This window comes from Brassica napus, chromosome C3 (genome assembly GCF_020379485.1).
Source record: "Brassica napus cultivar Da-Ae chromosome C3, Da-Ae, whole genome shotgun sequence".
In the NCBI taxonomy this organism is placed as follows: Eukaryota; Viridiplantae; Streptophyta; class Magnoliopsida; order Brassicales; family Brassicaceae; genus Brassica; species Brassica napus.
Genome location: NC_063446.1, coordinates 19,806,909 through 19,861,609, shown reverse-complemented (window position 1 = coordinate 19,861,609; position 54,701 = coordinate 19,806,909). Strand labels below are relative to the sequence as shown.

Here is a 54,701-nt window from a genome sequence, read left to right as displayed (position 1 = left end):
CAAAATTAAGCGTTTCACAATTAGTGAACTATATTTTTTGTCATAATCCCCATTTTCCAAGAAAATAGGGCGATTTCTATTTAATCTATTTAAACCGTGATCATAAGCAAGTACATAAATATACTCCCGAAAAAAAAGTGGATATAGAAAACTCTGTTGACGAGCCCCATCGAACTCTAAATATCCTTGAACGTTTGAGAAGCGTTTGAAAGTTTGTATAAATGCTATACGGACCATTTCAATAGTGTTTTTGACCCACATATTCACAACTCGATCATACAAAAGCATGAACAAGTCAATGAACACGACCACTTTTCACCTAGTCCACCATTCATAAATGGTTTAGGAACAGTGAAGGCATGTTTGTTCATATACTTTGGGTGGGCATTTTACCCGAATCTGAAAAATCGAACCGGACCGATCCAAAATTATCCTATTCGAAACAAAACGAAAAAATTTATAAATACCTAGTTGGATCAAAAATTTCTATACCCAAAGAAAAAAACAAAACCGAAAAGAACCGATTCGAATAGATCCAGACCTCAAAAGAACCGACCCGAATAGGCAAGACCTGATAAAAACTGATTCACACCTAACCTAAAAACATGAATATCCAAAACTCAGATTTTATTTTTTCTGTTTATATATTTTAGTTTATAATTTAGTTGAAATGTCTTTTTATTAGTAATCTTCATTATTATTTTTGTAACATTTTCAACTAGTATGAAACTTTAAATATCATATTTAGAGTTTAAAAATATTTAATTTTAATTATTAATAATTTATTTTTTTGTTATTTTAAAAAAATTAAAATAAATAATAAAGATTTCGTCAAAATTTTGATGGAATTCTAGTATTTTGAGTCTTTTTCAGGTCTTAAATACCCAAACCCGATCCAAACTTGCTACAGATCCAAAAAGTACATAAATTTTACAAGTGTTTTAGTTATAGATTCAGACCGACCTGGACTGACCCAAACCGAGAATTTTTAAGTATCTAGTGGAGTCCAAATATCTAGGACCCTATTGATCTGGACACAAAAAGAACCGATCCAAATCCGCCCCGAAGATCCAAACGTGCATGCCTAAAACATACACCTAGCTCCATGTCTGTTTTTATCATCTCAGGCTTCCACATTTGTGTTTTTGCCTCAAACACCTTGACTCCTTGCAAGTTTATTACGTAAATCTTACCGTCCATGATGTCAGCGACCTTATCCTACCTCAAGAGCCTAGGAATGTCGGATAAGAGCTGCATTGTATGATATCTACAGTCGAGGCATAAATCAGTCACCTCATATATCTTGGAACCCACGGCAACATAGATTCGGAACTGTTTCATAGGAGAAAGCGATGGGATTAGGACCAAGCGATTGCTGTTGACTTGCCGGTGGAGAATATACGATCGGTCGTCTTCGGTTTCAAAGTTAAAAACGATAGCATAGAGACATTGTTCGGGCAACCTAACAAGGATCGTCTCGTGTATAACTCAGGGAAACGCGACAAGTGAATGGAAACGTGAGAGATAGTCGGATAATAGCTTACGGGTTACACGTGCCACGATACCCATGATGAGGTCATCTGGAAGTGACATAATCAGTGACGGTGCCCTAACTTTTGACGACATGATCTAGAGTTAGGCCTCAGACAAAGAAGAATCACCGAGTTGGCTAGAGAGAAGAAACCACAAATCCTAAATTATTAATTATATATATAGCTTGGTGTTGAATCTGAAGCAGGCCTTTATTAGGAAAAGAAAGAAAGTCTTCCGTTTCTTTATTTATTTTTATAGCCAGTGATAACACTGGGGAATGAGGAAAAAATACATATGCGTAACACAAAGAGTTCGATGGGGATTTTTGGCATCAAAATAAAAGTGTTGCAGAGAAGATAAAAGAATCACAACAAATAGAAATATTTCCCAAATCGGTAAAAACCAAACCCGGTCTGAATCACATCTTCGTCTCTTTTCATTCATTAGGCAGCAACTTGGCCGAACAACGACCTACGGATCTGTGGAAAGGGATGAGTGAATCAGAGAGCTTATGGATCACAAGAAAATATTGAATTTGCTATTCATACCACTGGAAGTTTCATACGGAATGCAACATCAAGACGCGCATCAAGTGTGTTCTCGCACACGATTTTCCCATCCCGAGAAGCTAACACAACACCTCCAGAGCTATATAACATGTTCAACATTACATATTATTAGCTATATCAAGCCAGATCTAGACACCATAATAGTCCTTTCTAAAAATGAATTTATACCAGTGGAGAGCATGAGGATCACTAGAAGTAGGAGGAGGGGGAAGGAAGATGGTGGTGTCCACGGCAACCTCTGGAGCATGAACATTAGCTTTACCAGCATACTCCTCCTTGGCGCCATCAAGAATAGATTCAACTAAACCCAAATCCTCTTCACGGCAACGCAACAACACAGAAGGTTCTTTCAACCTAAGCAAACACTGCAAAGTAACTCAAGAGTCAGACCACAAAAGAATGATTCAAGATAATAGCTACAAATGTGCATCAAACCTGAACAATGAGATCCTTGAGAAGCTGTTTGTAGGCATCCTCATCGCCACTCACATTCAGAAGATCCTTTGCTGCTTGGTCTTTCATGGCATTGACAATATCATCCTGCGCTTGAAGAACTTTGATCCTTGACGCATTTAGCTGCATCGAGTAATCACTGAAAACCAAAAGCAACGTATTCAACGAATTCGAATCTATAACACCAGAAGGCGATCCAGATTAAAACTAAATCAAGATCAATCAGAAACTAACATCTTCTTGCGAACATCGGCTTGCTTCTCCTTCTTCTCATAGTCTTGCCTGATCTTCTTCTTCTCCGCCTCAACTAGCTGCAGCTTCTCGATGTTGAATTCCTACAGATTTTTCAAATAACCAGATCCATGATAATCAGAGTCGAATTACGACTGCAATCGAGAGATCCTGAGAAATGGAACTAAACAGTGAGGGGCGTACTTCTTCGGCGGAGACGGAGATCTCGTTTGCCTTCTCCTCGGCCTCTTGGCGGATGAATCTCACCATCTGCTGGATCTGACTCGACACATCTACGTCGTTCATCTTTGCCGGAGAGCGTTGACGATCGGAAGTTTGAAGAGATTTTGAGAAATCTGTGGCGCAGGGAGATTGGAGAGATCGGATTTTCGCAACGTGGAGACTAGTAGTTTATTTGAAGTTTGTTTGTATACTGGAAGGAACAAAACGGGATGCAGTATTCTAGAGAATAAAGGAAACGACAAGGCGTCTAAAATAACGACTTTGTTTCTGAGCCATTTCAGGGGCCGAGAGGCCCAAAACCCACATCTGTAATTGGCTTTAACGTCGGCTCCAAGATGTGGGGTGGGTGGTGGGAAGAAAACTGACCCAACCGAATAAATGTTTCTGTCTGAACCATTTGGTTAAAAGTTTTTGCATTCCAAATGGTTCGGTTTGGTTCGATTTTAAACAAAAAAATTGAATTTTTATTTAATTAGACTAGTAAAGCTTGTTTCATTTGATTTACACTCGTTTTACCATATTTTATTGATTTTGAGAAATTGTTGACGGCTAAATTTTATTTTAGATTGAAAGATGGAGATTTGAACTTCTTCGGAGATTGATCTTGAACTCCTTATTTATTCATCTATGATATTTATTCAGTCTTTGATTATGTTTTCATTGATCATGCCTAAGTAAACAACTTCTTAGATTTAGGGTTTTCTAGGGTTTAGGATGAATTGCTAATTGATAGGATTGCTAGGATTATCTAATTGAATGCTTCATCTTCATTACTTTTAAATTTAGATTTGAATTGACAACCTAAATTCTAGATCATAGGATAATTGGTCGACACGAGAGTGGTATTGATTGCCTGAAATAATCTTGATGAGCTAAATGCTTATTCGCAACTAGAGTTAGTTTAGAGATTTAGTAGAACAAATAAAATCTGAACATTACATGCTTGTCTGAATTGTTTGGATCCGCTACGAAATTTGGTTTTCTAGTCTAGACATAGATAATCTTCGCAGTGAGAGCTGGTTGACTTTACAATTAAGTGATATGAGTTCTAGAATCGTTCCTAACAAAACCCCTTGATACGTATTGATTGTAGTTATGAATTGCAAGTTAGAATTCTCTAGATCTATCGCTTTTCTTCCATATCTTACAAACCGGTTTACTTTCTGATGTTTACTGCATTAGATTATTTATCGACTAACTTAATCTGATAGCCATAGATCTAGTGTGTGAAACATTGAGTCTCTATGGATTTGACCCTTAAGTGATACAATTAACTTCTTATTAGAGAGAGTAGCTTAAAGATTAATTTGAACCTATTTATGGCTTCAATCATCTTGGCCACTTAGTCCAAGGCCAGCCCTTTGTAGTATTTTCTACACACCTCGACAACAAGAGGCGAGCTCTGGAGTGGCAAGGATAAGAAAGGACCGAGTCAAAGTGACAAAGATGCAAATTTTGGTACACATGTGCACCCAAAGGAATCAAATACCGGTCAAGGATATGCAAAATTTGGCACACATGTGCACCCAAGATATCGCGATCGTCTAATACCTCAAATGTTGCTTTTAAAAGAGAGAAGGAGATGGAGAAATAGACTTAGGGTTGTGGCAACCCTTTTACAATTTTTAGAATATACATTGTATGCTCTTCGAACTCATCATTTATTTACTTCTTTTTTAGAAGTCCTTGTATTCAATCACTTTACTATTCAGTACAAATCTAGTTCAGAAAATCAGTTTTACTAGAGTATTACTCATCAAGTCTCATCCTCACTTTTCTTAATCTTCCTCCTACTAAATCTTAGTTGTGGGTTTTATCCCCCATATCCCATATGAATGCAAAACTACATAAATGGAAAAAATATAAAGATTAGTACTTATTAATCTGTTTGAATATACAAATATTAATGGAAAATATAATGTTAAGTGAAATAGTTCAAATACATTTTTCAAAAGTTCACATTCCTCTGGTAATAATTAGCTTAAAGTGACCGTGGATTACATTGTTGTTGTATAGTTTAAAGCAATCTTCATATCTTAACCAGCCAAAATATCGAAAAAGGTAAATTAGATTTTTATAAAAATTATCAGATGTAAGAAATTATCAGATATAATATACTTAAGATTTAGAGGATTTGAAATTTGTATAATAAATACTAACCATTACAAACAATGTTTCCATTTTGCATTGTCGTAATTGTAAAAAAAAAATCATTTAAACCAACCTTTTAAAAAGAGCATATTAAAACATGAAATCTCATTTTTAGAATAAACTATTGCCACAAGTACACTTTCAAAGTGTAGTATAAGTTTTAAGTATCCTGATTACAGTTTTATAGTGTAATGCACGTGCAAATCAAAAGTGGTGTGCACTAATAGACCGAACAATAAGGTCGTGAGACAGTGTTGGAAAGGACCCCAAAATTAAGCATCCCCCAATAACATTTAATCATTGTTCAAATTGTCTAAAATGGATTGTTAATGAGAGTTGTCTCACTACAAGACAACGAGTTACAGTCACCTGCTGGCTCACCATCCCACACGTCGTCCACCCCCACTTAAATTTTATATACCAAATGTTTATCATACTATAATCAATTTGTAAACATCCTCATAAGTCACAATTTCAATCAAAAGTGGATTATATCAATGAGGACAATGTGTATTTTAAACGAGTATCTGTAATTTATAGTTTTGTTATATTGATCAGTGTCATAATTTTGTTTGTTAATATATATATATGGTCTTCACGATTGCAACAGTCAACATCAAACTTAAATTTCCTTCTTCTTTTATCATTTTTAACGTCAAGTACCATTATTCCCATTATAGCTGTAAACTTTTCTCAACAAATATATATTTAAAATTCATTTAACGATCAAATGTTACATAGAGTACTGCAACTTTCATCTAAGGAGCCAAGAAAAAATAAGAGAAGTGTCAGCAGAATGTGAAATGTATCATACAAATCAGATATCTTGGATATTTCTTTTACTAATTTAATATTTGTTCTATATTTACATTAAACATCTCTCATATTTGATGGGTCATGTCGTCAAAAAATAATTAGTGGCAAAAGTAAAACTCGTGAGTGTACGAGCACCATATAGGTTTAATTCATTGGTGTGGCCCTTGTCGGGTCGCCACATAGATATGACTAAGATTTTTAACTGTAGACAATTAAATAAGAGTCCAATCCGAATCATTGATTGGGTAATCATCAACTTTTCTGAATGAACTCTTTTTGTCACAATCATTCCTCTAATCACGAATATACACTCTGTAGTACTAGTATTTATATATCTTCTTCTCAATAGACCCAATATTGTGTGGGTTACATGTTCCCCATAATAAAAAGAAGCACATAAAACATTTCATTTTTAACCATAATTGCAGGAATAAAGAAACCACAAATAATAAGTTCCCTGTGTAGACCCATAGTTTTAGTGTGTATGAGCAAGTACACCATTTATAGATAATAATTGGCCTAATTAGTTCATTATTGAAGCTTTCGCTTTATTCTACCAATAGTTTCCCAATTTATTAAAAATCCTAGTTATGTTTTAATGATATGTACATACAGGGCCGGCTTATTAGGGGGACAAGCGGTGCGACCGCCCCGGGCACAAGCCCGTGTCCCTCCGTATAATACTAATTAAGGGGTCCAATTTTTTTTTAAATCTATATTTTTATATATAAAAAATTATAAATATAATAAATAAAATTGAAAATGGCCCAAATCATTTGATATGTATATAGTTTTATTTTCATTATAAAATATTACTGATTAAATTTTAAAAATATTTTAAACATTATCTACATATAATTTTAGAAGGTAAAAAAAATATTTTTCGCCATATGACCCCTGACAGTGTTGAGCCGGCCCTGTGTACATATATATCTAGTAGCAAATGCATAAGTAAAGGAGCCATTGCGTTTGAATATTATTGGTAGATTTATGATATTTATAGTCTTTTTTTTTTGTAAAAGCAGTGATATTTATAGTCTCAAATGGTGCCTTTCAAAGAAATGTCTCAAATAGTTACTTGCCTACTTACATGTATAACTAATAATTCTAGCCCTATCTTTATTTGGATGTTTATATTAATCACAGTAAAATATTAAAAAAAGTTATATTTATAGTTTCTTCTATTTTTATTACAGAATCAACATGAGGTTAGACATATAAGAAATGAATTTTCAAAATTTTAGGTAGATATTGTTGATTTTTTTTCTTTCGAAATTATATTAGTTGATTAGTCTTTTCTTTTCTTTTTTCTTTTTTCTTTTTTTTGAAACACGATTAGACTGTTCTTTTTCCCTTATTTGTGATAGGAAAAGACCATAATGTATAATGTATATAGTAATGTCATCATCATGTCATCATCATGGTCATCGAGCATAAGCTACTCACACTTATTCATTAACTTTTAAAATTAAATAAAAATTCTAAGCACCTGAATCAATGTCTAACAATAATGCATGTCGTTTTCCAAGACATCAAATCTTTATATATAAAGCAGGGTTTACTCCCTCCTGGTGAAGCCACCTCATCGTCCACGTCATAAAGTCGAGCTTTGAGAAGCCGGCATGTGTCCTCCTATAGCAAAATTATGCGTTTCATTAACTATGCATTCATTTCTATTCTGAGAGAGTTTTAAATGGGTTTCGAATGTGGTCATGTGTTTTAATTATTTAAAGGCTTGAATTGGGCTCGAATTTAGACATTATGTAATCTGTAGACAAGGTCTCTCCTCTTAGAGACTCCGCCGTCTCAAAAAATTCTCAAATCGGTAAAAAAAATCTGAAAACGTAACATTGTTAGTCTGAATCTAATCGTCACCTTTGACGGGATCATTAACAAGTTTACCACTCCGCACACGGTATCATTGAATGCAAACCTCTTTACTTCCTTTCTCAGAATCTTTGACTATAAAAAGGCATGTCCTATCCCCTGGATTTCAATCAGTACTATCCTCTCAAGCATTAGCTTTTGATAACAGTGATTTTGATTTTGGTTTCTGGGAAATGATTTCACTTTTGGTTTTGTTTGTTAACTTGATTTAAGTTTGTTCATGTATAGATTATCAATTTTTTTTATTCCAAAGTTTTTGTGTATCGGTGATGATTTAGATGTTGATTTTTTGTTTATTCTGTTTGTTACGATCTTCATCAATGTAATTTTCGACCATAGATTTCCTACATGATTATATTTTTAATTCATATTTACTATGTGCTTGCGTTCTGTTTTGGATGATATTTGTTGGTCTCATGTTGTTTTTTTTGTTACTGGGCCGAACAATTGTTTACATTGTTACCATCCTCCTAGATTTCTCTTTGTATGTTTATGATTTTAATTTGTACTTGACTAATTTATAGATTTCCTTTTGATGTTGGCTATCGATCGTTTCAGTGATAGTTTATGTGACCAAGAAGCCCACAAAGTGAGCATGACGTAGCAAAGAGTTTGCAAGTGAGCATGACGTAGCAAAGAGTTTGCAAATGATCCAAACTAAACCAAACGGCCAAACAAATGCCTTCTTCGTTTTTATTTAATCATTGCCTACTGATTCTTAACTTTCATGTGTTCAGTAGTTTCCACGGATTAAACATTTTGGCTGTCAAAAGACTTTTCATTTGGCTACTGTGAAATTTGCTGAAGGTTAGAAGAGTAGATATTTTGTCTGTTATTTTTTTTTTCTATTAAAGTTTCTACCATAATTCTTTTGTGTGCTGGACTTTTTGTGATCCTTAGGAAATATTTCTGTGAAACTTTCGAAAAGGAACATCCTATGGAAAAAAAATACTGTTGCTTGCTGTGAATGGCTCCTTTCACTTGAAGGTTCTTTTATAACTTAGCCTCTTGATCTTGAAAGGCACACTAATATAATTGATAGAGGAAGCACCGTAAAGATGGACGCAAAAGCAGGTTAAGAAAATCTGTGGGTGACAATGCTCTAAGTCTAATACTTTCATTTCACAATAATGCAGAGGAAGACACTTTATGGTGCAAAGTTGGCTATGAAAAAAACATGAGAGACTACAACAGATTATCTGGTAAAACGAGTGTCAATCGAGTGTCAGTTTATAGATTGGTTATTATTTGAATCGTTGACCATATTGAATTGTTGTTACTCTAAGAAGGAAGGTCGAAAGGAAGATGAGGCCATCTTCCATTACAGATGTTGAACTATCGCTGTACTCCGCCTGCCATGTTCAGGCTGCCTGTTTCCTCTTCTACGTGACTCTTGATTTCCTAAGCTTTCGTTCACGTTTTTGCGTTACAATAATTACTCTTCTTATCCAAATGTTCCATGTGTTGCTCTCCAAGTTTAACTTAAAAGCCTCTTCACATATACCTTATTTAATATTGTATTACAGAGCAATTCATTGCAGTAAAATTAGTTAGAGATCCAAAGATTACTTGACAAACAAGTTACTAATCAAACCACTGGAACATAAGAAAAAAAAGACCAAATCCAACGACATAAGCTACCAAGACAAAATTGAAGTCCCCCACGATTGACGAACCCAAATAATTGACATCTTAGAAAACTCAATTTTCCTAGATCCAAATTAAAACGATTATGTTTTCATGATTTTTTTTTAAAGATATGGAATATACATGTATATCACTCTCTTCTCATTACGTCATACATATCTCTATACAAAAGAGAACTATCATATATAGTTGTAAGTTTTTTAAACAAGAAAATATTACAGTTTTTAAAGAGCTGATTTAAGAAAAAAAGCATAAAATATAGAAAGTATTAAATTTAAATGAGAGAATCCATTAAATTACTTAGAGACCAACTGGAAACAAACGTTATAAATAGTTCTAAGTGAATTGAAACATGTACACAATTCAACCAATTAAACACCGTAACTAAAATTTAATTAATTTTTGTTCATTCTTCTCTTCATCTTATATACAATTTTTAATAACAAAAAATGGATACAAAAATTTTTGAATCACATAATAGAAAAATATAGAATAATTTAAAATTATATTATATTTGTCTATAGCTTCTTATATTTTTATAATAGATTATAGAATTTATATATTAAAATAAACATACTAAATATATAATCAAAATTAAAATTTAAATAAAAAAATCCGGGAATAGCCCAGGCCGACCCTACTATATATATATGTATATATATATATATATATCTGAATTCTCATGACAAATTTAATCAACTGAAATTTAAGACAAATAGTAAAAAATAATTTCTAACTATAAAAAGTTGAAAACGTAAAATATTAATATTATACTATATTTTTTGAACAAAATATTATATTATATTTATTAATCACAAAAATATAATCTAGATGGAGCCTCTAAATGGCTATGTAGATTGAAGCTAGAAAGACGGATATTTTTACAATTAAGGATACTTTTCAAAAGTTAAGGTTCAGCCTTTAATAATGGAGACCATGAATATCCGAAGGAGTCCATCATGCAAAATATGGAACTCTGATTTGAGGTATGAAATGCAAGAAAGCCATGTATATCACAGAGGTGGTGTTCTCAACGGATTATTCTTAATTGATAAAGATGATATCAACACCGACATAAAGATCAGTTTTCACTATGCAATTGGAAGAATTTCAACGAAGTAAGAATTTTTTCCCCAACTTTGTAAATACAACATATTCCAAAGACAATTAATACAATGACTAACAACTTTGTGTGTGGTATTTGGACTCAATATTGTGATATGATCTACGTTGATTCAGTTCCACGGAAATTGGTTTTCGTGTTCAAAAAATTGTGGTAAGATTAGTATAGTTTCTGTTGAAAAAATATGATTTATCATTTTTTCTTAACGCAAAATCTTGACATTTGCATCAACTAAGTAATTGTATAGATTACGTTTTCGTTCATACATTTCCTAGGTTATGTAGGATACAATTTCAGGGTTTTCCAAAAAATATTTAAATTATATTAGGTTTTTTCGAGTGAAACGTTTACCAAATGTTTTGTTAAAAACATTATTTAAATTATAAAATTAATTTATTCAAAATATATTATAATTTTTAAGTATTTAAATTAATATATTTAATATATTTTTAATATATTTAAATTATAATATATTTAAATTAAAACATTATTTAAATTATAAAATTAATTTAAATTACAATATATTTTGTTATGAATATTGTATAATTTTCTAGTTTGCTAGAAAAATAATATATTATTCTAATTTAATATATTCAAAATATATATTTTGTTAAAAATTAATATATTTTGTTAAATATATATTATACATTATTCTAATTTTTAGTCTTTGTACATTATTCTAATTTTTAACAAAATATATTAATTTTCTATATTTTGTTAAAAAATAGAATAATGTATCTTGTTATTGGTCAGTTTATGTAAAAAATCATTTTCCCTCTTAAAAATATAAGACATATTATTTTACCAAAAATACAAAACATTATAAAATAAAACAAGCACATAAGTAACAAAAATAAACAAGCACATACAAACTCAAATGTTAAAAACAAATTATAAAGAAAACGCACATATACCTAAATATATGTATATTGAGTATCATCAGTATGTATTGCCAAAAAGAGATGTTGGCAGACAAATGGGTAACAAGCGAAAGTGAGAGTGCCTCGAGACGACGTAGAAAGTCACATGAAAACAAAGTGGGATGGCTCGAAACGAGAGAACGGCGCCGTTTGCGGGACTAACGGTAAGACCTCTCATGTGGGTTGCTACCGTCCAACTTTTGTCTTTATTTTCTTCGACAATTATCCGTACGGTCTCGTTTATTTCTTCTTTCTTCAAATTAAACAAACTTTCACTTCCCAAGCCATACTACTAATAAACCACATTAATTGACTAATCTCGTCACCAACTACATCTACCGGTTTTTTCAATAGGTTGTATTCTACAAAATAAAAAGTAACTAAGCATAGCCGGATGTCCAACAATTGTTTTAGACCACTTATGCAACCTTTGTTTCTCACATACTCTCTATTACCTCCAAGTACCTAGCTAAGTCATGCTTTTGGTGGTCATAAGGAGTCCTAACTACCTTGTTAGGAGGCTTCCAATAAGGATTCGTACTCGTTTAATGCCAAAATGTATCATTGATCTCTTTTTATAACATATATTGCTGATTTTCCCGTATTTATTTCCACATCAAATTCAGCTTCAAACTGTTTTCGACTTCCAAAACTTCATTGAGCAAAGCAGCTTTTCCATTAGTAAACACAATCATAAATTATTGGACCTTTTTCTTCTTTGTATGGACATTCTACGTCTTAATTAGTACACCAGAATGACATTGATTATTATATACTATTTATGCAATGTTATTTTTTGACATTTTTCTGTTATTATAACTTCCACTTAACATAAATTTTTGAAAATGAAAACATGAACAAAAAGTTTTAAGTAAAGATTTATGTTTTTCATTCAATAATCTTAATTTTGATAAGCTACATGTTTAAATGTGTACATTAACGGATGATGTGTTATATACTACTACCTCTATTCCTAAATGTACGATGTTTTAAAGAATTTGGATGTTCCAATATATAAGATGTTTTCATTTTTCTAGATAATCTTTTACTTTATTAAAAACTGTGCAACTAATCATTTTGATAATCTATTTTGTAATTAGTTGAATAACATTAATATATAGTTTTAATGATACTTTCTAGACAAAACAATGATTTTTTTAATATGTGTGTTATTAACTAAACATCTTATATTTAGGAACAGATGGAGTATTTAATTATCAAGTTACCGTTATTAGAAGAACTAATTCTATGATTGTGCAATGATGACGTTACATAGACTAAGGCTCATCATTACTCCCAACATTTCATGTTCTCAGAAACTATGTTTGATTTGTTTGAAAAAAAACTATTTTTTTATTGTTACTAATTTAATGGGATTCCTGAATTACTGCGTGGCTCGAAGTTAATTTTCACGCCTGGGGTTTGATGCAAATTTGACATCTCTGACGTAGTTTTTATTATACTATAAGTATGTTTTTGCTGTTTTATAGTCTTGTACAAAATTTCGCACATATACGTATATCCCCACAAATCCAAACCCATCAAACCCTCGATTCATTTTTCAGAATTGTAATTCTCTGCAAATTGTGATGATTTTGTAACTAATACGACACATAGATTAATACTTAATTTTTGTTATAAAGTTTTCGTAAATTTTTGGTCACCTTAACTTGTTACATATATAAATGTCGTAAATTGTAGAAAAATTGAATCACTGTAGTTCTGTGGACTATGGAGTGGTGAGTTTAGAAAAGGAAGGAAAGATGAGAGAAAAATAACGGTGACATATTGATATTCACATACATTGCTCAATCAGATAGTGGCCACTTTGACAATGGTCTCGGCTGCCAAAAGTCTATCCGTTTACACAGCAATGTATTTCTTTTTACACATCATGTTGCACATGTGTTACATGTATACGTACGACGACAGCTTCAACGAAGTAATGTGACCATTTAGGCATTTAGGCATTTAGGCATTTAGTCAAAAGTCTAAATGCTAACACGCAGGTCCATAAACTCGATCATTGCATTTCAACTACGAGAGTATAATCCTAACCTGAGAGTAAATATGGCACACCTAACGCCTAAGCAAAATAAGCAATACTCCTGTAGCTGATTCATTTATGGGATAAGCGCAGTGTCCACACATCACCCACCCTAACCATTTTATCGATCCTTAGGCTTGCAACAAAAAATAGATCTGTTACATCATCACAACAAAAAGTAGATCTGTTACATTAGGATTAGGAATTTTTTTTTACATAAGTATGTATTCTTAAAGGGAAAAAGAAATCGTGTTTTGAGCCTGCTATAAATATGGATCTAAGGGGTTGCAAATTTATTAATTTACATAATAATATATAAATCATAAATGGGTATTTGCCTTAATACATTTTGCTTGCTTTCTTCGCTTTCTTCAAATTTTGATTTGCGTTTGTTCACAACAAGATCTAAATCAAAATTATTTGGATTCCAACATAATTAAGGCATGAAAACAAAAGAGCAATACCATTCTGAATATACCCTAGATATTAGATCGGGAGTATAATATAGAAATATGACAACAAAATCTTTCCAATGACACATAGATCCTTTTGGATCAATGAGAACTTGTTGCTGAAAGTGGATGTTTGCGGATCCGATCTACAAAGACAGTCTCAGAAAAACAACCATAAGTTGAAATGAAGATCCGCTTTCGACTATAGCTAGATCTAGAATTCAATAACATATCCTGAAATTTTAGTTTGAATATTACAAATTGTGGTAATTATTACAAGACGATTTTATAGCCGTTAACTGTATATGCCTAATGAGGATTTAAATATAATGATTCTACTTTCACCACTTTGAGACACATTTTCATTGGATTGAGCGTCTTATGAAGATCCATGCATGATGGTTTTACATACACCATATATATTGAAAATCTCTTATATTTTTTCATCATCTACATAAGAGATGATATGATTCAAACTGGATACCTTCTGATATTAGAAACATTAGCAAACATTTAATTAAACCACCATACAAAAATGATTTCTATAAATTCAAGCCCAGTTAAGTCCGTAATCTTTTTTGTTCGCAGACTAAACCTTTTTCACCTTGTATAAAACGACAATTTGAATCTGTTGGAATATCATCTACCGGTTAGATTCAAAGGAACTCATTGATGTGTTTAAAATGTGAATGTTTAATCATTCTCAAAACAATGCTTTAATATCAACCAAATGTCATCTAGATAATCCCAAGTTAGTGTTCTGTCTGAAAACATTATGATTGACGGATCTAACAGAAGAAAACAGTTTCTTAAAAAATGTTCTTAAAATTGAAGATTTTACTATGTTGAGGTTGGTAAATTACTGTTAAACACACAGTTGAATCAAAGAAAAATATTTAGAAAAGAAGAAAAAATGTAACGAAAAAAAAAAATGACATGTATGCTAAATTCATCTAGCTAATATAAATACCAACTAAAACAGCACAACCGACATGTTTGAATCATAACGGGTATTTTATGGTTTCTTAATGAATTAACGAAAGTTTTTTTGTTGATAATTCGAGGTATCTGGTGGATCGAGACCCAACTAACTAATTTTTTGAGGGTCTATTCACCGATGCCGACAGACTTGGTTATTCGCAATGAGAATTAGATATCCATATCGCCTGGTCACATAAATGGATAAATCTTAATTTGGTAAATTTTGAATCCGTAATGCTTAGCACTTTTTTAAACACGATGTACCACCCGACCACACTTGTGTGGTTAATGAATTAACGAAATTTTTACCATAATTTTTGTAATCAATTGTTTTGTTTTTAGTAAATTACCCTAATACTAGTGGTGTTTAAGTTTTTCTCTCTAAATATTCCATCAAATATAGAATGAATCAAATATAAATTTATCCATTAAAATAATATGCTCCAATTAGAGTTATTTTTTATTTGATTAGGTAATTGATAAATCACGAAATTTTGCAATTAAAATCTTGATTTCACATTTTCACCATTTAATTTCACGTAATATTTTCTTCCTGCAATGCCGTGTTTCAACATTGTTACTAACCCCATTTGAAATTCAAATATCATCATTTTCTTTGTAGAAAAATGTAAGTACTATTCATTTTCTTGAAAAAGGCCAAACACCGTCCACGTTAAAAGAACCAAAAAATTAAAGGCACTTTGTTTTCTCTGGTTTAACACTCACGTGAATATATGCAGTGAAAAAGATAAATTTTTACTATAAGAAAATTAAAACAGGACAAATATAAGCTTTAATAAATTAATTTTAATTAATGTCATGTTAAGAAAGGGGAAATTAATTAATTTAATACTAATGCCATACATAAAAAGTGAGAAAAAGACACGGAGACACACAAGTCGCATGAAGTAACCGGGGCGTCTAGTTCTGGTGGTAAAGGACTCACAGTTGTGAGCACCGCCACCTGGGTTTGATTCCCGGCCACTGCGGATTTAACATTCGGACCGCAACGACACAGATTAGTCTCTTGGACCTGGGAAGCCGTTGGGGAAACTGTGTTTAATCAAAAAAAAAAGTCGCATGAAGTAACATTCCATGTTGTCGTCTCTACCACGTCAGATACCTGCTTTAGAAAAAGACCAGAGACTGCTAAAAGGTAAGAAAGTTAAAAAAAAATTGCAGACCGCAACGGTCTAATTTTTTACAGACAGCAATCAACTTGGTTGATGAATGACCAAAACGCCCTTGTGGTAAACGCGTGAGAAATTCTCGTTGGAAGGTTTTAAACCATTTCTTAATTACTGCATTAAACCGTGAAAATAGAAAACAATAGTAGCAAATAATTAATTATTACTGCTATTAAATTTTTATGGTCAAAGGTAGGTCATGGGCAAAAAATAACTGGAATCGAAACCAAACCAAACCAAAATTCTTAAAATTGATCGAAACACACAAATACTCAAATAGTTTATATATTTCTATATCTAAAATAATTAAACCGAACCGAGAATCGAAAGATACCTGAATATAAAAAATATTAATTATATATATAACATAACTAAATATATATTTATAATTTAAAAATATGTTAAAAGTATCTGAAAGTATTTGAAAAAAAAAAACTAAATTATTGCAAAGTATCCGAACTATCCGAAAGTATCCTAATATTTTATCCGAAATATCTAAAATAATTCGAAATATCCAAGATTTTTATCCAAATCATTCTAATTATTTGATATTTTACTCAAAATAATCAATATTTAACCTGGATTACTCAAACTACCCGACATAACCAAACTTGAACCAGAACCATATGAAAACTGAATTTTTTCCGGATAAATTATGATACTTAGTTTTACTATTCAAACTGAACCTAACATAAATCAAACCGAAAATGAGCCAAGCAGTAAATGGATCTTTTACCTTCTTATCCAAACAACCGATATCCAAAATACCCGAACCTAACCCGATGGATACCCAAAATGTACATGGCTAGTCAAAGTTAAGACTAAGCCGTCTCCCGGGTATCTTCGATGGCTCGTAACAATTTTAAACTAAAATTCTAAGAAAGTGAAATGGCAAAATCAAACCCGGATTTTAAAACGCCGCAACCGCCGTTTCAAGGTCCTATAAAACAGACTCTGTATCCTTCAGAGTCTCACTCTTTACTTACTTACATGTGCTCTGCATCTTTCTCTCTTTATCTTCATCTTCTTTGTCACTCTTCTCTCTCACTCTGCACAAAACTTTCTTTTCTCTGCAGTTTTTTTCCAAGGAATATTTATTGACCTTAATATTCATCCCCAAACAAGAAAAAAGCATCTCCCTCCTTTGCTTAATTACCAAACTCTGATTCCATAAGCATCTACCCATAAAGCTCTTTTCTTCAACTTTCCCTGGAAAATCTTTGCCTTTTTTTTCTCATCTCCTCTCTTGTTACAGAGCATCAATCTCTTGTTTTTCATTTTCTTTTCTTCTTTATTCTTTGTCTACTTCACTTTTTCTCTTTACTTTCCCAACTTTCTCATACATATATATACAAAGGCACAACATAAAGAACACTATAACTTCTTATTATACAGTAGCAGTTTTCAAGAAAGAGATGGAGGCAGAAAAGAATGTTGTCAAACTCTCCCAGCACAACATCATGACCGCTACTACAGTAACTCAACCAAGAATCTTGAGAATCTCTGTGAGTGATCCTTACGCTACAGATTCCTCCAGCGACGAAGAAGATGATTTTGCAGACATCTCTAGAAAACGTCGTCGTGTCAAGAAGTTTATCAACGAAGTGGTTCTTGAGTCTACCGTTTCTGATAAAGACAGGCCAAAGAAGAAGAAGAGACCGAACACGAAGACGACAGCATCAACCGCTGTTACTGCTCCGGCGAGAAAGTACCGGGGAGTGAGACAACGGCCGTGGGGAAAATGGGCGGCGGAGATAAGAGATCCGAGTAGACGTGTACGGCTCTGGTTAGGCACTTACGATACGGCAGAGGAAGCCGCCATTGTTTACGACAACGCCGCTATACAGCTACGTGGTCCAAACGCGCTCACTAACTTTCCTCCTCCTCCGGCGACGGAGAAAGGTGAAGAAGCTTCGAAGGAGATGGACGGAGTTTCGGATATAACCACAAGCGGCGGTGGAGAATGTCTCGGTTCGCCCGTTTCTGTTCTCCAAACTCCTTTCTCCGGCGAGTCTACGGCGGCGATCGCGGTAAAAGAAGAATTTTCCGGCGTATCGACGACAGCGGTTGAGGTGAAAGAGGAACCGTCACTAACCGTCTCAGACACTTTCACGGATTTCTCGTCGCCGTTGTTCTTACACGACGACGTTTTTGGTTTCCCGACGACGATGCCTGACTGTTTTGGAGATGAGTTTTTTGCGGATATGAGTTTCGGGTTTGGTTCCGGGTCTGGGTTTTCCAGCTGGCACGTGGAGGACCATTTTCAAGATATTGGGGATCTATTCGGGTCGGATCCTCTTCTAACTGTTTAGCACATTATCAAAAAAGTAACCGGCCGTTAATAGGCATACGGAGAAGTTTTGTTACCGGCGGTAAATGAAAAATATCTGTCCAAGTTTTTAATCAATTTAATAAATTTGTTATATACACTTATGACAAAAAGGGTTTGTTATAGCAGGAAATTTAAATTTAAATTTAACTTAATGGTGAATCTTTTACGTTAAATAACGTATCTTAACGGCGTGGATGCACGCACGCGCGAGCTCGTCTGTGCAGATCTCACGATTTATCTTTGCTTTCTTCTTTTGTTCTTTTGGTCGAATCACGTGTTACCTCACATGATTGGAATAAACGAAAAGCTTCTGTAATTTTGTTGGTTACGGTTAAATAATTATTCCATTTGGAGAAAACTGTATAGAGAAGAGGTTAAATTACACGTGAGGAGAATCGAATCTCCGCAAGTGTCAAAGAAATGACTTTACAACTCTTGTTAAAAACTTTAAAGAAAGCCATAAACTAAACACTAACATGTGTTGGAAAACGTCTACAATATACTAGCACACTTATAACTCTAAAGTAACTTTATTCATTTCCATTTTAGTTATGTACACGTGACATGTCTTATGTATAACTTTTGATAAAAAAAATCATGAAATAACTAAAAGCATGATGGAGATGTTTTATGATGAGAAACTCATTTTTTTAGCACACATATTCATTCATACCAAAAGAGTTTACACTTCAGCAGAGGAGGACTTAAGTTCAGCAGTGAGAGCAGATTTAGCCACTATACAAACGGAGAATAAAGGAGAAAGACAATACATAAAAAAGTAAGAGAGCTAAAATGATAAATATCAAACACAATACCAAACAAGGTTGGTCTAGACTCTCTACTTTCCAATAGCTTGATGAGGATGAGAAATATCAAACACAATACCAAACAAGGTTGGTCTAGACTCTCTACTTTCCAATAGCTTGATGAGGATGAGAAAATTCGACCGAATTGTTAGAGCATGTTTATTGCAATAACCCCTAAGTGGGCTCTTAACCAATATTTTAGTATTAAAAGTAAGTTAAGAGTTTATGCTAAGAACCACTTGATTTTTAGTCCTCCAAAGCTAGGTTCTTAAGTTAAAAATTCTTGCAAAAAAAAAAGAGAATCCATTACAGAGAATCAAACACGATAGACACAAACATGAATTTTAATACTTTTGGAAAACAGAGAATCCATTATATGATCCATTACATGAAAAACAGAGAATCCATTACAACAAACACATACAGAAACTTAAACTTATAAGCGGAATACAACAAACAACATAGAAAGGAACTTAGACATAGATGACATAAACTCAAACAGACAACAAGTCATCAAACTTAACAGTAACAGTCCGTATATAAACATTCATATTGAATAAAAACTATGAAAGCTATCCCAAAGTGAAGATGCTGGGACTAACCTGTCTTCTGCAAAGTACACATGTCTACGGCTTGGCTGGTCCTCAGTACATTGCAGTGACGCTGTTATCATGAGCTCTTCTGCATTGTACTTATTTATCTCTTCCCTGAAACAAAAACAAAGAGTAGGAGAATCTGTTATCTGTTAGTCAAGCTGGTTTTAATGTCACAGCCCTTAAACCAACAAATGTCTAAGAGGAAGCAATGCCTCGAACACTATCTACTTGAAATCATATACTGTTAAAACAGGCCTGAGGGTTAAACCTTTTTATTGTCTTCTTGCGAGAATTTGCAAGAATCATGTTCAAGGGCAAGCAAATTCAATTCCTCTAATGCATTGAAACTGTGTCAAGATCACAACAATTACAATGGATGCTACAAGCTTCAACAAACGAAACTGAAGATTACAGATTCATAAAGGCAATGGATTGAAAGTTCTCATTTTTCATCATTTTAAATTCCATTGACCATATCATCATCCTACATTTCTGGTTCCTTGAGCGATTCCAATTAAATCTCAACAATAAATCTTAGGAGAATAAACGAAATTTAAAGGAGATTCAATGGCTTATCGATGTGTAAGAAGAATAAAAAATCGTACTTCGAAAGGAAAGAAGGAAAAGGTTCGAACCTGGACGACGTCCTCAACACGATCGTTGCAGCGGTGAGCTTTGGGCTCACAGTGACCTTCCAGTAAACCCCACGGGCTCTCTCTCCTCGGCACTGGTCTCGTCTCGCTCATCCATTCACTTTTGTAAATGGGTTCCACCGAGAGACTTCATCGACGAGGCGAGCACCAACGAGATTCTTCGAGGAGGCTTGCATCGAGGAGAGGACGGATAGAATTAGAATCGATCGTCGAGGAGAGCAGAGACTTCGTCGATTCTTCTTCTCCCAAAATCAGAACTCCAATCCCCTTCCTACACGTTAAGCAAGAGTCGATTCTTTAAACCCTTAATTAGGAGTCGATTTTTAATTAATTTGCCTTTTATCTTTTCTTTTAATTATAAAAAATACTAAGCAACACACTTAAGGATCCGCAATGCACATGCTCTTAGGGATTTGATGTTTGAGAAAGCCGCTCAGTCATTAGAGCTGATGGGACAAAAGAGTGAGATGGCAATCAGAAATGTTTAAATTGGTCAAACAGTGGTCAAACAAGAGATGTGTAGACTTGTAGGGGATGACTAGGATAATAGGTCTCATGTAGTGTTCAAGTGTTTAATAAATACACTACTAGATAGATAGTGTACTCTATATATTATTATTATCCCACTTGCAAATTTATTGAACGTCTTCACTCTTCATGTTCATCTCTCGTGCCACTCATGCATTTCACCTTTTTCCATTTTTATGTCCTTACATTGTTTTTTTTTTTTTTGATAACCGAGTGTTCTGGCCCCACCGTGGTGATCCAGACTAGAGACCGAACCCTTTAACGGCGCGGACGCACACCCGAAGGTGGGTCATGGCCAGGCAACAGTCTTCGGTCTCGGGCGCCAGAGCAAGTCCGCATGTAAATTCCCTGGTGGCCAGTGCGAATCGAACCCGAAACCATACTTGCAGCCGCAAACCGTTTACCACCAGACTAACTCGTCCTGGTTAGTCCCTACATTGTTTTAGTTGCTTTGCAACGTTTGGATAAGAGTTGTGTTACTCCTCTATCGAAAAAGAAAGTGTTTACATATAAACTTGACTTGTACCAAGTAAACTAGGCATTCACAAATTACTTAAGCTAAACTGAGACTCTTAATGTGACTAATAACACTATTATTTTTCTTGTTTGTGAATTTCATCATATCATCATATATAGGTTTCATTGCAGTTTTCTATTTCTTGTGAGTATTAATTTCAAAAAGGAGAAAAAGGAACAAGTAGGAGTCGAGATTTCTCTTTCAGATCTGATTTGAAAGCTACAAAACCCACACAAAATAGTAAGGCCCATAAGAGAGCACGACATTCTCTCTTTTTGTGGGAATTGTGTTGTTGCCTGGCGGTAGTGATATGGACCGGGAGGGACCGTTAAGTCTTCTTTTTAGGTCTTAATTAGTTTGGTATGTTTTGATTTTATTACTACAGTAGAAACTCCATTAGTTAGAATTCGATAAATTGATAAATATAATAAATTAATAATTTTATCAGTATTGAGTTGAACGGGTGTAAAATACAACACAATTTGATATGATAGTAAAATACTAATTTTTTGAAAAATCTTATGTAAATATATGGTCCTAATATAAACATAAATTAATAATTAATATATAGAAAGTATATAAATATATAAACAATATATTATATAGTTGATTTTATTCACATTGAAGTCTATCTTTAAATTTCCTAATATAGTGATGTTATTTTTTTTTCATTTTTCATCTAAAAATTCATTTATATTTACGGTACATATTTTCTATACACTAAATACTCGATTAAGAATAACATATAATTTGTATATGTAAAGTTTAATCAATACTTATACTAGAAAATCAAGTATCTTTCTTATTTTTACATAAAACAAACTTTGAAATGGATACATTTAAAAAATCAAAATTTACGTAAATTAATAACTATGTAAATTAATTTATCAAAGTTTCAACAATATTAATTTATAAACTTCTTACTATAAAAAACAGACAAATTTCATCCCTAAACCCTACACCCTAAACCTTACACACTATTTGATGGAAACTTATATGCCCATTCAAATTATTATTATACATATATATATACATATTTATACTATTATTTATGAAGTGATTTTGCTGATTTGTCATACTTTCCATAATTTATTTTATTATTTAGGAAGTGATTTTACTGATCTATCATATTTTCCATAGTTTAAGATAATTTGCTTATTTATCATATATTTTATAATTTTAGGTAATTTATTTATTTGTTATGTTCTTATTAAATTTAGTTTTGTTTATTTATCATATTCTCCATGAGGTTGGAGCACGCTGAGCCGTAAAATCTCACTTTGGATTTATCTGAGACATGTTGGCTTTGTTTTTAACATTTCCTTGTGATTTGAAGTTGGAAGTATTCTGATATCTAATTTTTAGCATTTTGAAACACTTTGTTTTCTTGATGAAAAAAGGTTTGTCATGAACTCATGTAGCCTTGTCTGGCTGCACACCTGGTAATTAGGTATGTATTAGGTTTAGGGAAAAAACTATACTATTTAAAAGTTCAGACAAGTCATTGAAATTGTCTACATATGATTTAAAACAACCAACCAAAATATGGCAAATCATTTTTGTTATTCTAAAAATATTAATACTTTCAAAAATTATTTATTTCAGAGTAAAATAGAAATCCATTCAAATAGGATAAACTTACAAAAATGAAAACATTTTATATAACATAATGAATAAATTTTTTTTTTGAAAATTAACATAAAACAACTAACAAGCTAATAATTAATTTAAAAATGTAAGACTTTCAGACAATTATAAATATATAAATTTTGAAAACATAATTTTTAAATTCAACGTTATATACTATATAAAAGTTTAGTTTATATTTTCAGGGTACTAAAGAACATTTCGAGCAGCATTATCGCACTGGTGACCAAGAAAAGTAACATTTGAGTGTTGGATGAAAATAGATTAAAGAGAAAAAAACAGATATCCAACATTGTTTGCATGAACACAGGTGCACACCATGCAGACAGAGCCGTGCGAGCAATCATAGCATACATAAGCGATCAAAAGATATATGCCCTCATTCGTAAAAAAAAAATACTTTAAAAAGTTAGTCACTAAAATTCTTTAATTAAAGTGTTTTGTAAGAAAAAAAATGAGATGAACGTACTTTGTTAACATGATCTTTAAGTTTGAGGACATGTACGTGAAGTTGTTTCGTTACCCTAATTTCTGTAAAAAAAATTTAAAAAAAATCTTTAAGCTTTTAAAAGTAAATTTGATATTTAATTTGTGAACTAATATAGTGGATTAATAAATGTCTTTCTTTGTTGTGGTTCATATTTCTGCTTACTAATATTACAAAGTTTTAATGTTTAACCCATATAAGTATATATTATTACTTAAGACTAATTAGTTAAATACTAATATGTTATTAAGTGTTTTTTTTTTAAGAAATGATTCCCTATGCCCTTTGTCAAAAAAAAAGAAAAGAAATAAGGGTGAATTTGCGAGATAGCCAAAATCAAAAATGTAATTAGAAAACCGACTATGATTTTGACATAACTGAATCGGTGACATTTATCCCTCATATGATTCGGTTCTGCCCTTTATTACAATAAGTTGCCGGTGAAGCAGGAATATAGATGACGTCGATTGTAATCTATGTGGCCCAACAAAGAGGTGAGTTGGTGGTAACTTATAAAAGAGAGGAGAACTATGTGACTTATGTATTTACCGCATACGGATTTGCTATGCGTAGTAATTGGTGGATTAAAATATATCTCCTTCCAATATATCTTGTATTCCATTTACCAACCTCAATCACTACATATTTAAGATGAGTGCACGAAGAAGTTAATGTTTACCATATTGTGCGTATATTATTCTATGTCGGTTGCATATATGATATTTTATCTCTGGGACATAGTACATCATCCAAACATCCGCTAGAAACTATACATATAAAACCAACCACAACAGCTAAATAATATACCCAAACCCCTACTTAGTAAATCTAAACCCTAGTAAAAAAACTATAAACCCAAATATAATCTATAAATTATTTTCCAATATTAAATCCAAATATAAATCATAATCTCAAATAGAATGAAACAAAATAAATAACATATACATATTTATGAAATTATGAAATGTCTATGATCGCATAGAGAAAGTTAATGTTGATCCCAATTATATATCACCAAAATTAAAACACATGATATGAAAGTTCAGAAATGTTCTATTCCATATCACCAAAATAGTATATAACACCAACCTCATATCAGCTCCTCAATAATAAACCATATAACAACTTCATCATAAACCCCTAAATACTTAACATTAAACCATAATCACTACACTCTAAACTCAAATATAAACTCTACGCCCAAATATAAACCATAAACCCAAATATTAAAAATATGTAAAGTTATTAATTTTCTTTAAATCATAAACCTAACCCCCAATTTCACTCACCCTCTAAATTCTAAACCTTAAACCTTAATTACTAAACCCTAAACTCAAATATAAACCCTAAACTCAAAAAACAAATGTAGATGTGGTTAACAAAATTTGTGTGAAGTTTACACTTATGTTGATCTGGTAAACGAAGTGATAAATTTGAGTTTTAAATGCTAGTTTTGATCAATACGCATAAACTAAGATTCATATCAATGATACCGCAACAACAACAAAAATATAAATGGTAAAGATCATATATATATTTCATTTCACATGTATGGTCTTTCTATTTTACGATCTATTCTACTTATATACACATTGCATCATTACATATAAATAAAAATATATTCACCACATGGCTCAAATCCAGTTTGGAACAATCTACTTGGCAGCCTAAATCTTCCATTAGGATCCATATAACAAAATAAATGTTAAATAAAATGTATAGTATAACAATAATGTGGAATGGAAACCATGTAAGACATATCGATAGCATATGAATTCAATGCATCTGCAAGACTTGCCCAAACTGTGACGCATTCAACATCGCCAGGTCCTCATCATATAATGCACTCTTTATCACCTCAATCCAACGGAGGTTGAAATAGTTGTTAACCATTTTCTTTCCAGTGGGTTCAAACCCTATCTCAAACAATCTACTTGGAATGCCTAACTCGTCTATGCCAAACCTGACAGATGAAAATAAGAAGGGAAAATAGTGAGTACGGAGGAAGCTATACTATTGTATATAGAAATTAATTTTTATGTAAAACAAAACAAGTATGGATAACGAATGGAAATGCATAAGATATAAATCTACAATTACATATGAAGTAAATAGCGTGCATTTATATTTAATTCCATTTCACTTCACATGGAATAGATCTACAACAAACCATACTATATACAAACGACAAAACAACTATGTAATGCAAATGCTATTCCACACAACAATCAATCTGACAAGATTATGTATATGTATATCTGATAAAAAAAACAGCAACTCAAACTTAAGAAAGAATAAGAACATACAGGGGGAACCCCAAACGACTATAAATTGTAGAGGCCAATTTATCTAACAGATCTGACATTCAAAGTCGAAAAGGTTTTAGATTTAATAGTTATAGTATCCTAGTTCCGAGTATATCCGAAATAGAAAAAAAAATAACATGAGATGAAGAGAAGCGAAGGTTAAAACCCAAGAACTTAATTACCGTGGGTGAAGAGATCCGAGAAGAATCGAGTTTGTTAAATGGAATAGACACGGGTTGTTGGGAGGCGCCGCTGCGGACTTAACGCCGTCGATTGGGAGCCGACTTCAGAAGCGGAGTAGAGGCGGAAGTTTATAACAGCAAAAGAGATGTCAAAAATCGATGAGAAGCAGGCGGAGGCGACAGGGTTACTCCACTCGGTGCCGGAGACCTTTCAAATTCTACGAAATTACCTAGATAAGTAAAAAGGAAGATGTGGAGAAAGGTAAGCAACGATTTACTGTTTTACACCTAATAATTAACATCAAAAATTATTTTTTGTGCTGCAGGTTTCACCGGTTGACATAAGAGGCAACACAGTATTAATATAGAAAGGTAACGACGTATATAGATCTGTTAGAGAAATTGTGTAGATAGTGAATTAGGTTTTTTTTGTGTGGCTATATGACCCAATTTCCCAAGAAATAATGCCCTAAGCCAATGTTTCATTTTGGTGAATGGAGAGACGATTCTGCATGGAGATCTCAAGTCAGATACAAAAGGCGACCTGGAGTGGGTGAAAAAGCAGAGGAGACAAGAGGGTGGCCATTATAGAAAAATAGATCAGTGAATATTACAGAGATTTGAAAGAATAAAGAACACGTACGTTTAAAAAACGAGTAGAAAGCCAAAGGTTCATTACACCAGTTTAACAAATCGAAAACGGTGTGTTTATTATCATGTAGTTTGAAATTCATTTTAAGTGTAATAAATCAAAACTTGATGTTTATGAAACTTAAACAAATCAAATATTTTGAGTGAAAGATATGATAACAAATAGAATTCCAAGAACTAAATTTTCTTTACTTCAACAACACAAAGAAACAAATGACCGGTTTGGTTTAAGAGACAAAAAACGGCATCGTATAAGTGTCGACATCGTTAAAATATTCAAGACCGATTTGGTTTTAACCGTTAGGAAACACAGGACCGGTTTAATTCAAAATTTTTAGGAAATGCATGTCAGGTACGGTTTCGAGTGGAAAATGCAGGCCCGGTTCGATTCAAAATCAACTGGCACATAATTTAAATTATAATCGTTAGAAAACTCGGCTTGGCCAAAAGCATAAATGATTTACTCTGTCAATTCGGGGGTGATTGAAATGAGCTGTAACATTATGTTTTTGGCGGTAAAATTTAAACTGCAGATTTATTTGATGTTGATTATTTTGTTATAGCTTTGTAAAGTACTATTTTTTTGCTCTGAAAATAAAGTTCTCTATGGTCATATTTTAATTTTGTAAAGATTTTTTGCCGCAAGATTTTTAAGGAAAAGAAAGTTCTATTGGTTAACATATATGAATTTAGACTAAATTCTCTCTGACTCCTCAAAGATTTGCAAAACTGGAAAATCCAATTACGGTCTTATGATTAGTAAGTGTTTCGCTCTCTGTAAATCGTGAATTTGGTTGAGGATTTCTAAGTTTCGAGTACTCTTTGATCGTGATTTTGTTTATGGGTCTCCAATCTTTTCTTCTTGGAAAGATCTTGATTAGATTGTTTTGGTTTTATTTTGAAGGTTGATTCCGCCTGAAATGGTTTCTCACTCGTCGTCGAGGTACGTCTCTGTATATGTTAATTAGGGTTTTGTAAGGTTCGTGTTAATCCTTCATCTGTTGATAGTATCGGTTGGAGGAGGAAACCCACCTGCCTTTTTTTTCTGCCAGAGTTACTTCTTTACATACCTGGAAGCTTATTCTGCATGAAACCATCGTCACCAAGGTAATTTCTCTGTCTATGAAATGAAAAAGCAAGTTTGTTTTTGTTTTTAAAATTTCTGTCTTTGTGAGGATGGAATTCAAAATGATCATTGGCTAGCAGCACTAGTCTAATAGTGTTATGTCAGATTTTTATTTGGGTAACATTGTCCCATAAGGAATCTTTTGGTTGGTAGTGCATGTCTAAAAAAAGTATGTTATGGGGATGGAAAATAAGACTCGGAATCTATTGGTTAGTAGTGCATGCTTAACAGTCGTTAAGACAAAGACTACATGGGGATGAGAAAAAAATGACCCACGGCTTAGAAAAACACCTCTTGGCTTTAATAAGACTAGTTGGATCGGAAAAACGACCAACAGCTTAAAGATGTCTTAAGACAAAGACTCTGAAACGCAATGCTAAAAAACTTTCTTTGCCTCTAAACCACAAGGCTTATAAGAAGAAAATGACTAGAAGTTGAATGAGTTGGTTTACGATTTGTTGGATAGAAAGAAAAACGACCAACAGCTGAAATAAGCGTAAGATACAAGTCTGAAACAGAAAGTCTTTACACAAAAGACAATATTGGATTACTTAGAAAAGGGGTCCTTGGTGGAAAAAAAAGAGTTCAAACGGCTTAAAGAAGTCTTAAAAAAGACTCTTGGCAAAAGACAAAAGGGGTCGGTTTTTAGATATGCTGGATGGAAAAATGACCAGCGGCACAGAAAAAAAGAGTTCATAGATGGAAAAAAGACAGACAAAGAGAAGATTTGTTTGATGGAAAATAAAAAACGACCAACAGCTTGATGAAGAAGTCTTGGAACAAAGACTATGAACCACAAGGCGTAAAAAACTATGTCTGCTTGATAAATACAAGGCTTAAAAGTATACAAAGACTATGAGTTCGGATGGATATAAGAGCACGTCCAACGCATGATTTAAGGGGGTCCTTAGCCATAATCTCTTCCATTTGCCGATTAAAAAACTATTAAAATAACCCCTAAAGCTAAGGATTAATCCTAAGTTAAGGATTAGTCCGCCCGGGTCCGTAATGCGCTGGCAGGCTCTGATTGGCTGAAAGGGCGGTGGTGTTTCGTGTGGGAAGAGAAAGAAAGACGCGTCGTCTTTCACTTTGTCGAGGCAAGAAAAAAAAAACCCGAGACGCGACGAAGAGGCTATAGAGCGGCGATAGAGCGGCGAGTCACGACCGGCCTTTTGGAAGGTAATCCGACCTCTCTTTCTTTTTGATTTCGTTCAGTGGTTGTTTCTTATCAATTTCATCGGTTTAAAGGGTTCGATTGTGGCGTTAAACCGATTTAGGGTTTGAAATTATTTTGGGGATTTCAATCGAATTAGGGTTTTCGTCGGGGGTTTCTATTTTCTTCTTCTGTTGGTGATGGTTTGATGTTGTCGAGGCAATTAGAGGTTGGGGATTGAGAAAACCCTAATTGTTCAAATCGAATTAGGGTTTTCTTTAAAAGTTTGGTTCTTTCTTATTTTCGTCTCGATTTATTATGAATTAGGGGTTTGTCGTGGGTTAAGAATCGACTAATAATGGTTTTCCTTTTCAAATTATTTCGTTGCAGGTACTGATATGGAGGAATAACTCCGAGACATGAAAGCACACAAAGCGTACATCAGCCAGGTTGATTTCGTTGCAAATGCGCAACAGGCATTCCCCAACTGTGCCCCTGTGGATCAATCATGAAGAGGACCGTAGATGAAGTTGATACATATGACTACCTCCCCGGGAAAAGGTTCTTCATTTGCAAAGACTTTGAGGTTAGTATTGATTCTCTATCTATGTTGATTATGTTACTAAGATATTTGTTTGATGTCTGATTAGTTTCCCTTTATTTGTTAGGCAGAATGACGGTCTTCATTTCAGGCAACCATGGGTCATGGCTGTGGAAGAAGAGGTCGAGAGGCTCAAACAACGCGTTCACGATCATGACAAGCTTCTGAGAGAGTGTGAAGCACTTAAGGTATGTTTATGCTCTCAGTAAAGATACTTGTTTGTTGTAGATTTGTAACTCATTGTTTCTTTCTTTACTTTGAAATGCAGTCACAGGTTAGAAGGCAGGGAGAGCGGGTGGCTGATCTTGAGCGACTCCACTGAGGTTAGTAACCATTCTTCTTTCCCTAACAAAACTATAGTCGCTTAGTTAGAACTTATTAGTTTGATAGAAACGGATAGGAGTGTCGGTTAATGGTTTAGTTTGTAAACTTCATTGCATTAACCGACCATTAAATTCACCTAACTGCATTTTGCTATGTAACTTCAATAAATTCCCCTTAGCTGTTGTGATAAGACAGTTTTCTACTAGTATTGAATGTAGAATCCATTACTTAATCTTCTAAGTTTCTACTAGTGATTCATTCACAAGTAGAAACAAATCCTTTTAGAAACTTTTAAATGGCTAGCTCCTATAGTTTTGTTAACCTCTTAGCGAGCCAAGGGTCAGTTGATCTAGAGTCGAACGACTCCCCTGTGTTTAGTACCCAATCTCCGCAAGAGTCTAGTGTGAAAGAAAGGAGAAAGTGGTCTGTGAAGGAGGATTTAATCATCATTGGGTCTTGGCTCAACACGAGCAAAGGCTCAATTGTCAGTAACGAACAGAAAGGTGCTGCCTTTTGGAAGAGAATTGTGAGTAACTACAACTCCAGTCCTCTTCTGCTGGGGACAGTGCCTAGAGAATTAGGGCAATGCAAGCAAAGATGGGCTAGAATCAATGATTTGTTCTGTAATTTCTGTGGCTGCTACGACATGACACTGAGGGAGCAGAGAAGCGGGCAAAATGAAAACGACGTCATGAAGGCAGCCTTGGATATCTTCAACAGTGACCAGAACATGAAGTTCACCTTAGAACACGCGTGGAGGGAGCTTAGGCATGATGTTAAGTGGTGCTCCACTTATATGGAGAAGGACAAGGATAAGCGGAAGACTCCTGAAGTGCCTGTGTCAGAGCCAGAAGATAAACCAGTTGGTGTCAAGGCTGCTAAGGCCGCGGGTAAGAGGCAAAAAACTAGAAAAGATGAGGAGTTCTCGCAGCTAGAAGGACTTATGGAGATGAAAAAGCAAATCTCAAGGCAAAGTTTGCTGGAGAGGTTGCTTGCAAAGCCGGAGCCCCTCGATGAGATGGAATCAGCTTTCAAAAATAATCTGTTGTTTAAATTGTTGTCATGAGTGATGGTTTGTTTAGCTTTTGCTTGCATTATAGTTTTGATAGCATTGTTTCAGGTGGAGTACAAGAGACGAGGTCACGGGTTGTCTACTATTTTCACGGGTTCATGTATGTTTTTCCTTGCGGATGTGAACCAAGACAAGAGGTTCACGGGTGTTGTCTTTATATCTTCAAGTGTTGTCTTTATAACTTAGTGTCTGTATGTTTTTCCTTTCATGTCCGAACTTGAACCATCTATGTATCAAACTACTATCATGAAATACAGTTCCTCTTCTTGTTGATCGCATCAATTTGTCAAACACAAAAGACCATAAGTTAACAAGCATCAATATACAACAAGTTGACGCAACCAAGAAGCAAGTTAATCCCAAGTTGATCGCATCAAGTTGACGCAACCAAGAAGCAACAAGCAAGTAACAAGCATCAATATACAACAAGTTAATCCCTTAACTTAAACATGTTTGATTAGAATTTTTTTTTAAAAAGTCCAAAACTCAAACACAAAAGTTTCATTACTAATTTTTTTTTTTAAAAGTCTAAAGCTTAACTCACCAAGTTTCATTACTAATTTTTTTTTTTAAAGTCTAAACCTTATCTCACCAAGTTTCATAACTAATTTTTTTTTTTAAAGTCTAAACCTTAACTCACCAAGTTTCATTACTAATTTTTTTTTTTTTAAGTCTAAACCTTATCTCACCAAGTTTCATAACTAATTTTTTTCCAAGGAAAGATAGCCAATTATGGCAGATGAAGTCGATCGAAGATTAGATGCGGCTTTGGATGAGGTTTTCGATGAATATTTTGAAGATACCTACACCAACATCGTAAAGAACCAAAAAAGGAAACATAGGAAACGTGCATATGTCGAACGAAACCGAGAAGAGGGTCATACCCGTCTATGGAATGACTACTTCAGTGAAATCCAACATTTCCGCCTCATTTATTCAGACGTCGTTTCCGCATGAACAAACCAGTATTCATGCGTCTTGTCAATTGTCTCTCAGAAACTTTTCCATTCTTTCAACATAGAAGAGATGCTATCGGAAGATTAGGTCTATCTCCACTACAAAAGTGTACGGCAGCACTTCGTATGCTTGCTTATGGCTGTGCCGCTGACGCCGTTGACGAATATCTCCGACTTGGTGAAACCACAGCACTTTCATGTTTAACCAATTTCACAGAAGGGGTAATCCAGTTATTTGGAGATGAGTATCTACAAAGGCCCAATCCAGAGGATCTTCAACGACTGCTCGATATTGGAGAGATACGCGGGTTTCCTGGGATGATAGGCAGCATCGACTGTATGCATTGGGAATGGAAAAATTGTCCAACCGCCTGGAAAGGACAATACACATGTGGATCAGGAAAGCCAACAATTGTCTTGGAGGCTGTAGCTTCACAAGATCTTTGGATATGGCACGCTTTTTTGGTCCTCCAGGTACATTAAACGATATTAACGTCCTCGATCGATCTCCTGTTTTTGATGACATTTTCGAAGGTAGAGCTCCAAGGGTACAATACCAGGTCAACGGACACCATTATGGTTTGCCTTACTACCTCACAGACGGTATATATCCAAGATGGTCAACATTTATCCAATCTATCTCAAACCCTCAAAGTCCAGAAGAACAGTTATTTGCTGAAGTACAAGAGTCAACCCGAAAAGACGTGGAGCGTGCTTTTGGAGTATTGCAAGCTCGATTTGCAATAGTCAAAAACCCGGCTATTTTGTGGGACAAGAGACAAATCGGGATGGTTATGCGAACATGTATCATACTGCACAATATGATCGTAGAAAATGAAAGCAATGGATATACTCAGTGTGATATATCAGAGTTTGAAGAAGGCGAATCGAGTAGAACTTCAGAGGTGGATATGTCATATGCTCGCAAGCCTTCAAATCTCTGTGCTATGCTTGAAATTCGTAGCCAAGTTCGTGACCAACATATACATGAACAACTTAAATTTGATTTGATTCAAAATATTTGGAACAAATTTGGTAATGATGAAAATGTTTAATTGTTGTATGTTTTTTTTTTTTTGTGTTTCAATAAAAATAACATTTTCAAATTTTTTTGTTTAAATTTTTTTTTTTAAGGATTCTAAAACGGATAACACCATTGGACCAACATTTCTGATTAGAGTCCTTAATTATTCAAAAAAAAAATATTAAATTAATGCTAAGGACTCCAATGGTGGGTGACACCATTGGAGGTGCTCTAATGACCAAATCTTAAGAAATAAAAAAAAGGAAGAATGACCAATTATCTGAAATCAGTCTTAGCATAAAGACTAAATCGAAAACAGTTTCTGCTTTGTCAAAAGTCCAGACGAAGACTATGGCTTGGCTTGCGATTTGTTGGATGAAAAAAAAACGACTAACGACTTGAGACAAAGTCTGAAAAGCTCTCAAGACAAATTCTATGATGAGTTGGTTTGTAATTTGGTGGATGGAAAGAATGAACAGTTGTCTTCACGACAGCTGATACAAAAACAACTAATGGCTTTGGAAAGTCTTTTGACAAAGGCTGCCAACGGTTTAACGAATCATAACACACAGTTTCTAAACAAGGATTATGAATCGAAAAGTAATTCTTTACTCTAGACAAAGACAATATGGGTTCATCCGTTTTTAGATATGTTGGATGGAAAGATTGACCAGCGGCTTAAAAGAAAAAAAAGGTCATTAGATGAAAAAAACGACTAATGGCTGAGAGAATACTTGTTGGATGAAGAAAATGACAGTTTTAAAAAGTCACAAGACAGACTACATGAACCAAAAGACTTAAAAGACCTATTTTATGTTTGATATAGCCCACAAGTCTTAAAAGTAGACGAAGACTACATGTTGGATGTATAGAATCACCAACTGTCTCTAATCAGTCTTAAGACGGATATGAAATGAAAACTACCACGGCTATGGAAAATCTCTAAAAGAAGTCTTTCCAGAAATGTCTATCGAGAAAGACTTGAATCCAATTTAGACTTGTTGGATGGTAAAACAACTTACAAAATGACACCCAACGGCTTAAAGATTCTTGACAACGACTATGAATCAAACACAGATTCTTATTTAACCACACATGCTTAGAAGTCTCTTGAGAAAGTATATGCCATATACTTGTTGGATGGTAGAAATCAACTAATGACATGCTGTATTGATGACCAAACGGCTTTAAAAAAAAATCATAAAGCAAAGCTTCTTGACAATATGAATCGACAATATGATCTTATGTAAGCACACGGCTTTAGGAGTCTTCTGAAAAGGACCATGGCTTGGTTTTGGTATAATAACCAATAGCTTTAAAAATGTCCCGGAGTCAAGACAGAGACAAAAAAATGGAAAAACAACCCACTGCACAAATGAAACAAATTTCTCATGACTGAGACGAGACTATGGATGGAGAGAACTGATTCTTTATTCTGCCAGAGGACTTAAAATAGAAAGTCTCAACACACAGACTACGAACCATAAGGTTTAAAAGAATTGATTTTGCTTAATATTCACAAGGCTTCAAAGTATACAAAGACTATTAAGTTGGATGGAAACAATGGCCAACTCATACTCTGAAATCAGTCTTAAACAGCGACTACCAATGGCTTAAGGAATCATAACGCAAAGATTCTTACTTAACTGCTTAAATAAGACTTGTAGGATGGAAAAGACGGACCAATGGCTAAAAGATGTCTTAGGAAAAGACTCTGAAAAAGTCCTTAGATGGGAAACAGCACAAGCAATGGCTTAAGACTTGTTTGTTGGGGAAACAAACACAAGCAATGGCTTAAAGATGTCTTAAGACAGTCTCTGAAAAGTCCTTACATGGATAAAAATGACTAATGGCTTAAATTAGACTTGTTGGATGGGAGTAAAAGACAAACAAGAGCTTAAGAGATGTCTTTACACAAAAGAATCGTAACTGAGAATTGTCTTTGCGATAACCACAAGGCTTAAGAGTATAGAGCGACCAATCAGATAACTAGCGCTTAAGAAAGTCGTAAGGAAAAAGACTGAATTAACAATAAAATGCTTACTTTTCTTACCCACGGCTAAAGTCTTTGATGGGAATAAAGTACAAAATAGCACACACAAGACGTTAGACCAACATCTTAAAACAATCTTAAGATAGACATTATTATGGCTGAGATAGTACTTGTTGGATGAAAGAAACAACAAACAGTTTGAAGAAGTATAAGACAAAAACTATGGACCCAAGGCTTATAGACATGTCTCTCTGTTTAATAACCACAACGCCTAAAAGTAGACAAAGAAAGAGCTCAAACAAAATTCATACCTTTTTAAAGTTTACATGTTGCATTGTACAACATAAAAAGAACAAAGAAGAAACAAGAAACAAGATAGGAACAGACTCTCAAGGTGGCCTTGTACAAGAGAAGTAGAACTGAGAGAGAACCACTAATGTCTGCCACATCGAACCTTAATTCCTCGTATGGTACAGGTAAACATTATCGTTTTTGTTTTCAATCAAGTTTTGGGTCTATACGTAGGATGTTTAATTGAGTTATCATTGAGCAGCTATGAGCGGAAATTGGAGGAGATAGAGGATTGAGAGAGGGTTTCCGAGTGCTTGTAACATCACTCATTTTCTAGGAAAATAATCATATTTTATTCTCCATTTGTTTATATTCAATTTATAAAGTGAATTTCTTTTTCTTTTTTCTTGCAACACATAAAGTGAATTTCTTAATTTTTAAAATTGAAATTACCCAAATTTACTTGACAATATAACAACGAACCTCGACTGAATGAAAACGATATACAAAAACACATAACTGCATGAGAACCAAGAATCCAACGTCCTTACAAAATTTTGAACAAACCTGCAAGCATAATCATGAAATTTTCAATGGAGAAAACGAGAACTGTTCCATAGCCAGACCACTATAGGTATGCAAAAATTGAGCAAATCCCATTAATTAAAGATTTTCACTCAAGTTTTTTTTTGTGTCCGTTTTCTCGTGTATAATGTATGAAGTGGAATACCCGTGAGCAAATAAACCTAAGGTGTTGTGTGTTGATATGCTTGCCAATAAAGCTGTTTTTTTTAATAGTATCCGAAAGTGCATTATGACCCTAATTATGTCCGAAAGAGGTTCTCTTACAAGATAACTACCAACTTCGTGTCCATTCAAGGTGGATTCATTAGTTTCTCTTTGAAAAGGTTCGAATGTTTACAGTCCTTCTGATGTCATATAACTGTCTATATATTCATAAACGTGGAAACCACACCAAGAACTTACCAGTATATAGTGGAAATTTGGTTAACAAAATTAGAAAGCTGGACCTTTAAGTATGCACAATTCAACCTGTACAAACACTAGAGATCTGCTCTTCTTCACGATTTGTCCCATTTTGCATTTATCCTCTTTCTCTGTCTTGCATAGACCTTACACGGCCTTGAATCAGTAACTTTATCTCTTCTTGTTGATAGTAGTTCGGAGAATCGTTCCATTTCAACGAGTACATGTTTCTTCTTCTGCCTACATGTTGTTTCGCTTCCACCACTTGTGTGTCCACAAGAATTAGATACTATCAAATCAACAAGATAGCTACAGACTTCACCATGATCATGAATTGATGAAACTGTCCGTTGCATTTGTTCTTCAACTGTCTCCTCTAGAGTTCCATTCCTCAGCATTTGTTTTCTGCTCGCCTGCGGTATTGTCAAACGAAATAGTTATGAACTGTAACTGATACTTATTATTAGCCTTAACTGCGTTACTAACCAGGAATACAAGATTCAACTTGGTCACTTGGTCGGAGTTCAATAGCTGAGCTTGCATGAGCTCTCGAAACAAAATTACAATCTCGCTGCTGATATTCGTCCCATTCAGATTCTGAATCATGCCAGAGATGCAAGACTCATCAAAAACACTTCTCAGCCACGCCGGTTTATTCTTGAGCCTTAACATGGCGACAGTTGCATAGACCGCAGGTTTGTGGTGGTTCACAAAGGTATTTGATGCAGAACACGGCATGGCCAAGGACACTGACATTTCTTCTGTAATAAACCTGTACCATGAGCTGGTCTTAAGCATCTCTGTTCTCCCTTCCATGCCTTCCCATCCTAGTATCATGGACAGACAAAGCGCAGAGTTTGTCGCTACTCTTATGTCATCATAGAATACCAGACCACTTAGTACAGCCTTCATTGCTTTCAGGTAACTCGGTGAACACCGTAGTTGCTCTTTTCTAATGTCAATCTGTTGTGATAGTCCAGTGAAAAGCTCCAAGAGACAGTAAGATGCCATGAGCTTGATTTGCGGTGTTCCAAAATGCATCAACCTGCACAAATTATGGCATTGGATGCAGACTACGGGTAGTGTTTCCAGGTTGCTCGATGGGCCACAGAAAGTTTGCCAATCCACAGCTCCAGCGAGAACAATCTGCAGGCTACAAGGCCAAATGGGAGTCAGAACCGTAGATGTATGATCTATCAGCGTGTACAAACTTCAGAAGCTACGTACCTTCTTAATGAGAAAAAGCAGAGAGGTAATGTGACTGCTAGAGCCTCCCAGATTTCAGTTTCATCCTGAGGCTGAGTCAGTGCTGGACCCCTTGAGCAAGCTACATCAACCACATTGTTGATTGCCGATACCAAGTACGAATTCACCATAACAATTCTTGAAGAATCCAAAAGTGCTCCATATGATGAGTGGTATAGAACCAAGCAAAGAATGCCAATCACCATCATACCTTCATGGTTCTGTGTTATGGCAGTGTCTCGCAAGCTCAAATAGTGTAACAACTACAAAACAAAAAGGATTCAATGAGTCCTTCAATTAGAAAGATGACAGTGTTGGTAGAGAAAAGGTTAAGTGGCCACACCTTAATAAACACAGCATTCCAGGATTCATCATTTTTTAGCACTCCAGGTAGCACAGAAGCTAGAATGTTGAATATTAGCACAAGTAGTGTAGCGAAAGATGTTCCCATGGATGAGTTTGTACAACTACAAACGAGTCTATGAATTGCATTGCCAATGCCATTCATGGATAAATGGTTGGAGGCAGTTGGAAATTTAGAAACGACCGTCGTCATTATATTTAAAATTGAGATAACATCACTCTCTTTGTCTCCATTCTCTGCAAGGTGGGTCAGCAAGTTAACCAAAAGAGTTGCGGCATAGTTGTCTCCTTCTGATATCATCTTTGCGAACCAATATGTGAGTGATCTCTGTCTGCCATCTCCATATACATTGTGAACTTCTTTTCCAATTAAATTGTTTCTGGAAATCTTTTGGATCTGGTAAGTTAAACCTTTGCTGATACTTTCTTGTTGAAAAAGCCACCTGAGCGATTCTAGATGAATATCACAGGAACCCAAGTCCCAATCATATTCGTTTAGTAGATGGAAGACTATCCTCTCGGCTTCTAGACTGTAAGATATCTGGTATCGCTTGTTTTGAAGACTCCTGCAAAGACTATATAGATTCACTAGTTGCAGCACAGCTGGAAAATCCGGGATTAAACTTATCCTGTTGACAAGAATGTATTGCTCCAAAGAAGCGAAAACAAGCTTATCATCTGCAAGCCTGCAAAAGATGCAAAAGAACATAAGGAAGAGAGAAACAAATTGCAGATCCTTAGTTCGTCCATCCAAAAACATAATTCGAAATGAAAAGCATAAGTCACCTGTCATTGTGTATCCAACCGGTATGGAAAATAACCAAAGCTGCAAGCTGGCAAGAAGCCAACTCTTGATTGTTGGAACTATCTTGCCCGAGCAAAAACAGCAAATCTTGTGGATCAGAAGGAAGACAGAAAAGAGCATCTCTGATATGCGACCCCAATTTCTGTCTGTGAAGAACATCGACAAGGGAACTGAGCATCTGATATACCCTCTGTTTCATCTTATCACTAGAGAAGTTTCCTAGACATCCAAATGCAAAGCTGAACCAATCTGCTGAAACAAGTATCTCCGCAAACTCCATGGCCTGAACATCTGAATTCTGAAGAAGAATGGAGTGAAAGCTTTCCATTATGCCAAGAATTGCTTCCTCATTGACCTCATTGACATCAGAAAGAAACCACGGTAGTAGATGTGATACACACACATCTATAACACATTGTCTTAATTCAATGCAACCAGTATTGTTTATGGATGTTGGTGAAGTACAGTATGCATATACTTCATTGAGTAAGTAGACTGCATGCGAGATCTGAGTTGAATCTTTCTCAGGGAGACTAAGACAGACCAAAACGGCATGTCTTAGGGAGTCTTGCAATGATTTAAACACATCTGGAGTCTCAGCAAAAGATGGGGTTTTCATTAGGGAAACAAAGACTGAGCAGATAATTGCAAAGGCATCCGGAAATAATCCCGTCTCTTGAGAATAATATCTTTCAAGCATCATTTTCAGAACCAGAGCAATTTCCTGAACTTGAGAACTAGAAGCAATCCCAGGGAAATCAGAAATACAGCCAGAAACAAGCTTTAGTGTTTGGATTTGAAAAGGATGACAAGGAACTTCGCCTACATAGTGAAGCACTTGGATGACTGAAGGAAACCCAATAACAAGTTTCTTCCGAAAGGAATGCTCGGCTAGGGAAAACAAATCAAGAACTCTGAGGCATGAGTTGATGACATGATCTTTACACTCTGTTCATGAAAATGAGTTCGTCAGTCAGATACATTAATCTATCAATGCTCGTGCAGATGTGAGCTTCCAAAAGACAAAACGGTAAGAGAGAAAAAGAAAGGAGCCAAACAGAAATTATAATTGAAGGCGAGTTTGTAGACTAATTGAACAAACTGTTATTTTCTTCTATTCACAACTTTATTGAAGTCCAATGCATCAAGATAAAAGTTCTGATCACAGTTATCGAGGAGGCTGTCATTACCTGATAACCGCAGTATCTCAAATATATAATCAGCAACATTTTCTTCTACCAGAACTTGAATCTGTTTGCTTGGAACACTCTCTTGGGACACATAATGGAAGATAAGATCAAGGGTTTTTATTTGCACCTCGCTGTCAGTGGAAAGCAACGGACCTTTGATGGCTTCAGCAAACAAGATATCTAAACAAGGCCAGGCGGTTACAGTTTCAGCCGTCAGCATGGGGTCATCATCCACTTCATCCAAGCTCATGCTGCTGACAGGACTTGTACGTGAATTTGCTAAGAGACCTTGCTGGGCCAATGTGGTCAAAAGGGCTACAAAGTTTCAAAATCTACGTTAGCTAAAAGATAGCAAACTTCTAATGAATGCAAGGCATTAAAATATATGTTAACCACATAAGAATGTAGCAGATAGGTAGAGAAACTTATACGAACCTATACAATTCAAACGAACCTCATCTCTCTGCGTCTTAGCAAGAGCTTCCAAGGATAGGGATAAGAGCTTAGGACACAGTGAAGAAAGAACCTCAGCTCCATCAACATCCTGTTCTGTGAACTGTAGAGCAGAGAATTTGTACAGAACGAAAAAGATTTCACCGCGGATCTCCTCACTAGCATGACAAAGAAAAGATAAATCACAACATGCCTCATACACACAAGATATAAAGAACAAAGGGCTTTCAAGTGGCTTATCCATATTACCTAGGTAACTGAAGACCTTCAACAAGTAGGCAAACAAGAGATTCTTTATCTCTTATGTGAGAATTGATGTCTATCTTCTCACTGCTCAGAAGAACTCCAAAGCAATGGAGCTGCAACACACAGACATTAAGCAATACGTATGAGAGATTTCATTTCTAATCAGATGATTCGCAATTTCACATCTAAACCTAATCAATCAGATGCATTAGTCTCAACGAGAATCCCCAACTATAGTGAAATTAAAACCTAAAAAGGCAATACGTATGAGAGATCGCATTTTCAGAAAATTCACAATGACTGCAACTACAGATCAAAACCTAATCAGAAGAATTGCAATTGCACATCTAAACCTAATCAATCAGATGAAAACCTCAGCTAGAATCCCCAATTGAAACCCTGGAAAGTCAACAATACCATGTGAAGCTGTCGTCGGCTCCAACCCAAGGCACCAGAAGAGAGCTGAGCAGAGACTCTCTCCACAAACTCCTCGCCGATGGAACATTCCTCAGCGGAACAGAGAAGAGAGATCGTATCCATAATCTGGCTCGCGATCGGAGCATCATCGAAGATTGAGAGAGCGTTGACGAGAGGCGATACGAGGAAGCGAACGTGTGAGGAGAGTAGATTTCGGAGGAAGATAGGCTCGGAGAGGGCGACTGAGAGCTGGTGAAGCGCGTAGGAAACGTGGACGGTGGGGGCGCGTGGATTGGAGACGAGGTCGGAGAAGCAGTGGAAGCAGAATGCTCCGCCTTGGTCTGTGCGTAGAGAAACTGTGGATCGGTGGCCGTTGACGCATGGCGGAGGTAGATGGTTAAGGTCCCCCGCCACAGGTTCACGGAGAAGATGATCGGAGTCTTGCACCTGCGAATCTAGAAAGAACATTTTTGAGTGAGCGCTAAAGAGCAAAGAAAAAGACTGATAAATTCGAATTTTTACCCAAAAATGAAACAAACTACGCCGTTTTGTACTTTGTGATTATTAACAAGAGACGGACAAAATCGTTTAAAACCCTATCTCTCGAACGACGTCGTTTGAAGTTCATAAACTCAGCAATCTCTTTAAACTCGAGTCGAGAAAGAGTGAAATCGAAATTTGGGGCAAAATTCGATTAGAGTTTCTCAGCAAGATGTCGTCATCCGTCGACAGTCTGTTTGCCAAATGTCAAAAATGAAGATTTTAGCACAAAAAGGTCGTTTAGGTATAGTATTTAATTGAAAAGAAGTTACTACTATACATTTCTGCACGATCATATTTGCCGAGTATAAATTGATCATATTTAAATAAATTGGGCTGGTTCTGGACGTTTTCTCGTGTAATATCTTCCCAATCAGCATGTAAGTGAGCACTTGCATGGGAGTGCGACTCACTTATATGCATTTGCCATTTGTCTAGGACTGTTATTGTTAAGACTTTTAACATAATGGCTTTAGAAAATGTTTGGCTGTTGCTTTTGCGGCTGTGACTTTAAAGAAAAAACATATTTTCTAAAGCCATGAATTCAAGTTTTTAGAAACAACAAAGGAACATGAGAAAAGAAAGTGAAGTTGGACTTTGATTAATTTTAGGAGCTTTGAGTAATTTTAGGAAAGCAAAAATCTGATTGATAAATTTATTGGCTTTAGAAACTTTAGATAATTGTAAAGCTTTCAAAGTCTCGAAAGTCTAGGGTGTGATTGGTAAAAACTATAATTTCATTTTTTGGCTGTAGAAATATTGCTGTGACTTTTTTTGGCTTTGGCTTTAGATTTTTAATTTTTAAAAGTCTTTAAATTTGGATTGTAAGAATTTATCTCTACAGAGCAATTATAAAAACATAAATTTAAAGAAGTGATGTGGACTAAAAACAAGAGCTGTGAGCTTTAAAAAATATATAAATCAAGATTAATGTAGATTTAGAGTTGTGGGTATAATTGTGGATGTGGAGAGCAACTACAACAATAGCCAATCACACCCCTAATCCCCAATCACAACCTTAATTGTCACTAATGGATCTTCTTGAAATTTTGGTAGTTTTCGGCGAAGTTTCTTGGCTCGCCACATCAAACAAGTAATAAAAAGAGGATATAAACCTTAGATAGAGTGTTCACATAGGCGAAAATAATCGGCCAATGGGAAACTATATTTTTGTCATGTCACCTCCTCTATTTGTTTTTATAAAATGATCCTTTAACTTTTTACTTAAACAATTATAAACGAAAATATTTTTTTAGTGAAATATATTATTTATATAAATATAATTATACTTTTTATTTACATAATAGTTTGTAAAGAAATATTTAGTGTAAATAATATCATAATTTTATAAAATGCTAAAATAAATTGGGTTGGTTTTCAACTTTCACAAATAAAAAGTATTATTTGTAAACTTAGAAAAGAATATATCATATAAGCCTTAGATAGAGTGTCCACGTAGGCAAAAATAATCGGCCAATGAGAAACTATATTTTTGCCATGTCACCTCCTCTATTTGTTTTTACAAAATGATCCTTTAACTTTTTACTTAAACAATTATAACCGAAAATATTTTTTTAGTAAAATATATTATTTATATAAATATAATTATATTTTTTATTTACATAATAGTTTGTAAAGAAATATTAAGTGTAAATAATATCATAATTTTATAAAATACTAAAATAAATTGGGTTGGAATTCAACTTTCACAAATAATATTATTTGTAAACTTAGAAAAGAATCAAACAAGTAATAAAAGCAGGATATAAGCCTTAGATAGAGTGTCCACGTATGCGAAAATAATCGGCCAATGAGAAACTATATTTTTGCCATGTCACCTCCTCTATTTGTTTTTACAAAATGATCCTTTAACTTTTTATTTAAACAATTATAAACAAAAATATTTTTTTAGTGAAATATATTATTTATATAAATATAATTATATTTTTTATTTACATAATAGTTTGTAAAGAAATATTTAGTGTAAATAATATCATAATTTTATAAAATGCTAAAATAAATTGGGTTGGTTTTTAACTTTCACAAATAAAAAGTAATATTTGTAAACTTAGAAAAGAATATATCAAGAATATTCTTTTTTAGGAGAGAAAATAGAAAAATACATCAGATACAAATTCATCTTTATTATGAAATTCCTTTATTTTAGAGAAAAAATAGAGGAATACATTGGAGATGGTCTAAGGCATGGCTGACGTAAATGATCGACGTTGAGATTTCAGCTTTTCTGATTCTTACTATTCTAATGTTTTAATATAATTTGAATATTCTTTTTGTTTTATAATATAATGGTTTAAAAGTATTTTTTGTTTCACTATATAAATTGTTTTTATATTTCAATGTAACTTTATATTTATTGGATATTGTGTGGCCAATTAAATTATGTAAATTACTGTGTAATTAATTAAATTTATATATTAAATGACAGTTTTCTAAAGTAATAACTTTTAAATATTACAGATTTTAATTAAAACTAATTACATTTTGAAACATATAGAATAATCTATAAACTAACTCTATATAGATATGAAGACAAAATTCTAAATTGGTCTTACCTTGCATTTCTCTCATTCTGTGCATTTCTAATTGGAATGAGATAATCAACATCTAATATTATGTCACTCTCAGTATATTAGAAATGGTCGAACCGTAAACCAATTAAAGATGATGTAAGGAAGACATAAAGATGTATTTTCAGTTATCACAAATATAGAATTAATTGACAACAACTTAATTATGTCCAGCGTAGGACAACATAGAAGAGTTTTCATGTCTTCTAATATTATAATATCTCACTAAATTAGTGGCTAAATCAGTTTTCTCTAGCACAAATACTCACTATATTCTTGGAGTTTAAGCTTTTCTATGTGATGATATTAGTAGTTTGATCCCAAGAAAAAGAAACGGTCGAACTGTACATTGTAATTGGAGAAAGAAAACAAACAAAAATCAACCGAAGACTTTTAAGGTATATGAAACAAAAATTGGAAATAGCAATTTTTTGCAATTAAAGAATAAGGCAAAAAAATTATAAAAATACAAAATAAAATAAAAAATATACACAGAAAGAAAGATTTAGTAAAGTAAAATCATAATATCATTTCCATAATTGATAGTGCTCAGTTACACTAAAAAGTCTAAATTTACAACATACACAGTTTTATTTACATCTTTAAACCTATTATCTAATTAAAATGATTCTAAAAAAATTGACAGCATGAAGATTTAGGAAATATATAATAAAATATAATACATAACGTTAAAAATACATTATCACTGATCACTAAAAAATCATGTTAGTAGTAATAAAAATGAAATATACAAACTACAAATTAAATATGCTCAACGCAAACACACATAAAAATGAAACATCATATTTGGATATATTTAAATAAATAATATTATATTCTTGATAATTTTAAAATTACTTAAAAAGAAACTAAATTATTAAAAAATTAATATATAAATAAAACTAAAGCAATATTTTGTAACGTCAAAATAATAAATAAATAAAATATATATTATGCTAATAAAATATATTTTAGATTTTAAAGACTTCTATTTCATGTAATATTACAAAATTCAAAATTTGTTTATTACAATTAATATTTTACCATTAGATATATTAAAATAATATTCTAGATCGATATTCAATCGTCAGTTTTCAACTATTACACGTAAAACAAATTATTAAGTACGTTTTTTTTAAAAGGGAGTTTTATATTTTAAGTAGGTTATTGGAGTACTTTTTGTTTTCGTGAATTTATTCAAGATGAGATTCCGATCATTTAAACTAAGATAATTTATGTTCTATACATAATTATATTTTTTTACATAACTCTAAAATCTCAGACTTGATTCTTCATATTTTATTAGTTAATTGTGTTACATAAAATAGAAATACTTACTTCAAACGAAAAATGTAAAAAAAAATCAAATTTAAAAATTAGTTATATAAAATTTATTATAAAAAATTCACATACAAATAAAAATGATAAATGTAATAAATTTAAATATATTATCCGTGCATACCGCAGAAAGGGATGTTGTTTGATTTTAATGGGTCAACTTGCGTTATTGTAACATCTCTCTTCTTCGAGGAAAGCTATTATATTTACAGTAATTTCTACATTTGTTTTTTCTTTTGGTCACTATTTCTACACTTGTTTAAATTCGAATTTAAGAGGTTAATTTCTTATGTAAAGCTCCTCTAGTAAAACTTGCGCGGAAAATATTTCTTACTGTTACAATGAGTTATACGATATAACTTAAAGAAAAACAACCAACGTCGAGTTGGCCCAGTGGTAAAGGGGTTGCGGCTGTAACTTCCACCACCCGGGTTCGATTCGCGCTGGGATGGACTATTTACAATGCTTGGGTTCTCGGCAAAGAGGTGAAAACACTTTTTTTTTAACCAAAAAAAAACTTAAAGAAAAACATAACAAGTTTTGCGAAACAGTTTCGCAAATACTAAAGTAGAACTATATGACGCATTCCTCGCGTAACCAAGAGCAAAATTACACGATATGTCTTTCAAATACAAAGCTAAACTATCTCCCTCGGCGTTACGGCCGCACAAATCATATTCAGCATTACGGCTCAGCGGCTTCAGAGAAAGGACAACCATTTTTTCGTAACATCAGTACGAGTCTGGTTCGACTTCCTCGATCAAACTTGGACCGTTTTCATATTTTTCCTTACTTAGAATTATTTCAGAGTGTTAGTTCTTTTTCAGACAGTCAAGTAAAGCATAATACGATTTGAATAGATAATCTGAGGTTCGAGTTAACAAGTCAGTTCGCTATAGGCTATTACATGAAACTCAGGATGTTCGGACAACTCGATGAAAATCCAGGCAAAGCGGAATTTTCGGACAGCGATGGTCGGATCCGAACAAGTGTTGTTGGATTCGGACAATACGGTTGAACTGGTCGGCTAGACAGCGATTGTCTGAAATCAGACAAGACAGTTAAGACTGTCGGCTAAGCTGAGATGAGCTGATTCAGTAGTATCAGTCTGATTCGGACAAGGCGGTTAGAGTTGTCGACTGGATCAGTCAGGTCTAGCTCGAGTTTCGTCTAAGTAAAACTGGTGGGAACAGTTAATGTTCGAAAAAGGGAAAAACTCGCGCTGGAACGCTTTGGAGCGCGGAGTGGCGGTTACGGATTAAGAGCCGCGTGTAAAATAAGCGGGAATGGTTAACTTGGCAGTTTCTCGGGCCTAAACCGCCCAACTGCCCATTTTAATCGTCTCCTTTGTCTTATTTCGCCATTTCTGTACGGAAAGGGGAAGAAAAAACCAGAGAGAAACTCAGTGAGAGAAAAGTCCGATTAAGGGAGAGTTTTCGATATTTGACTGGATTGATCAAGTCCGAGTCAAGAACGATCGTCTGTGGGGTGAATCCGACTGTCTGAACGTTTGAAGATCCGACGGAAACCGCTCAAGAGGTGTCATAAGAGACCGAATCAAACAGAACAAACCGACTCTAAGACAAAGGTGAGTGCGTGACCGTAGCCTATCGTACTGAATCGTAGTCTGATTGATAGGAATGTTCTATGTACTGATTGCTTGTCTAGTTTGAATTATCTGCTAAGTTCTGGCTTGGTCCGAACAGTCGGTTCCTTCCATCGACGCATCTGGATCAGATCATGCGCCTAGAGCCGTATTGGCCTGCTATGGCTTGACTGAATCTGATGGCGCGCTGGCTTGGAACGATTGGGTCGGCTAAGTAACTGACTGATGATAAGCATGTCCGTTTATTGACTGATTGACTCGATTGCTTTACTTGGCTGAGTGGGACGGAATGACCGCTCTCACTAAGCATACTGTTTGCTTATGCCTCCTTGTTTGGATGCAGATCAGGACCAGACCCGAAAGGGTATAGACATAGCTTGAACGCGGGACAAGGACAGGAAGGAAGGATGGTGGGTTTGGGTAGATATAGGACGAGATTAACATGTAATAGCCTATAGCGAACTGACTTGTTAACTCGAACCTCAGATTATCTATTCAAATCGTATTATGTTTTACTTGACTGTCTGAAAAAGAACTAACACTCTGAAATAATTCTAAGTAAGGAAAAATATGAAAACGGCCCAAGTCTGATCGAGGAAGTCGAGCCAGACTCGTACTGATGTTACGAAAAAATGGGTCGGGTCCTTTCATTCAGCCCTACACTCCTCGGCTTCATGGCCCTGCAAACTACTATTATGCTATATACATCCAATGGATTCGAGGTTGAGTTCGTCGGAGTTTTGAGTATATTTTAACTATTTTAGATATTTACGTTTGATTATTTGTATATATTTTGAAGTATTTAGACGAAATTAAAAGTATTATATATATTCTGGATGTTTTTATATATATTAAATCTAAAAATAATTAATATATATAAGTATATAAATCTATTTTGGATACCCAAAATACTTCGGATCGGATCGGATTAGGTTTCAGTTCTTCAAATACCAAAATTTTGAATAATTCGGATATTTAATTAATTTTGGTTCGGATTTGGTACTACTTATTCGGATTGGGATCGGTTCGATTCTTCGAATTCGAGTTTTTTTGCCCAATCCTATATAGTGACATAAAAAATAAATAGCATCATATTTTTTTAAAAAAATACACCAGCGCGGACGCGTGGATCAAAATCTAGTTTTGTTTAAAATTATAGGGTTCACAAAAAAAACACAATATCCAATTTATTTATCTATACTATTAAAAGAGAAAGAGTTTAAAAATATCTACCTACTTACGAAAGGTTGTTGCACCTATTAATTAGACTTAACCTATTATATGTGACCAATATTAATAGCTTAACCCTATTACTATAGATCAACCAAAGTTAGTTACTAATATTCCGGAAACTTACTTGAGCAAATAAAAAATGTGATAAAACAATAAGTGACTTCCAACTTTTAGTAATCATATTTATTTTATTTTGCTGTCATCTCCTGTGGGATGAGTTCATCGTCTACACATTCATAGATCATTTTCTTAGCTGATAAATTCTATTAACTGGAAGGATTTTTTCTCGTGATTTATGTATCAATTATATCATTTAGAATAGCCCCATATTATAATAATTTACACACCGGTTTCAACTAACATCCTATAGAAATCATAATCATCATTTTATATGAATATATGCATCGTCAGCTATGACACAACTAATATACATATGTTAAATATAAAACAATAATCAATATTTTGTTCAGTTTTAGTAGTAAAGTTCGGGACCAACTAATATACAAACTAATATCCAAAGAAATACGGATCCAATTAATTTGGTTCCGGTTGAGTCATCACCTCTAGTGCCTCCAACAGCACAAAGCAGAATCTCCTATGGGCTTCATAATCGTCTATGTTCCTTTTTCATTAAGTGGGCGTGAAATGACGGGAATGCCCTTGGAAGGTGGAAAAAAATTAAAAAAAAAAGAAAAAGAAAATTCGAATTTGGGGGGGGGGGGGGGATTTCGGTCTGGGTTTCATTAATTCAATTCAATTGAAACTGAATCAATTCAATTGAATTTCTAGAAAAAGAAAATTTAAAATTAAAAGAAAATAAAATCCCACAGCTCGAGGAGGAAAGCTCCTCTCCTCTACAGTTGCGGCTCCCACCCGAGAAGCTCGTTATTGTCTCTGGTTCGCAGCTCCCTCACAGCAATTCTGTTGTCGACGTCGATAGCTACTCCGGCGACGCCGTCGGACCGCAACGTTTCCACCGACTAGCATTCTTTCGGATAGGTCGTAATGCAGGTTAGTTATTCTCTCCTTAGCGAGCTGCAAGATAGAAATTTGATTTAGGGTTTGTAATTGAAAGTGTTGAAACAACATTGATTCTGGGATGATTTGGTTGATTTATATATGAAATTGTTATGCATTGGGGTGCGTGAATTGTCTTAATTGTGAGTAGCTTTGCACGGAGATCTCTCCGATCAATCAATCGTACATACATTTGAGTTCTTGTTTAAGCATTAAGCATTACTTTGTATAACTAGGTATAACAAGTAGAACTGATAATTGTTGTAGAGTAGGTAAAACTTGGTAAAACTGTTGACAAGTCGGTAGAACTAAGAACTACGGGTATAACTAAAACTTTTTTATTTTGTTCTTGCAGGATACAATGATGAAATATGTGAGCGTCTATTTCAAATTCAAAGGGGAGATCTCTTGTGTAACCTTGAAGACAACAGTGGGGGATATAAGTTTGGCAATGCTAGAAGAAAAGTTGTATAAAAAGCTTGCGTTGGATGAAAGTAAGGTAAAACTGGCATTGAAGTGCATGCCGATGGTGTATGGATCTGAAGAACAGCAAATTATTCGTGATGATGATGATCTGTTTGGTTTCCTAACAACTGTTGATAAAGGCAACCGTAGATCTCTTTTGTTAGTGGAGGAGATGAGTAGATCAGATCAGTTAGAAAAGGTGTCGAGAGTGGGCATAAGTTCGTTCGGTATGAACTACGAAGTGTTGCAGGGAAATGATGATGTTTATGATGAAATCGGACCGAAGGCCATAACTCTGCATGTAGAAAATGGTCAAGCAAATCAACAGAAGGATCCGATAGATGCAGAGAATGATTTTATGGATACGGACACCGCAGCGGAGACAAACACTGCAGCAGAGACAGACACTGCAGCAGAGACAGACACCGCAGCAGAGACAGACACCGCAGCTGAAACGGACACAGCAGCTGAAACGGACACAACAGCTGAGACGGACACCGCAGCAGAGACGAACACCGCAGGTGAGACGGGTATGGCTGCAGATAAGTATGTTGAGCAGCCACCTATAAAAAAAGGTAGTCAGGTTATAGAGGCTTGGGAAGACGGTTTGGGTCTGTATAAGCTTCAGGAGTTTCCAAGTAAGAAAGCACTTCAAGAGGTGGTCGATAGAGTTGCATTTGGTGAATGCTTTCGTTATGTTATCAAAAAGTCGGACCAGAGACGATTGGTGTTAAAATGTTGTGAAGCAACCTGTAAGTGGAGTTTACGAGCTGCAAAGATTTCAGAGACTGAATTTTTTTCAGTTAGGAGGTACACGGGTGTGCATACATGCTCTCGGTCTAATCAAAGTAAAAGCAGCAACATCGAGAGGAAAGGCTCAGCAGAATTAGTTGCAACTTTTCTGAATGAGGAATATCCTGGCAAACTAAGTACTCATGTTCTGAAAGATATCATGGATCTTATAAAGTTAAAACTTGGTGTAACAATATCCTACTCCACAGCCTTGAGAGGGAAAAATCTAGCTATTTCTGAGTTGCGTGGTGGTTCGGAAGAGAGCTACAAGATGCTATATAGCTACTTGTATATGTTAGAGCAGGTCAATCCGGGAACAAAAACAGGGGTGAAGTTGGATGAGGCAAATAAGTTCAAGTACCTCTTCGTAGCTCTGGGAGCTTGTATTGAAGGTTTTGCAGCCATGAGGAAGGTGATAGTTGTCGATGCCACATTTCTGAAGAATGGATATGGTGGTGTACTAGTATTTGCTAAAGCTCAAGATCCTAATCGTCACCATTATCCGCTTGCGTTTGGTGTACTCAACGGTGAGAATAATGCTAGTTGGACATGGTTTTTCGAGATGCTCAAAACTGCTATACCAGACTCTTCTGAATTAGTATTTATGAGTGATAGAAACCAGAGCCTAATCGCGGCTGTAGCTAATGTGTTTCTACAATCTCACCATGGCCATTGTATATGGCATTTGTCTCAGAATGTGAGAGGGCATGCTTGTAACACAACCAAAACCGTAGTCGCATGGAGATTTATGGAGTTGGCTAGGTGTTACACGGTGGCTGAGTTCGAGTCTTCTTACGCATCTTTTAAGGTGAGATTTCCTCCAGCGTACAAGTATTTGGAGGAGCATACAGATAAACGCACATGGGCTCGGGTTTATTTCCAGGTGTGAGATACAACTTGGACACTAGCAACAGTGTTGAGTCAATGAACAGTGTCTTTAGGGACGCCAGGAGGTATGCTTTAATACCATTGTTGGATACAATCATCAAAAAGTTTTCAGACTGGTTCAATGAACATCGGAAGGACTCTGTGGCTGGGTCGATTGATACCAAAATGGTTCCTCTTGTCGAGATTCACTTGCATAACCTATGGAGCACAACTGAGAAAACACCAGTGCGTGAGCTTAATAGTAATGAGCTTGAGTACGAGGTAACCGACACTGAAAATGGGAAGAATTATGTTGTGAACTTGATAGAGAAGAGCTGTAGCTGCAAGGTGTATGATTATGAAAAGTATCCTTGTCTGCACGGACTTGCTGCTTACTTATATTTCCTTGAGGTTGAAGCTGCTCCTGGTCGTCGACGTGATGTCAAGATAGAGTATCATGAGTTGTGCTCGAAATATTACTGGACGGAACTTTGGGCATTGGCGTATTACAAGACCATTTATTCTGTGCCGGACAGGTGTGATTGGAATGTACCAGATCACATCAAAGAGCTTCAGATCATACCTCCGGATCGCCTCAAGAGGAAGGGAAGAAAAAAGAATAAGAGGAATCCATCTGTTGGTGAACGACGTAAAAGGACACAAAACATAAGGCGACCAAGGCAAAATTTCGGTTTCAGTTGGCTGTTGTTTGGAATGCGGCGTAGTAATCCCAGTGAATCAAACTAGATCTTCTTGTTTGGATTTTATTGCTGTTGTGTTGTTTTGGCTTTTGGTATGTTGCTTTTGGTATGTTGCTTTTGAAAACATTGGTAAAACTAAGTATATCTTTTGTGGCATAGACTTGAAAGTTTGAAAGTTTGAAGAATTCTATGTTTAAGCTATCTAACCATGTATCATCTAAGTTTAAGTGTTTATTTTGCAACCTCTGTTTAAGCGTTTTGGCAGTTATGTTTAAGTGATATATTTGAAAACCGCGGAAAACAAGTATAACAAGGTGTAACTATGATAGAAATCGGCATAATCCAAAAAATCCCAACTACATAAGTCTTAATACAGAAACACGGCCACCAAAAATTATATAGCAGATACTGCTTCTCAAAATACATTAGTGAAAATAACAAATATTTACAAACCTCATAATAAAAAAACTCATTGTTTCATGAAAAATATATCATCGTATATAGTCTTTCAAAGAGCACTTTGTTAATAAGATCAGCTTATAAAGAAGTATTCTATAGTTTTCATGATTTAAAATATGTTATTGCACTAATCATTTATCCTTACATGGTAATGCAGAAAAATGACAACTAAAACTTTCTTTAGAAATTAAAATTATACGTAAAACTAAAAAATGTTAAAATCACGAAAAATAGAACTATGAAGAAAATTGGTAAAACCAGAAACTTCAGTATAACTAAGAGCAAATATTTCGGAGGGAGAATAAAAAAATATTTCGCGCCTAAACGAAAAAAGCCAAAATTTCCAATTATTTTGGTCAAAAAGTAGATTCCCTCTGCTCTTTTATCTGAGTCTCGTCTTTTTCTATCTTTTCCCATACACTTTTTCACTTCCTCACCACTCTCTATTTGAACTCTCTCTCACCATTCATACACTCTCTCTTTATCCATTCTCTTTCTATATTCTCTTAAGATTCACGGTTTTACTCTTTCCCTTTTACTAAACATGACTCATCCGTATGAAGAGATGAAGGAGATGAAGAGGCTGAAGAAACACTACGACATGTTAGGGTTCGTTGCCGATGCCCAATATGGAATTTCCACCCGTTGCCCATGTGGTGGTGAAATAATGACGAATGTTTCTCCAACTTCGAAGTACAAATCAGATTCCGATACCTTGTCTGGGAGTAGGTACTTCACCTGCAAGAATTATGAGGTAATTTTTCTCCAACTAAGGGAAACTGAGATAAACTGAGTTTATACTATGGGTGAAACTGTGTTATACTCTAGGTGAAACTGTGTTATACTCTGGATATCTATGGGTGACACTGTGTTATACTCTGGATATCTATGGGTGAATCTGTGTTATCCTATGGCTGAAACTGTGTTATGGTGACACTGACTTCCACTCTGGTTGAAACTGTGCAGGACGATGGGTTGCACTTTCGTCAGCCATGGGCTTTTGGTGTTCAGCAAGAAGTGGAGCGCCTAAGGGGGGAGGTGAAAGAGTTGGCTGAAGAGATTGCTAAGCTTAAGAGGCTCATTACCTCGACCTCCCGTCCATGAGATTCTCGACCTCGCACGTTCTGAGTTCATGTGCTAAAACCTTTGTCTTCCCTACCTATCTGTTTTTCTTATTTCGGTTAACACAAGTCTTTGTTTGTTAAGAGAGAGGACTCTTGTTAAGACTTGTGTAAGTTTATGTGTTCAAAATTATGTTATGCTAAGCACTCTTATGTTTATCAATTGGTACTCTATGTTTAGACTTTCATCATCAACCATTATTCTAAAAAACTAATTTCCTACACATTATCAATATGTACTCTCTTAAACTAATTTCCTAGACTTTATCAATTGGTACTCTCCTAGACTCTCACTCGACCTACACAATAAAAGGAAAAGCATCCACAACAAAGATTTCATAACATAGTTAAAAGTTCTAAATCCACATCACAAACAAGAAACACATCAAAAGACATCGTTTGTCTACTTCATAAAAAACATAAAACAAAGTTCTCACACACCAAGCAAGTGAGGCATCTCTACTTCACTTCTTCCTGCGTTTATGTTTCTTTGCTTTCTCTTGTGCTGGTGCTTCTTCTTCTGCTGCTTTAGCTTGTGCCTCCTTGACAAACTCCTCAAGCGGGGCCAATCTCCCATCCAATTGGTCAACCTTCTTGTCAACTGTCCTCATCAGTTTCAACTTCTTTTCACCAACTTCATAACAACAGAAGCTAAGAAGAGTAGAACCGCCATCTTCAGTCTGTCTTTGTGGGGTCCCATGTTCACTAGCTTTTTCTTAACATCCTCCAACCTTCTAAGTTCTCCTTCCTTGAAATTTCGATCAACGAACTTCGTCCCACCAA

The 54,701-nt window shown here is 34.7% G+C and overlaps 6 protein-coding genes across 6 annotated transcripts; 4 read left to right on the top strand and 2 right to left on the bottom strand.

Annotated features, from left to right (window-relative positions):
- Positions 1–1,741: 1,741 nt before the first annotated feature.
- Positions 1,742–3,245, bottom strand: LOC106388551 (V-type proton ATPase subunit E1). Its single transcript, XM_013828654.3, has 6 exons — positions 2,991–3,245; positions 2,790–2,890; positions 2,538–2,694; positions 2,271–2,467; positions 2,082–2,181; positions 1,742–2,012 (listed from the first exon to the last, which is right to left on the bottom strand). Exons 1-6 carry the CDS (start codon positions 3,090–3,092, stop codon positions 1,977–1,979), a joined length of 693 nt encoding a protein of 230 aa, XP_013684108.2. The 5' UTR covers positions 3,093–3,245; the 3' UTR covers positions 1,742–1,976.
- Positions 3,246–17,097: 13,852 nt separating this feature from the next.
- On the top strand, positions 17,098–19,932 carry LOC125583647 (ethylene-responsive transcription factor CRF1-like). Its single transcript, XM_048750962.1, has one exon. The coding sequence runs from the start codon at positions 17,656–17,658 to the stop codon at positions 18,550–18,552; it is 897 nt and encodes a 298-aa protein (XP_048606919.1). The 5' UTR covers positions 17,098–17,655; the 3' UTR covers positions 18,553–19,932.
- A 10,512-nt stretch (positions 19,933–30,444) lies between these two features.
- On the top strand, positions 30,445–31,215 carry LOC125582958 (glutathione S-transferase T3-like). The gene has a single exon (XM_048749437.1). It carries the CDS (start codon positions 30,445–30,447, stop codon positions 31,213–31,215), a length of 771 nt encoding a protein of 256 aa, XP_048605394.1.
- Positions 31,216–32,192: 977 nt separating this feature from the next.
- LOC125582957 lies at positions 32,193–35,611 on the top strand. Its single transcript, XM_048749436.1, has 3 exons — positions 32,193–32,514; positions 32,652–33,145; positions 35,546–35,611. The coding sequence occupies exons 1-3, from the start codon at positions 32,193–32,195 to the stop codon at positions 35,609–35,611; spliced, it is 882 nt and encodes a 293-aa protein (XP_048605393.1).
- An 807-nt stretch (positions 35,612–36,418) lies between these two features.
- Positions 36,419–41,721, bottom strand: LOC106388550 (protein PUTATIVE RECOMBINATION INITIATION DEFECT 1). The gene is made up of 9 exons (XM_013828653.3): positions 41,192–41,721; positions 40,778–40,887; positions 40,511–40,686; positions 40,076–40,390; positions 38,867–39,833; positions 38,061–38,766; positions 37,700–37,980; positions 36,959–37,625; positions 36,419–36,885 (listed from the first exon to the last, which is right to left on the bottom strand). The coding sequence occupies exons 1-9, from the start codon at positions 41,657–41,659 to the stop codon at positions 36,568–36,570; spliced, it is 4,008 nt and encodes a 1,335-aa protein (XP_013684107.2). The 5' UTR covers positions 41,660–41,721; the 3' UTR covers positions 36,419–36,567.
- Positions 41,722–49,501: 7,780 nt separating this feature from the next.
- On the top strand, positions 49,502–52,384 carry LOC125582956. The gene is made up of 3 exons (XM_048749435.1): positions 49,502–49,507; positions 49,869–51,653; positions 51,764–52,384. The coding sequence occupies exons 1-3, from the start codon at positions 49,502–49,504 to the stop codon at positions 52,382–52,384; spliced, it is 2,412 nt and encodes an 803-aa protein (XP_048605392.1).
- The last annotated feature ends 2,317 nt before the right edge of the window (positions 52,385–54,701 follow it).

Coding starts and splice junctions, on each gene's coding strand:
- LOC106388550 (XM_013828653.3), bottom strand. CDS start 41,659: ATGTTCTTTCTAGATTCGCAGGTGCAAGACTCCGATCATCTTCTCCGT. Junction 40,391..40,510: donor GGTTCGTTTGAATTGTATAG/GTTCGTATAAGT, acceptor GAAACTTTGTAG/CCCTTTTGACCACATTGGCC. Junction 37,626..37,699: donor TGCTTTTTCTCATTAAGAAG/GTACGTAGCTTC, acceptor TTGGCCTTGTAG/CCTGCAGATTGTTCTCGCTG.
- LOC125582957 (XM_048749436.1), top strand. CDS start 32,193: ATGCGTCTTGTCAATTGTCTCTCAGAAACTTTTCCATTCTTTCAACAT. Junction 32,515..32,651: donor GATGATAGGCAGCATCGACT/GTATGCATTGGG, acceptor TTGGTCCTCCAG/GTACATTAAACGATATTAAC. Junction 33,146..35,545: donor TGCTTGAAATTCGTAGCCAA/GTTCGTGACCAA, acceptor CAACATAAAAAG/AACAAAGAAGAAACAAGAAA.
- LOC125582956 (XM_048749435.1), top strand. Junction 51,654..51,763: donor GGGCTCGGGTTTATTTCCAG/GTGTGAGATACA, acceptor ATCATCAAAAAG/TTTTCAGACTGGTTCAATGA.
- LOC125583647 (XM_048750962.1), top strand. CDS start 17,656: ATGGAGGCAGAAAAGAATGTTGTCAAACTCTCCCAGCACAACATCATG.
- LOC106388551 (XM_013828654.3), bottom strand. CDS start 3,092: ATGAACGACGTAGATGTGTCGAGTCAGATCCAGCAGATGGTGAGATTC. Junction 2,695..2,789: donor GCCGATGTTCGCAAGAAGAT/GTTAGTTTCTGA, acceptor TTTGGTTTTCAG/TGATTACTCGATGCAGCTAA. Junction 2,013..2,081: donor TCCGTATGAAACTTCCAGTG/GTATGAATAGCA, acceptor CCCTTTCCACAG/ATCCGTAGGTCGTTGTTCGG.
- LOC125582958 (XM_048749437.1), top strand. CDS start 30,445: ATGGCTAGCTCCTATAGTTTTGTTAACCTCTTAGCGAGCCAAGGGTCA.